The following is a 72,089-nucleotide window of genomic DNA, read 5'->3' on the forward strand; positions in this document are numbered from 1 at the left end:
GCATGGATTGGAAAGCCTCTATATGGATTGAGAACTAGAGGTACTCGGCGAGTCACATGGGTGAACTCGGCGAGTTGGATGAAGATGGGCGGGAACTCGACGAGTTGGAAGAACAACTCGGCGAGTATGTTGAATGTTGCCTTAGACTCGACGAGTCTGTTCTTGGACTCGGTGAGTCTGGTCGTGGAGTCCTAACCGTTTTGGGTTGAGGTGTGAATCAGTGAGTCGAGGGACGACTCGGTGAGTTGAGTGAGAAAGGACTCAGAGTTCGTTGGACTCGGCGAGTCTTGGGGCGACTCGGCGAGTTGAGTCGTGGATTGGGAAGTTCTGAGTATAAGGACTCGACGAGTCAGCAGATTGACTCGGCGAGTAGAGTCAGTCAGGAAGGTTAACTTTGACTGAGGACTTTGACTTTGACCAAGAGTTGACCAGTTGACTTCCAGGGGTATTTTGGTAATTGTTGGCATTTATTTTGAGTTCAGTGGTTTGGTGTTGGCTAGTGGTGGAGATCGTGTCAGTGGTCGGAGCAGCTCGGTCTTATCTTTTCAGTCAGCAGTTGCAAGGTGATTTATCCTCACTATATCGACAGGGTCTACGGCACCAAGGCCGGCCCTTTATCGGATTGTAATCCGGGTATCGTTGTTATGTTATTGCTTGCTATGGTTGCATCATGGTAGTTAGGATGGTATATGTTAGAGACCTGGTTAAGGTCGGTATCCTGGTATATAGGATGATGATATGTTAGTGATCGGTTAGGTTGGTATCTTGGTTAGGATGATGTTATGTTATGTGATTCGCTAGATCGGTCCGATTGGATGTGAATTGTTATGTGATTGACTGTTTATGTGCATATGGTTGTTGGACTGGGGTTGGGTTGAGGCGGGTCCTGATTTGTGCTCTAGGCTAACATACCCAGGGTGGATCGGTTATCCCAAGGCCCAGCGAGTGGTCCAGATAGGATGTAGGCCCCACGAGGGCTGACCAGACGTGTTGAGGCTTGGAGAGTGGACGAGGCCGACTGAAGGCCCGGTGCGGGCGGACCAGTCATACTGTAGACTCAGAGAGTGGACCTGGTGGATTGAAGTCCCGGTGCGGGCGGACCAATCACGCTGTAGACTCAATGTATATGGCTAGACTCGGAGGGTGGACCAGGTGGACTGTAGGCCGGTGCGGCGGACCAGTCACACAGTAGACCCGAAGTGCATGGTTGTTCTGTATCGGTTATATGATATGGTTATGTTTGTATGTTGTTGGTATTTTGGGGGTATCTCACTAAGCTTTCGGGTTTACAGTTATGGTTTAATGTTTTTCAGGTACTTCAGGAGACCGTGGCAAGGCGAAGGCGTGATCGTACCGCTCCGCATGTCTATGTTTTATGATATGGTTCTGGAATACTCTGATAATAAATGTATTGAAAACCTTTTTGTAATAACTTAATGAAATTGGGTTGTTTTTGAAAAGTTTAAATTGGCTTGAATTTTTAGAGTGTTACAATTCAATAGATCAGGGCATTCCAACTGAAAGGTTATGGGCCTGGCAATTCCAACCGGAAGGTTGTGGGCCAAGGGTAATCCAACAAGGAGGTTGTGGACCCGGTATGTATTAGGAAATCCAACTGAAATGTTGTGGTTTGGGGCATTCCAACTGGAAGTTTGTAGTCCAGGGGTGTTCCAACCAGGAGGTTGTGGACCTAATATATGTTTGGTTATTTGTTTGTGTGGTGGTACCTTGGAGGAACTCACTAAGCTTTGGCTTACAGTTTTAGTTTATTGTTTCAGGTACATCAGATGATCGTGGCAAGGTGAATGTGTGATCGTGCACATCCTTCGGATTTTATGTTATTAGATTTTGGGATACTCTGTTGTATCAGTTATACTTTTGAAACAATGTTTTTGTAAACAATTATAGTCTTGGGGTTGTTTTGGGAAAATGAAAATTTTACTCTGATTTTTGGGATGTTACAAAACCGCTCCGTAACACGTATCCAAAATTAATGTAATGTCCTAAAAATTCATAGTAAAATTTTCATTTTTAATAAGTGGTGGTTGTTAACCAACAAAATAAATACCCTAAATATTACACACTAAAATAGTGTATAGTGGTAAAGAGATCGTATCCACGGAGATTGGTTCAATTTAAATCTCTATGTAAATCACTTGTTCAAGTACTTGCAAAACAAGAGTAAAAGTAAAATGGGAGGGGGGAGGGGGGTTAATCTTTTTGATTGTTTGAGAAAATTAAAACTAAGCTAGAATGTAGATATGACAAGTAAACAAGTAGATGATTTGATTAAATTTAATGAAGTAAAGTTGATTGATTTTGGAATACACCACATGGATGGTATAGTTGACTTATCATTAGACTAAATGGGACAACACTTGTGAATCAATTTAGTTTGGCTATTGCAATTCATAAGCACATATTACCTCAACTCTTCTTTGTTATTAAAATGGTTAGAGGAGCTCCTAACACATTTCCTTAATTAAAGTCACAGAACCAATGAAGCATATAATCTTGTGAAAATCAATTAGCTTTAAGATTTAAGAGTTACCAAGCACAAAATATAATAAAATACTTACATTATCATTGTGGAGGAAACATTTTCATGGTTTAAATTAAATGAAAACAAATATAGAAACCAGTTGTTGCTTACTAATTTGAAGGTCCATTACTTAACCAAGAAACTAGTCAACAAAATAAGTATTCATTCATCCAAGCTCATGATCAAACATAAACAAACACAGTAAGATATTTGACTAGAAAACATTTCTATAAACTTCAAACACAAGATAGCATCAAGTCTTCAAAACAACCAATCATCCATAAGCTAAACCCTAATCAACCAAATATAAATCTAGCCAAGCATGGGTAAAATAAAAGAAATACAAGATAGTTTAGAGGTACCAAACATGATTCAAGTTGCAAGATGAAAGAAAAATTACTCTAATTTTCAAAATCTTCAAATTCTTCCAAAAACCCTCTTGAGAGAAAAAAAAAGTTGTTGTTCAATGTGTTCTCCTTGAGTTCTATTCAAAATCTCCAGTAAAAAGAGTCCCATTTGCGGATCCAAAAGCTAGCCAAAAGTACTCCACCAACCTTCCCAAAGTAGAGGTTCATGCCAAAAACCCGGATCCTTCACAACACAATCCACGCAGACCGTTTGTGGATCCACGCAGATCGCGTGGGTCTCACTGAATGGGTCCCTTGGCCCATTCAATTAGTATACCAGCCCACTCTTCTCATAAATGACCCAACACATATGCACAAACTATTAAGAGCCCAATTATTCCATCCAAAGTCTTCAAAGGTGCTCCAATTTTCCTTTAATCTTCCACAGCTTGAGTCCTCTTTGCCTCGTCATCATTCTTGCCCAAAAATTAAGTCCAACTCGCTTTCTTGTTTATGTTGAAACCAAGCCCAATCGCACCACTTCAAGTCGACAAGCAAACTGCAAGACTCCAAAAGTCCAACACTCTTCCCCAACCTCCAATGACGAAAAGTCTTCGGTAAATCCTGCAATTAAGCTCAAAAGACTAGAAAGTACCCAAAAAAAGTGAAAAATAACGAAATGGGAAAATATGCATAAATATTGACTAAAATGAGATGTTATGAACTAAAAATAAACTAAGAGAAGAAGTAATAAAATGAAACTATCAAATCAACACAAGCTTAAACCTTACTTGTCCTCAAAAAAGACAAGACTAAAATGAACTTTGGATGAACTATCCTAAAAAGGAAAAAGAATGAACATCTTAAGCAGAAATTCACGACAACGCCTTTAAAATAAAAACATATAATCCATTTGTAGATATAAGAACCGATTTAAGGGACGAGCCTTTATTACCTTTCTAGCAAGGGATAGATGTTGAACAAGATACATGATAAGCATGCTTCACTATTATGGTTTATGTGACACTGTTTCGTGGTCCGATCTAGCCATAAGAAAGCGTTCCTCGATTAGAATGTTCCTTACTCCTCACAATTTTAACCCCATGCCAAGGAATAAGACCTAGAAAAAGATAACTCGGGTCAAAATGGCAAGGAAAGAGCTATGTACAAAGGTTGGCAAACTATGATCATCTAGAAGAATAAGTGCTTCCACCAAAATAAGATCCATGTAGAGCGAAGAATCGAGCACGTGATGAGTAAAGGGCACCATTGTAGTTGCCAACAAAAGATGAAATCTAAAATAGAAAAACATCAAAAAATAAACAAATTACATGAACTAAAATCCAAAAGGTCTAAACATCTAATAAATGAAAAATGGATGCAACTCTGTGGCCCGACCCTTTTTTTGGGGCTCACTTTTTTGGTTTACCACAAAAGTTTTTAAAATATGGCATGAAATAAAAAAAAAATATAAAGCATAACTATATACAAACTATAAGTGATATCTAAATCTAACCCAAACCAGAGGCCAAACGAGCGAATTTAAAGAAACTAAGTGCAACAGTTGAGCACAACTACACTAAGGCTAATTTGAGATCAAGTGGGAAAATGTGTCTAAATCATAAAGTGATGATATATGATGTGTAATGTAGCGGATAGACACTAAGGATCTCAAAATAGCAAAATCTAGCTTTTATTCCTTTCTTTGGGGTTTGATTGTGGCTTGTAAGGAACATGTAGGTGAGGAACTTGTCGGCACGAGGCCAAGTTGTCCCCCTACTTATGCCACACTTGTCATGAGTCGATTCATATGAATAACTAGTTGCACTCTATCCCCACGTATATATAAAAGAAGATGCAACAACTGAAAGTCCCTAAGAGTGATTCTTATTTTTATGTGAGTTTCCAAAAGAACTGTATTTAAGGTGTATCGAGTCTTTCAAGTAAAGATGTTCGGGGATGAGAATAAAGAGATAAAAAAATGCATGAATGCTAATGCCCTAAGCTAAATGACATGTAAAATAAAAAGTGGAAAAGAAGAAAATAAAATATTTTTTGGGGGTTTTAAATTTTATATATATATATATATATATATATATATATATATATATATATATATATATACATGAATTAAAATTAGCTTAAACTAATATGATATGAAACCTAAAATAATGCATGAAAAAGTAAAAGAAAAGGGAATACCCCACCTTAAGCTTAGAAATAAGCATTGTCCTCAATGCTTGGGGTGAGGCGAAAGTACCTAAACCGGGGGGTCGAGAGGAGGATAGGGGTATTAAAGGTAAGGGTAAGGGTAAGGTGGAGGGTGATAAGGGTGAATGGGGGAGGGTATGGATATGGAGGAGGAAGTGGTATGTTGTCAAAGTGGTTTTGTGATTAGTGCCAGCCCCATATATGGTGCATCTGCTGTGACATGATTTGGTTGGAGACACAGAGAGCCTAGAATCGTTCGGCAAAATTGGGGGGGGGGGGGGAGCGGGTAATATCCGGGAGGCGCTTGTGGTTGGGCGAATGGACGTCTAGAGTCATAAAGTTCCTGACTTAATAACCTATCATGACTTAATAGAGCCCAACAACAAACCTAAGCTTCCTAACATAACAAAATGACCAAGGAATTTCTTAAAAGTGCTTAATCCTTTAAAACTTTACACCCAAGGCTCAGATCTAATTCTAATGGGTGTCTAAATCAATAAAATCATCAACTTGATGCCTTTACATGCCTCCAAGAAACCCAAAACCCAAATCTAGTCTACTAGCTTGACCAAGAGATCAATAACCCATGCATGGTTGGTCCACAATCATCAAGATACAAACTTTATGAACAAGAGACCTTTAAAACATCAAAATAAACAACCCAAAACTTCTGGAGTAGCATGTACTCTCAAGAATTAACTCATGGAACCAGAAAGCACAAAAACCCACTTACAAGCAAGATCTAGCAAATGAACCATCAAGTTTGAGACTTTAGACCTTTAGAAGATAGATCAAGGAAAACCAAGCTAGGATCTACAAGCTCTAAGCAATCCAACTCTTCTCCAATGAGTTCTTCTTCTTCCAAATGCACCAAAAACCCACCAAAGTCACTCAAAAGCTCAATAATCTTCCATATCAGGCTAGGATTTTGAGGAAACAACTTAAGAGGGTGGAGGCTGAAGTTAAGGAGGTTGGGAAATGAGTTAAGGCCTTTAAATAGGGTCCAAGACCCCAAAATAGGGTTTAAGTCTGAGTTGCGAACACCCAACATTCATATGGTACACCCAACGTTCCCAAAGGAACCTTCGCGATCACCCAGCCACGAACGCCCAACATACATTCCTTGTACGCCCAACATTCCCGGCTAGCCCTTTTACCATTCTAACTTCTGAATGCCATAACTTTTGGTCCCAAATCCATTTTCGGCGATCCTTATATCCACGGAAAGGTGTTGAGGAGCTCTACAACTCTATCTATTTACTTTTGACTTAACACACATCGAACTAAAATCCTTAAATTCAATAAAAGGTCTGAACCATTACTTTACCAATATACCCTTGTGCTCCAAATCACAAACCAAACGCTTGGATCACAAAATCTACATTACCCACATCTAAATGGGTCTAAACCTCTCTTTCCCCAAGGCACGAAGTCTTATAACAACTGATCTTCGGGTCACAGTCCCGAATTAATAAATGACTCAAAACAGGGTGTTACAATTAATCACGCGATGACTCTTCCTGGTGGCGTTATCTTCGGATATGTCGACCTATGCCTTGCCAATTCCATATCTTCTTTTTGACTCCATCTTCTACTTTCGGCCTTCCCTTTTCTTTTTGGTAGAACATGTTGTTCGGTTCGAAAACGAAAAGATTTTCGTTGAGGGTGTGAAAGGCGGTTGGGAATCGGAACACCACCTACAAACCTTTGGTTTTGAGAGAAAATTGATGGATCGATTTGTGGCAGGTAAAGTGATGGTGATATGGGATCATAACCGAAAACTACAATTGGGTTGGAAAAGTTGAGATTATTTTGGTTGTTAGAAGATATTTTGAATGAATAAGGTATTTTTTAATGAATTGAAGGTTAAATATGTGTATATAGTGGTAATTTGAAAATAGAAAAAAGAAAAAAAGAAAAAAGAAATGATAAAGACGTTCTAACACCTTAGTGCACATGGTCAAATGTTCAAACGGTCAAATTTTTCATCGGTGAAGGTTTGCCTCTGGTAATATACCGCCGACAATAATACAATTGGGAGTGGTGTACACCGTTGGTAGTAACTTCCACATAGAGTTTTTTGCAAAAATGGGTTGAAAATAGGAACCCTTTGTAAAAATAGGTTGATTCATATTTGATTTGCAAAATATGGGTTTTTTTGTGGCCCACATAAAAAAGCAAACGTATTAATACATAATTTTACATTTTGGCCCCTTCAACTTTTATAATAATCTCACAACTTATATATTATTTAATTTTTATATCTTTAATTTTTTAATTTTATACTTTAATCTTTATTACATATAATTATATAAGTTTATTATTCAAATTACATAATCGAAATTTACTTATGTAAATATCAAATATTTCTTTTTAATCTTATATATATATATATATATATATATATATATATATATATATATATATATATATATATATATATATATATATTGTCAAATTATTATGTAGAAAATAACAAAATTCGTTGAATTGTCATTCTTTATCTGCAAAGTAGATGTCTCAGTTATCACTATCCACATGCAAAGTAGATGTTTTAATTTCACTATCCACGTGCAAAAGTAAAAATATGAATTGTCGCTTTCATATGAAAATAAGTAAGTAAAAGTTAAAAAACTAATTATAACTTTGTTTATGTTCAATTCATTTTCTGATGTATATATTGAATTCACCATTTTAGTTTCCATCATTTTCATAAACTATAGTTCTCAAAAATTTGAAATCCCAGCTTTTCTTCTTTAATTCTTCAGTATTTAGACCAATTAAATTGATAAAAGTCAATGGTGTCTTTTTTTTATGAAAATCGTCGATGGGGGTCATTAACGACAAATATATCCGAGAGTATGAATAATGCATTACGAGGAGCAAGACAACTACCTATTAGGGTGTGTATTGATCTTGCATTCAATAGACCTGTGCAACTTTTTAGAAAACATAGTGATGTTGCAATGAATTGCAATACACCTCTACCATCACGCATGTGGTGTCTCTTTCGTAAACGTGACACTTCTGCACAAAGTCATACTTTAATTGAGTTCAACTATAATGAAGGTGTCTATAGAATTGTCACCAAGTTACGAATAAATGAAAACGGAGGAAATACCCACACTATCAGTTATTATCAACGTACATGCACATGTGGTAAGTGGCAGATGAAAAGATTCTCTTGTTCACATGCTCTTGCAGTTTGTCGTTTTAGAGGGGATAACCCTTTTTCCATTATCAATCATGTTTACACAGCTGTGGCGTACAAGCAACAATATAATGACGAGTTTTCACCACTTCCTCATGTTGATTATTAGTTAGAGGTTAATTGGAGTATTCAAGTAGATAACTCAAAATGTGCTGTCGGTCGAGGTCAGAGGCGTGCAAATCGATTTTGTAACAAGATGGATGTTTGTCATCCTGTTGAACCTCGTAAATGTGGACTATGTCATCAACCTAGTCATAACATGAGAAATTGTTCAAATTATCAACCAAGATTCAATGCGATGTGAACCATGTAATTTTTATTATTCTTGTAATTTTATGTTTAATTTAATTTTTAGTTCATGTTTAATTTATTTTGTAGTCGTGTCTTTAATTATCTTGTAATTTTGTAATTTTGTAATTTCGTAACATGTAATATATTCGATATTGATATCAATTAGAATGTGTTTATTAAAACTTTCTAATGGTGTAAATCGCAATAAAATAATAGACATATTTCAGTTATATGTTTTTAATATATAAAAAATTGCATTTGTTGTAAAAAAACTTAAAAAATAATTTTTTTATAAAAACGATATAAAATAAATATAGAGTAAATTACACGAATGGTCCTTATGGTTTGAGGTAATTTGCACGTTTGGTCCCTAACTTATTATTTTTTTTTTTAACTCAGAAGGTCCCTACTATTTTTTTTTTGTTACGCGCTTGGTCCCTAATGTTTGCTTTTGTTACTTGATTGGTCCCTGTCTTATCTAAAAAGACTATTATTTAAATAGGAAAAAATGATGAGGTAGGTAAGATAAAGTGAGGGGTGGGGTTGGAGGTGTGTTTATTTAACTAAATTAAAAAATTAAGAGAAAAATAGTCTTTTTAGATAAGACAGGGACCAAATGCGTAACAAAAACAAATAGTAGGGACCTTCCGAGTTAAAAATAATAAGTTAGGGACCAAACATGCAATTACCTTAAACCATAGGGACCATTTGTGTAATTTACTTATAAATATAACATATAAGTTATAGGGTTATTACGAAAGTTGAAGGGGCCAAAATGTAAAATTATATATTAATAGGTTGATTTTTATGTGGAGAAACAAAAAAGAACTCATAACCCATTTTTCCATTTTTGCAAAGAATTCCTATTTGCAACCCATTTTTTTTGCAAAAAAACTCCTTCCACATAAGCATACAAGCGGCAAAAGTTGCAAGACACCATTATATTCGTTTAGCTTGAGTTATATTCATGGGCTTAGCCGTAACTTCATAGATGTGCGTGGAAACTTATTTCGTAATCATAAGGATGAATTTGATCAAAACTCTTGATAAACAATTTCTTGAACGTGATTTGCATATTATGTTGATTTTATATACAAATACACACAAATTCTTCAAACTGAAAGATGTAGCTTTATTAATCACATGGTAGCTAGAGGAGGAGACCATGCATTTAATAAAGACCAAGACAAGTATTAATTAGGAGAGATTATCTGCATATGCTTAGATTGATTTTATTCATGAAAACTTACAAATCATACAATCATTTCTTTTTAAAGAATAACTGAACCTTCAAATTCATAAAATGGGATGGAAAAAATTAAATATATCAAAATTTATGAATTTATTATTTTTTATAATAAATAAGGATTTATATATTTTCAATAAAATCTACACGTAGTTTGTATATGTAACTGACATTATATATTAATATTTATTTTTTTCTTTCAAATAATTAAAAACTTACCTATTTTGATTTCTTTTGTAAAAAATAGTTTGTTTTTTTTTTTTTTTGATAATTCGATGCAAATTTTATATTTAACGGCTCCGACGCATCGTACCATCTTTACAAACTGCCATCTTTCTCAACTCTATATATGACGTTTCAATCGCTGTCGATTAATTCCCCAAATTTGCCTGATGATCTCAACATACGTGCATACACTCTCGTGATCCTCGTTAATTTCTGTTTTAATTCCAATCTACAAGTTACTGTAAGTTCTTATGCAATGCTAAACCCTAATTTTCTTTGATCCGTAGTTCTTGATATGAAAACAGAGCATTCCTTCATCATTGCATGTTTGAGGTTTTGATTTCATAATGTGCCACTTCTATTGACAGTATATGTTTCCTTTCTCTCTATATATATATCGTTAATTTTACATACGTTATCAAGAATTACTATCAGAAGTTGTTTTAAAGTTGCAATTCAAATCATTCACATCAAAGATCTAGCGAACTTATTGGAGAATTTTGGAATTCATCTGTGTAATTCTTTTGCAGAACATTTGCAGGTTTAATGGATCTGAAAACCATTATAGATGAATTTGATCGAGTTGCCAAGAAACAAGAACTATCTACGAGTAAGTACCACCAACTGATCGTTATGATTGAAGATGAGATTAAACAAGCACTCGCTGACCTTCAATCAACCGACGATATCGATCATAAATCAGTGATCAAACACCTGGCAGAAAAGCTGGATGCATATAGGGTTCAAGAACAGATAAAGATGTTGAAGAAGGACCTAAAAGTTGATCTTGAAAACTACCCAGAAATCCTGGGTGAATTCGTAGAGACAGATATATCAAAAGCATCCAGAAACGTGGAGTTTGAGTCGCCTATAGTAAACAAAATCATTCTGAACCTACTTTACCATGAAGGTCTCTTCGATGTCGCCAATACATTCACAGACGAAGCTCAACAACGCCATATTAATTGGTTAAGACGTGATTTTTCAAAAATGCATGAGATTCTTGACGCATTGAAAGCTAAAAATCTTGAACCTGCTTTGAATTGGGTATCGGTCAACCGTCTCATACTTGACCCGAAGGAGTCAAATAATCTTGAGTTTAACCTCCGGCGACTTCAATTCTTGAAGCTTTCAAAAGAAACCCCATCGGAGGGAATCAACTTTGTCAAAACTTACCTTTCACCACTTGCTTCAAATCACAGAAACGAACTTTTAAATCTCACGCTCTTCTTTTTTTGGCCGGAGAAGGTCGAAACTTCACCTTACTCCGACTTAATTTCGCCGGAAAAATGGGCGGCGGTAAGCCAAGAGTTTATTGTTCAGTTCTGTGGGTCTATTGGGGTGTCGTTTAGGAACCCATTAACGGTGACTGTGGATGCCGGAGCTCTTGGGCTGCCGACCCTTTTGAATACGGCTAATCTGATGGGTAGGGATGAATGGGCGGCGAGGAGGAAGTTTCCGGTGGCGATGGAGTTGGGAAAAGAGTTTCAGTTTCATTCGGCTTTTGTTTGTCCTGTATGCAAGGAACAAAGCGATGAAGATAATCCGGCGATGATGTTGGGTATGGATGAGTGTCATCATGTTCTTTGTAGTCAAACGATATCGGCGCTCACGAAAAGGAAAACCCGTTTTCATACGATTCAATGTCCGTACTGCAGTTGTGTGATGTCGGTTAACATGTGCCAGCGATTGTATCTCTGATTGTTGGATCTGATCGAGTGAGTCTTTACCTTTTTTGTGTGTTGTTGTTTGGAAAGTCGGTGAATTGAAGGAGTTTTATAATTTTGGACAAGTCTTAGCCCATAGTTTTTTGATTTTGGTAACGTGGAATTGTAAAGAAAAGGTTGCGAAATACGAAAAGAGCTAGCAGTTTCTTTGTATATTTTTCCTCGATAAAAATGTTAATGGCTGTTATTGTTGATGAAAAGTCTAAAGTCTAAACATGCAAGTTGGAACTCACATAACCATGTTATATAGCATGATGATTGTCTTACAAAGGCATGTAAATATTGTTCTTTTATTGTGAAAATTAGTTGAAAATTTGGAGGCTTAAAAAAAAGATAAAAGCGCTCTCCATCCTTCTCCACGTGTTAATGTTTCAGTTTTCAGAAAGTTGTTTTTGAACGATATTCGAAGGGATAGTTATCTAACGAATTTTCAATTTTATTTACGACTAGTGAATTTTTTTTCGTGGTTTATTTATCTTTATATTATTTGAAATTATTCATATTTTACTCTTATAAGATAAAATATGAACAATTTCAAATAATTAAGGGGTAAATCGAGCACGAAAAAGTTCAATGATTAAATATGAACAAAACTAAAAGTTTGTTACTTTTAAGTCATTATTTTGTAAATGGTTCTAAATGTTATTAAGCATGCACACAAGCAGAATATGGAGGCCACAAAGTAAGGATGTTGTAGTAATCATGTGATATACCTTTATTGTATAAGGTACCAAAACCAACACTTAAAAATACAGTAAAAGTGGTTTCAGTCACATAGAAACTATAGGAAAAACGATTGTGATGATTTCAGACATATACTTAGGACATAGGTGACAGTTTTTACTCAAGATTGTGGAGATGGTCATTATAAATCGTGTAAGGAAGAGATAACATATGATAAAGAAGTGTGAAGATAATATAGTGTTAGATTTGAATGAGGTTTTTCTCTTTACAAGAATATGAGCTTTGATTAGAGAGTTTTGATACATACGATCAGGGTCGTGGAGTAGTATATGAGTAGTCTAGGTGCTAGCTTCCATTATATTATTTGTGCATTTCGCTCAGTTTTCACTCACTACTAGAAAAATAACATTTTACGATGCGCAATGCGTGTCGTAAAACGCTCAGACGACGCGCAAATGTGTGTCAAGGAAGGTCATGTCATAACGAGAGACGACACGCATTTATGACATGCTATGCGTATCATTAAAACCCCTGTCAAGAAAGGTCATGTCATAAATGAAGATGACACACATTTTTGCATATCGTAAATTTAAATGTTTAAAAAATATATTTATATATTTATTAATTTTTAAATTAAATTTGCATTTAATGTCTTAATAGAAATAAAATACTATATACAAAATATACAATCCATTGCATAAAATTTAATATCATACAATTCTATTTCTTACAATATATAAATTTTCATTTATCTAATCTACTATGTACATCAAATTCCAACTAAATTCCAACTAAGTAGAGTTGCATCTTTCCTTTCATAATTTTTTAAGACTAATAAACCCCTGCTCCGATAATTCTTGTGACCTGATCAAATAAAAGTCAAAAATGTAATATGCTAGTATAATTATTTGAAGAATCAAACATGGAATGTTAGTTGTGAAAGACGAAATTACCCTTTTCTCCATCCAAAGAATGTGTGATTTGGAATAAATACACTACAATATGAATTACCTAATATCAACAATGACAAGTATACCCCCATACAAATGGTAAATATTACCTGTAAAGCACTTGATGAGGTACTCCATTAGGCACTTGATGAGGCTTAGATGGAACAGTATCTCCATATTCTTCATTTATTTTTGCTCCAAGTGTTTGTGTGCATTTAATAACCCAATAGTAAATAAAAAGATAAACAAATAAATAAATAGATATAAATATAAATATATAGTTATATAGTTATATACCTCGTATCCTGGTATAGAACCAGAAATGCAAACACTACATTTACTAGGAAAATGCCAAACTGAAAAAAGGATAAGATAAATCTTCTTTTAACTTGAGGTTTATAAGGACTTTTTATAACTTTGTAATGCATATACAAGCTACATACAAGAACTTGTGGTTTATGTGGAAAGTATTCTAGAAATGATGTTCAATAATAAATGTCTATTCATTTAAAAAATCTTAATGAATTGAAATTGTAAATGAAAAAATATAAAAATAAATTAAATTTACTAAACATAAAACCTAACATATGTCCCAATTTGGGGCATCTGATACTTAAGAGATTGACTCTTCTTTCAGCAACTGGACTACCGAATGGTAGTGAATCATCAACAACAACAATGAGATAGTTTAAAGACAAACCTTTCCAGTGAAGTTATCTGATATGGCCTTGGAATTGGTAGATGGGGGAACATAGTTTGTCCAAAGCCTTAACTTAGTCTTCTTTGCTAGAAGTTCTACAGCTTTTAACTTCTTCCTGGCTTCATCTTCCATCATAATCGCACTCCACTCAACATATTTTTCATATCCCTAATTAAAAAAACAATATGTTATAAAAAAAGTTGTAAGAAAGTAGGTTGTCATTTTAAAACATAACATACGTTTTCAATAAGCTCCATTGCCAGATCCTTTGCTGATTCTCCATCAAAGTAATATACATAACCAATCAGATTGCTAAACTTGTCAACGCCCTCAAGAACAACCCGAACCTGTTCAAGAATAAACATAGAAATAATCAAATTCAATGTCTTTTATGTCAACTTAATTAATAAGGGGAAATTGCAGGAAATAGAGAAAATAAGATATTACTCACATCTCTGTTTAGAACACAGATCTCAGTAAAATGTTTAACTTCCCTCCCATAAGAATCAGGGGACACTTCATTGAAGCCTGATGAGGCTGAGATTCTTTGGGCTGATGTTAAAGGCCCACGTGACTCTGAATTATTATTTTCTCCGTTTGTATCTTCGGATGGGACCTCAATTGGTATTATAGGTTCTTGTGTTGTACTTCTCCCCATGGATGGTGCCTAGTAAACAATAAGATAAATTAGAATTAAATATATAATTAAATTGATTAATAATGAAAATATGTAATTTTATAAAATAAACTTTAATTAAATACAGATATATCGTTAAATAGATATTTATCATTTAAAAAAATGTCTGCAGAAAAGGATGCATGTGGTACCTGGATTCTAGCAACAAATACTTGGACAAACTGAAACTCTGGAAGCAGATAAACACGAAGTGAACTTCCATCACGAACTTGTTCTACAATGGTTTCCATGGCTAAGAGGCCTATGGCATCAAGATTGTCGGGATCGCTAACAGCAGATGGAGGAAGGTTCCTGATAGCTGCCTCCACAGCACCCGGAGACTAAAACCCATCAACAAAATGACACGTCATCAACATGCAACAATACAACGAAAACCAGAAAGACAAAATATAATATTAGTACAAATTTATAGAAAAAAGGTAGGAGATAAATATTTCAGAAACTATTTTTTTGCAAATTAAAATACCTGAAGAAGGATCAGTGTCATGCTCCAACGAAAACCAGAGATAACAGCAGCAAGCATGACAAATATAAAACCCCAAAATTCAAATGCAGTCTCTTTAGCAACTGCAAAAGTATTAATATATATATATATATATATATATATATATATATATATATATATATATATATATATATATATATATATATATATATATATATATATATATATATAAGCAATCGACAAAACTTAATAAGAACTTGTGCAATGGATTATTATTTATTATACCTGTTAATAAAATCCCAACAGATATTATTAAAATAATGCCTAAAAGTTTGACACTTAAATCTCCAACCTACACAGTAAATCCCAACAGATACTATTAAAATAATGCCTAAAATAAGAACTTGTTCAAATAAGAAGACAACCCTAAATTGAAGTAAATAATAATACCTGAATGCAAAGGCGAATATCAAAAGAAATATAGGAGATGTGGATTTGCACTGCAAACAAAGAAAAAGATTTAAATTTAATAAAAAAGGTAACTTTCACTAATATGAAAGGTGAGAGTTGACCAACCATGGTGACAAATGTAACAGAGATGAAAACAAGGGATGCATTGCTCAAGTTGATATCTAGAGTTGTTGCATGAGACGTGGGTACAACTGTGAATGGCAAAGTCCATCTGTAGCATTAGTTATTATTTATTAGAAAAGTTAATAAAAAGTAACAACATGTATGAAGAATAGTAATTACTAACTAACCTTATCTCCTTGTTGTCTGACTTGTTCTTCAAGGCGTAGGATAAATTTTTTTGAAGTAATCATCAAAATCAACCTTCATTATTACTAAAGAATGAATGTTTAAGATTGTCACACCCCAAACCAGACGGCGGAAACGTCCAGAGGTGGAGGACTTCATTTGTAGTATCACAACACATGCATCATAGTAATCAAAGTACAAACAACCATTGTATTTAAAAGTATAAGTATTTACATGTGTTCAATCATTGTATATTGAAACCAAAATAGTTATACAAAAGAAGAAGATATGACTCATAATGGCTCCATCTTCTCAAAAAGCTTGGGGAGTACCTGTTATTATTTCCTTGAGAATACAAGTAATTTGAAAAGAGAGTATCAACAATAAGTTGAGTGAGTACATAAGTTTTTATGTTTGAAACGGTGTCTTTGTATTTTGAATATGAAAACTGCTCTAGAAAATCCCATATTTTCTGTGGTATGTAAAAAGTAGTTTTATTCCCATAAAACCGTTCTATTTGTAAACCAATGTATTTGTAAAACTTGTAACTGAGAGTGTGCCTGGCTTCACCAGTTGTTATTGAAAACTGTAGTATACCATTGTACTTTGTATTTTGTAAACTGGTACTTTAAAGATGTACTTACGTATAGTTGTTTATACACTAACGTGTTGTTAATATCTTTTTAATGAGTTGTTATAACCATACTAAGACATGAACGCCTGAAACAAACGCCTTGTGAGCATTTAAACTGTTGATAACAATTGCCACTCATTGGCGTGTATGCATGACTGTAGCTAGCAGCCTGAGTGCGGGGTTGTCAATCCCGATATAGATCTACACACAACTTGTTTCGATCCCTGGACTGGAGATTCTGGTTATAATGTCAGGGCTTTTACCTTGGTTGTCTAAAATGAATTAAACAACCCGAATTAAATGTTTCATAAAAAGAATATAAACGTTACATGTATATTAGTTATGAAAACCCAATCATTCTGAAATAAATGATTCACAGTATGCTCTTGAATTAGTATTCGAAACATGTATTTGACAAGTGTAAACCCTTGATTTGTTTTGAATTAAAACCCTTGTTTTATGTAAAATAGTGTATTCTTGTATACTTAAATCATGAATTATTGTTCTATGTATCATAAATTATACCTATTATAATTTATATGTACTTTATGAATTGGTAATTAACTATTTTTGCATGTAATCCTTTGCTCAACATGTTACAAAGGGTAATTAAACTAATGAAATAACTTTTATATTTATATACATATACAATTTTATATATATACAAATATGAATATTTGGGAAAAATATAAGTTTATAAAAGAGTTCAATATTTGGAGTATTTTTTATGCTTTAAAATTGTTTTATCATGATTTGAAATCATTTATTTATAACACAAAGTTATTGTGTTATACTTTGCAACATCAAGCTTCATCGTCGGCCACATACTTTGCAACATCAAGCTTCATCGTCGGCCACCAGTAGTAGGGTTTCAGGTCCCTATACATTTTAGTGCTACCGGGATGAATCGAGTACATGGTCTTGTGAGCTTCTTCCATTAGAAGATCTCTGATTCCTCCTGTCTTAGGTATCCAAATCCGATCTTGGAACACCTTTAGTCCATGACTGTTTATACCGAACACCAACGTTTTTCCCAAACGTTTCTCCTTTCGGTCATTCTTCTTAGAAGCTTCCTCTTGAGCTTTCTTTATACTTTCCACAATTGTCGAGACAACGATAATTCTCAACGCTCTTGGCCTTTTCCTTTCAAGATTGACTTTCCGACTAAGAGCATCAGCAACAACATTAGCTTTACCAGGGTGGTAAAGTATCTCACAGTCGTAGTCCTTAAGTAACTCTAGCCAGCGTCGTTGCCTCATATTCAATTCTTTCTGATTAAAGAGATATTGGAGACTCTTATGATCAGTGAAAAGTTTTCACTTCATGCCATAGAGGTAATGCGTCCATATTTTCAGAGCGAAAACTACCGCTGCCAACTCCAAATCATGAGTCGGGTAGTTCTTTTCATGCTCTTTCAATTGTCGAGACGCATATGCGATCACCTTATCTCTTTGGGTCAAAACACAACCCAATCCAACCCCAGACGCATCGCTATAAATAGCGAAGTCTTCAACTCCATCGGGTAGAGAAAGTATCGGTGCCTCACATAGTTTCTTCTTTAGCTTCTCGAATGCTTCTTTATGCTTATCACTCCAAGCATAGGTAGCTCCTTTATGGGTCAAAGCTGTCAATGGACTAGCGATCGAAGAAAAGCCTTGGACAAACCTTCGGTAATATCCGGCTAATCCCAAAAAGCTTCGAATCTATGTGGGACTTTTTGGTTGCTCCCACTTCATCACAGCTTCAATCTTTGTTGGATCAACCATTATCCCTTCTTGGTTGACCACGTGACCCAAGAATTGGCCTTCTCGAATCCAAAAATCGCATTTGGAGAATTTTGCATACAGCTTCTCCTTCTTCAAAACTTCTAACACTTCTCGCAAGTGTCTGCCATGCTCCTCTTGGCTTTTCGAATAAATCAGAATGTCATCTATGAACACTATCACAGATTTATCCAGGAACGGATTACAAACCCTGTTCATTAAAGCAATGAATGTTGCTGGAGCATTGGTTAGTCCAAACGGCATAACCAAAAATTCGTAGTGTCCATATCGTGTTCTGAATGCAGTCTTCTCTATATCTTGCTCTCTTACTTTCAGCTGATGATATCCTGACCTCAGTTCGATCTTTGAAAAATAACTTGAGCCTTGTAGTTGATCGAACAGGTCATCAATCCTCGGCAATGGATATCTATTCTTTATCGTTGCCTTGTTCAGCTCTCTGTATTCGATGCACATTCTCATACTTCCATCCTTCTTCTTCACGAATAACACCGGAGCTCCCAGGGTGATGACCTAGGTCTAATGAAACCTTTGTCCAATAACTCCTGAAGTTGCATCATCAGCTCCTTCATCTCCGTCGGTGCTAGTCGGTAAGGTGCTTTTGCTATTGGCGTCGTCCCTGGCAACATGTCTATTCTAAACTCCGCTTGTCTATCAGGCTGTAATCCGGGAAGATCTTCGGGAAATACTTCCGGATAATCACACACCACAGGAATGCTCTGCATCACCTTTTTCTCCTTTTTAGCATCGATCACGAATGCTAGATACGACGTACATCCTTTAGCCAAACACTTTTTGGCTTTCATCAATGAAATGATTCCAGAATTTACTCTGCGTTTATCTCCATACACCATAAATGACTCTTTCCCAGGTGGGTTTACTTTGACTATCTTTTTCTTGCACAATATCTCGGCGTCATTGGCGCTAAGCCAATCCATTCCCAACACGATGTCGAAACCATTAAGTTCTATAGGCAATAATTCCTCGTGGAACTTATTCCCATTCAAGTCAATTAAGATGTTTTTCATACGATGACTAACAGGTACAAACTTGCCACTAGCAACTTAGACTAATAAAGCATTATCTAGTCTATCAACAGACAAATCTAGTTTTCTACCAAATTCATGCGATATAAAGGAGTAGTTGGCTCCAGAATCAAATAAAATTTGGGCAGGCAATTTGTTAACGAGAAAGGTACCTGAAGCGACATCAGCTTCATCTTTAGCAGCTTCCAGTGTCATCTGGAATGCTCTCGCCTTCGGCTTTGGCGGAATGTTGGGTCTTGCTGCCTCCTTTTTCTTCGGGCAGTCCCTCGACATGTGTCCCTCCTCACCACAACCATAACAAACTTTCTTAGCGAGGGCACATTCATTGGCATAGTGTCATGGCTTTCCACATTTGTAGCATGTGGCCACTACCTCACATTTTCCATGATGCTTCTTCTTACATTTGTGGCACCATTTCGCTTCCCCTCCTCCTCCTCTCGAACTAGACTTCGAGAACTTGTTTTTCTTGTTGGACCCTGAAGTTCCATCAAACTTCCTCTTTTCACCAACATCTATCCTTTCCAGACCCTTTTCCTTCTGCTGGGCCTCCACATTCTTAGCTGCACGAACAACTGTTTTCAGAGTAGTTGCCATCTTGACTGTTGGACCAAAGTCGGCAGGCAGTCCATTAGCAAACCTCTCAATATTGGAGAGTTCCGTTGGCACTAGGTACGGAAATAACTTCATTTTCTCAGCGAATGCAGTATCATAGTCATCTATGCTCATCCTCCCCTTCTTCAAGTTTTGGAACTCATTGTTCAGATCAATCAGATCTATCTCTGAACAATACTGTACCCTTAACTGTTCCAAGAACTCCTCCCATGACATTTTCAGGGCTTCTCCTCGTGGCATAGTATCTGCCAAAAACTTCCACCAACTCAAGACTCCAGTCTTCAGTTGTCTAACTACAAAGACAGTCTTCTGTTTGTTGCTACAGTCGCAACTTTCAAATACCATCTCCATTTCGGAGATCCAATCCATAATCTCAACAGTCTTCGGGCTTCCAGAAAGACTTGGTGGCTTGGCGCCCAAGAAATTCTTGTACATTTGCCCATCCTTGTTGTTTCTCCTTTCCGGATCGTTCCTTCGTTCTCCTTGAGTCCCAACTTGACTCACCATGCGACTATTGTTCCCTTCCTCCGATTGCTCGGGAATCAATTCGGGTTCCTCAATAGGTATGATAGGTTCGTCCCTATTACCATGCAACATCTGTCGCATTTCATCCCTTTGTTCGGCTAACATAGCCCGAATCATGGCTTGCACCCCAGCCATCGTTATTGGTTCTGCTGCTCCTGCTACAACAGGTATTTGCTCAATCACTGGCGGTTGATTCCTGTTTTCATCTGCGTTTCCAACGCCACTCCTTGTTCTCACCATTTTTTATCTACACACCGTATAAGGTGCAATTAGATCCTTATTACTCCGAAAAATTCACGATAGATATTCAAATCATCCTTATTACTCCAAAACATTTACATGTTAGTTCTAATACCGTAGACATACGCTTAGAATCCTACACACATAAGGTTTCCAGATCCGGTCAACAACAGACCGTAGATCCGAACAATTAATATCATATATGGAAACATATAACATTTAGCACATAAAAGCATTTTAGGCAACTTTCCTAAAATAAACTAGTGCTCGTGTCTATAATATATCAGACACACTTCTCACAATCTCCACTTAGCATTCTAAGTTTAAGTCTAGAAATCCTACAAATTCCTAGTTCGCTTAAACTAATGCTCTGATACCAACTGTGACATCCCCAAAATCTCGGCCAGAAAAGACCGATTTCATTTATGCTTTTTAAAATAATTTCAGAGTAAATCCTTTTGATTTAAAAGAGTTGCGGAATTTGTTCCCAAAACAAAATATGACAAAATAATATTTATCAAAGCATTTCATCAAGAGATGCATTTTCATTATATAATCAAAACTCGAGATGTCATGTTCCGATACAGACCATAAAGCATAAACGATAACATTACAAGTCATTCAACAAATATATACATATACAGACTTGTAAACAAAACAACTCGATGATTCATCCATCTTATGCCCTTGCGCCACTTCCTGTAATACAAATAAAATTGAGTGGGTCAGGCTTGGGAGTTTGGTGAGCATATAGGGTTTTCAACCCACAATAAATAAATTATATTTAATTTCACCAACCAACAATAACCTGATTACCCATTCCCGTTATCCTCACTTTACGTCCCTAAAACAACATCTATCTCAAGGGACCTAATCTAGGATTTTCATCGGGACAGACATTACTGCTAAGGGGTTTCCTCAACAATAGATGTCCTAAAGGAAACCATGAGGGGGATAGAGTACACCGGTGAACACATCGTTCACAACACCTACAGATTATGAACCTGCTAGCGTTCCACAGGACTGTCTAGAAAGAGTCTGTGGTTGTTATCCATACTCCGCTGAATAACTAGATCAACAACAACAACATCGAGGCCTCTCATCTGTTTATTACACACCAACTATCTACCCATGTTCTACCCAACATATTAGTAGATAAAAATATATATTTTTATACATAGTTTAAAACCTGTATAGCATTTTCATTCAATACATATTCCACATAACAGATGAGGCACACCCACATAACACGTATTTCATAGAAAATAAATCAGATCTATGAGATAGAAGAGAGTGAATATACATTCACACACATAACAACAAAATTATACACATAACACGTATTTCGTATAAAATACTTCATAATTATGCGTTAGAAGAAAGTAACTACACACTCACTTGATCAGAAGATGATCGGACAACACTACGACTTGCAGAACTGGTATTATTCGGTAGATCTGGAAGATCTTCACAAAAATCAGGCTCCTCGCGGGCAGAGCTTCGGCTCGGGAATCGCACTTCTCGGGATCTTCAGGGCTTCGAAACTTGCTTCGGGGCTCGGGAATATTACCGGGGCTTCGGGGTATTAATGGCACGCAAAACGATGCAAAACGGGAGAGAGAGAAGAGAAAAAGAGCAAACCTCTCGGCTGCCCTCGCAAGCCTTTTATAGAGGCTGAGCCTCGCACGTACGCTGGGCGTAATGCCCTTACGCGGGGCATACTCCTCGGATCGTCACTGCATGCGTCATCGGAGCACTCGAGTCCGAGGCGGTGCATGCATCGGGGTACGCTGGGCGTACTTCGGATCAGATCGGTGACTCCTTCGGATATAAATCCGAATTAAAGATTAAATTTATATATTTTAATTATTTAATAAACTTCAAAAATTCATATCTTCTTCATACGAACTCCATTTTCGACGTTCTTTATATCCACACGTAGGTGAGACTACGCTCTACAACTTTCGTTTAGACTCCGTCGGCTAATTTTGAATTTATTTTTAGTAGGCCGGGACAGGAAAACTTCGTTATAAATTCATAACTTCTTCGTCCGGCGTCCGTTCTCGCATAACTTTTCATCGTTTCGCTACTAACAACGAGATCTTCGATTCTCGTTTAGATTGTTTCGGCTAAAAACCGCTCGATCTCAAATCGAGTATTCGGACTGCATACCGCTAAGTCGAAACTTCAGAAAATCATAACTTCCTCATACGAAGTCAGATTTTGGCGTTCTATATATATTCGGAAACCTCGTTTCGGCCATTAAAACTTTATGTAAAGATATCGAGTTTATTTTACACTTAAATTTTGACGCTTATTTTTATTCTTAATTAATCAAATCACATAATTAAGCAATTAAGCACAAAACACATAATACTCAAATAATACACTTCTATTATTTCGAAACGGGTTACAAAGGTTAACCTAGGCTATTATATCAACATTAATGACAAGCCCAGAAACACAGGCGTTACATTTAGGTTGTGTCGGCTAAAAACCACTCGATCTTTATTTCGAGTTTTTAGCTGCTATACTGAAACTTAGAAAAATCGTAACTTCCTCATACAAAGTTAGATTTTGGCGTTCTTTTTATGAAAGTTCTCAGTTTAACATAAACTACAATTTTCATTTAGATTGTTGAGGCTAAAAAGCCTTTTATTAAAAATTCAGTTTTTACACTGAACAATGTTTTGTCTGTTTTGTCTGTTTTGTCGCGGATTTCGATTGGTCATAATTTCTTCGTTATAACTCGGATTTTAGTGTTCTTTATATTTTTTGGAAACCTTGTTACAATCTCTATCACTTGGTTCCTCCCAAATGAGTTTATTTAATAATTTATTTTTGAGGGTCAATTATGTAAATATACACAATATGCCAAAATTTCTCTTTATTAAAAAGAAGTACAAATTGACCTACACTATTACATAGGTTTGAAATAACGGTTTGTTACAAAGATTATTAGGTTAAAAAGACTTATTACTAAAGAATGAATTTGATTGCTTACAATATAATATTTCTGCACTTTGTTGAGCCTTACATCAATATGTTCAGTAAATTACCTACATGGTAATTTGGTATTGAGTGTTTAAGATTATTAGGATAAAAAGACTTATTACTAAAGAATGAACTTGATTGGTTACCATATAATATCATCATCATCATCATATGGGAGCAATACCTACCCTGACTGGCCTTATGCGTCTAGGAACTTTTCTTATGTACTCAAATAATAAAGCAAAGATGCTAAATATGTATAATAATCATTGTATGTATTCATGTATGTATGTATGTACCTCTTTGGTCCTCTCATGACCCACAAGATGACCATCCTTGCAAGTAGATATAGTTTTTGTGCAAGTTTTCTTGCATGAGATACCTGTAGCATAAACATGAGCATCATGATTCATGATGATACTCAACTTTGTATTATAAAAAAAAGTAAGACATGATTTCCATTTAACACACCTCTTCTTGATATTCATACTTCTCCACAGGTGCATCGGGTGTTTGAAAGTCAGATACTGTTGACTCATAACGTTTCTCAGTTGAAAGCATGTTTCCTAATTTCCAAGGCTTTGTGGAAGCGGGCCCACTACTTGTTGCAGTTGATAAAACTGAGTACCATCTGCCATTAGTATTCCTCTCTCCACTCTGTTCATGTCAAGTATATCAAGATAGATGTAATTTAGCATAATACAAAAAGTTCAAACCCTGGATAAGATAAACACACAAAAAGTTCAACGGACCATCACATATTCTCGAATTTATGCTCAAAATATTAAATGTAAGTATGTGTGTGAGGTGCTATGTGCGACTGCTCACAATGTATCATAATGGGATCGAGAATCAGAGAAGTAGGGGGAAGGATATCGCACAGGGAGAAGGAACAGAGCATACCTGATATGCTTAGAGAGTATAAGTGAGGATCGTGGAATGAGGAGGAAATCGCCATTGAAACCTGCAGAGTTTTTCAGTTAGGGTTTTACACAGGAGAGGATGAGAAGATCCAAAATCGAAATCAAAGCTATGAATAGAGGAGAAATTAAAGAAATAGAAGAATGAAAACATTAGGAAGAGAGAATAACCAAAGCATATCTTAGTCGGGCTAAGGTGTGGAAATTTGAGCAGTCTCCGTCGAGGTCACATGAGCCCGAGTTCGCCGGAGGAAAATACTCCTAAGGTCGTTGGAGGATAAGTGATCAAAGATGTTGCCGGCGAGGTGAGGTAAGATCATCGATCAATTGTTGCAGAGGCTAGAGAACACCAAGTGTTTCCGTTCTTGAAAAAAATCCCTAGTCCCTGCGATTTTGTGGAATTTAGTAGTACTATCCTTGCTTGTATTCTTCTTTGCTTCTTAAATCGTAATAACAATCTCTATGAAATCGCAAGTTGGGTTTTAAGTTAGAGGGAGAGAGAGAGAGAGAGAGAGAGAGAGAGAGAGAGAGAAAGAGAGAGAGGAAGACGAAGACCCTAGGCTTCTTTCTTGCTAATTGGAAAAAGAGCGGGTTTTAATTTTTCACATGGAATAAGAGGGGTTCTAATTTTTGGGATTTCATTTCCCCCTTTCAAGAACGCGCGTTTTGAGTAAAACATAAAGCGACATTCACAGAGGACGCACATTTTAGATAAAGTTCCCTTCGTGTTTTTGTTTTTTTACATGAGACACTAATCTAAGGGCACTGTGACAACCGTCAAATTCAAGTCAAGGTCAACAAGTCAAAACCGGTCAACTTAATTTGTACTTGAATGTTAAAACTTATTCTATGTATAAAAATGTGCATTTGTATGTCAAGGATTCAATTGTCTCGAAGGATCTATGTGTTATCAATGTAAAAAAAAAAAAAAAAAAAAAAAAAAAAAAAAACCCAAAAATGGGAGTTAAACGCATCAAAACATGACTAAGGGCCCTTTCGGGGACTTAAAACAATCATAAACGAAGCATAATGGGGGTCACGAACCTTGCATTACGAGATTATACGATAATAACGGCTAAGGTTAAATCTCTCCAAGTATGTGAAATCTCTCCCAAATCTCTCCAAGTATGTGAAATCTCTCCCAAATCTCTCCAAATAAGTGAAATCTCTCCCCAAATCTCTCCAAGTATGTGAAATCTCTCCCAAATCTCTCTCAACTTTTTATAGTCATCTCGACCCTTAACTTGGCCAAAAACTGCTCGAAACAGTGAGTGATATCGAAAAACAACTAAATAGAACCGAAACCCCTCTTAGGAACCGAACCTCTTAGGAGTCGAACTTGTCAGAAGCGAACCTCCCATTCTCGGACCAAACATGCATCAGAACTAAAACCCTCTCAGCCAAAATGGATCGAGGGTTCGGTCTATTTCGGTTCCCCGGCTACTTCGGACCGAGACCTGACCTTCAGCCCTCCCCCTCGCACCTTCGGTCCTTCTCCTTCCCTCTTGGTTCCTTCTTCCCTTCTCTCGGTTCTCATCCTCTTAGAGCCGAACCTCGCAGGTTCGGTCCCTATTGTCCGGTTTTCGACCGCATTCGCTTCCTAAGCCCGTTTTTTACGGGATTTTTTCACCAAATTCATATTTTTACCATTTTTAACCCCCAGAACTCATATTTTATTTATTTTTCAAATATTATTAATTAAAAATCATTATTTTATAATAAGAGGAGTATTCTACCCCACAAGTGGGTCAAGTGTGCCCACTTGTCTTCCATGTGTCACCCTCTCATTTGCCACCTTATCCACATCACACAAACCAATGCACACATCACTTCAAACTCACAAGTTGCTCCAGCAACCTTCTATATAAAGAAATCCCAGGAGAATTTCTTGATTTACTTGCTCATTTCAAACATACACACTTCTCATATCACCTCAAGAAAGCTTCTTTCTCTCTACTTTCCACCACCTTGTGCAAGTGTTCTTGAGTTGCTATTGCACTTTTTGGTAAGTATTCCATCTAAACTCAAGTGTTATCCCATAATTTCATAACACTCTTGGATCATTGACTCATATCTTAATGCCAAAAATCGTTCTTAGGATCATCCAAGTCTTCATGTGTTCACCAAGTGCTCTTGACTTGATATTCCTTAACTTCAACCTTCCACTCTTCAAGTCATCACTCAAGGTGAGTTCATACCCCTACATTTTCTAGTTTTATTCAGTTTTCAGGGGGGAAATACAAGTTAAAACACCAAAACATATTCAAAACTCAACTTGACAGCTTACAACAGAAAGGTTGTGACCTGATCACGAACTGTTTTACCCAACTTAAACTTAATGTTTTTCAAAACCGTATAATATGCAAGTAGTTCATGTTTATACCTTTAAAATGACTACTTGCACATCTCCATACAACTTTTCTACAATTTATGGTGATTTTTACAAAAGTGCATGTCACTGCAACAACAAAATCAGACCAGGTTGTGAAATGAACATTTTCACACTAGTTTGAGACCACCAAAAATTATGGGAAAATAAATGAACACAGTAGACACTTTTTCCAAATACACAGATCTTGCGGATTCAGTTTTCGACTTACGATGATTTTTCTATAAATACTCAAAAACAGTGACAGTTAAGGGTAAAACTGTCAAATACATATTTAAGAGTTATTCACACCTTGTAACATGTTGAGCAAGGTGTGTAAGATTTACACTTAGTATTTCCAATGTCCTTTATTTGAAATACATATACATGTGTAACAAAGTTTCATACCATCATATAACACTTTTGATAAACTATAATAGGTATAGTTTTGAACACTCCGTTTAACAAAGAAAACAATAACATTATCGATTTACAAAACGAATTTTTCACTACACACTATGTGAATTCATTAATGAATATTTGTGAGACATTCTCCTTCGGGGTACTCTAAGTACCACATAAAATTCCTTTAGTTATAATCAGAATCTCCTGGAGGGAGAACGTGATAGTTGTGTATAGATCTATACTAGGTCCGACAAACCCGCACCTGAGATGCTTGCAACAGCTAGACCGGCAGGTCTGTGGTAACAAGTGTCATAACTTTCTGACGCTTGAAAAACGTCGCATCCAAGGCCATCTAGTCTTTAGTATGATTATAACATCTCGCATGGAATATTAACACATCATACAGTTCACGGAAATTTAAGGCTTTATACAAAGGAGTTCTATTTAAATATAAAACACACACATAAGTATGACGATTTACTTATAAATACTAAGCCTTGTTTCATTTCAGTTTACAACAAATCTTTTAGAAAATATTGGATTTTATGGAAACAAACTTGTAACAAACGTTAAGGAAACAACATTCATTTTTATAAAATACTTATGAACTCACCAGCTTTATGCTGATACTCTCTTTTCAAAACAACTTGTATTCTCTCAGTAATACATGTAACCGCAAGATTTCTGAAGTCAAGACGCTAAGGCATAGATTCTTTTGCTACATTTTATCATCATATGTAATTTAATTGGAAAACATGTATTTTGGAAAAAATGTAATCTTTTTAAATTATATCTATGATGGTTGTGTTTTACTTTCTTCACTATGGTTATGATACTGAGCATGACGTCATCCGCCCCCGAATGTTTCCGCCGTTCTGGTTTGGGGGTGTGACAGGCACACAATAATGCGTGACATAAATCCTTAATTTTTTGAAGAGACAACACTTTTTTAATGTCACTCTCTTTTATGTAACATAAATCAATGAGTGTCGTGGTTTGCACGTCATAAAATGGTCTTTTTCTTGTAGTGACTATTTTTTACTTTCCACTTGTTTTGTCGATACTTTTCTTCGTAGTTATTACTTGCATCTACCTTTTCTATTTCTATGTTGGTTCTATATATACCTTCTCTTCGTGTTCTTTTTTATTTTTAATCGTACTTTTCGTTTTATTGCTCGTATATGGATCTTTTTATTGTTGGGAAACTCTATTGATTTTTTTTGTGGGTTGTCATTTCACTTATAGGTGATTAAAGAAACTCTAGTTAAACGTTTATCTCATGGACTAGGAGTAAATCCACGAACTAAAATATGGTTATATGGTACATATTTTATTGTGTAATACTCCTTACAAACACAAAACAAAACAAATCGTAGCGACTGACATCAAAATTACTAATCTAATTGCCACCAATAGGCAAACTAAACCATTGGATGATTACAAAAAGGGATAATGACTTGAAAGGGTAATGAACTTTCAACTTTGTTCATATTTAGTCACTGAACTTTTTTTCGTGCTTGATTTACCCTGGATTATTTGAAAGTGTCCACATTTTACCCTTATGACCGGTTACAAATTGGGCCCCCAAAACCCTTTATGGGCGTAACATCCAAAAGAGACCAAAAGATACCAACCAGAAGCCCAAAAAGAATCTAATGGCCCAACAAGGCCCAAACTATGAAAACCCAACATTGACCAAAACCTCAAAAGCCCAAAACGCCCTTCTGGGGAGTACACCCAGTGTACTGAAGACGTACGCCCCGTGTACTCAATCATAAAGTGCAATGTACAACACCCTGATGCACAATCTTCGCGTTACGTTGAGCATACCTCCTCGTACGCCCAACGTACTGATTAGGAGTCTAAAAATCCTTTCTTAATTTGCTCTTAATGGGTTAATTCAAGATGTCCAACACCTAGATCTGGTCCCTAACCAAGGTCTTAACCAGTAAAGTTTCCAACTTTACTCCTAAGCACAACTTAATGGGACTCAACACTTAAAGAACAGACTAATTAAGAGCTTAATACATGCATGGACCAAAACCTTTCATAAAGTTTCCATTTTTATGAACAAGGGACCTTGGTGGGGCTTAAATCTAACATCCACTTCTTCTGGAGTAGATCAAAAACCCACTTTTTCATCAAATGACTTAACAATGCCCAAGAACACCATGAAATAGATCAAAACACAAAGATCATCAAGGTCAAAGCTTTTTACCTTTGGAAGCTTGAAAATGGAGAGGTACTCCTGGATCTAGAAGCTCCAACCACAACTCCACATGATTCTCTTCTTCTTCTTCTCAAGACACCCATCAAACACATACCAAGCTCAAGAATCACTCACATGGGGATAAGGGCTGATTTTTAGGGTTTAGAGGGATGGAGGCTGAAGATATTAGGTTTAGGTTGTGAGAAAATGAGCTTAAATATGGTCCAAAGCCCTAAAATACGGTTTGCATGATTCTGGAGTACGCCCCCGTACTCCTAGTACGCTTAGCGTACTCCTTTTAATGCTCGCGATCCATCACCTACGTACGCCCAGTGTACACCGAGGTACGCTCAGCGTACTTACCTTTGCCTCAGTATGCCTTGCATATACCCTATATACGCCCCGCGTACTAGGGTTTTGCCTTAAACCTTGCAACCTTACGAAGGCCATAACTCATTCGGTATAAAACCGATTCCGACAATCCTTATATCCACAAAAAGGTTACGAGATGCTTTACACTTCTATCAACTCATGCTTGCTTTAAGATTTCCCGAACAAAAATCCTATATCCATAGAAACCCGAGCTGACAAATTACCAAAATACCCTTTGACTCCAAAACACAAACCGAATACCCGATCATCCAAATTACAACATCCACCTCCAAATGAACCCAAAAACTCAATTCTTCAAGGATCCTAAGCCTGCTAATACCCAATCCTTGATCACCACCCCGAAAAGGAAACGATCTGAATCAGGGCGTTACAAATCCATTACAAAAATACACATCCACACTTCTTATGATAGCATATGACACCCCTATCCCTAGGGATAGACTGACTGATAAGCTTCGGAAGTCTGCACGTACTATATGAGAAAGCTTTAATATATTTTGCAAATATGTCATGAAGTTGTGTGGTACATTATATTTGGGTAAACTTAGTTACAATGACTTCCAACAATTGTATGGTCATTATGCAAACGTATAAGGCTTGCCTAGAATGTAAGAAAGCTTGGATTGCCTCCATTAGGAATGAGGAAACTATTTAAATGCATGTCATGGTCAATACACGAGAGGTAATCAAGGATATCCAACTATCATACTTGAAGTTATTGCGTCACATGATTTGTGGATATGACTTGCCTTCTTCAGTGCTCCCGGATCCCTTAATGACATCAATGTTCTAAATATGTCACCGATATTCAACGACATATATAACAGGATTGCACTAGATTCTTCATTTGTAGTGCATGGATTGTCTTACAGGTATTGGTATTATCTTGTACGTGGAATCTACCCTAAGCATTATGTTTTTGTCAAAACGTTGACATGCCTAATGATCAAAAGAGGTTAAACTTTAAGAGAGCTCAGGAAAAATGCGAAGAAAGATGTCAATTAGGTTCATATATAACAAATAAACGAGGAGGGACACAAGTTTAAGATATAGGGTTTTGATTTTATTTAGTAAATATACAAAATCTTATCTAAGCAAGTCAAGTGGCTAACATCCAGCCCGTTAACTTTGAACGGATTTGCAGGTTGGTAGAAGGATAACGAACATTACTCTTGTGCATTTTTTTTTCGAGCTATCTCAAGTCTCGATTTAATTTGTAGCTCAATTATTTCAAAAATCATTCCTTATATTTAATTATCCTAATATCAAGTAAATTGGTTTGCTTGATCTAAATTAATGGTTTATACTAGTTATTGCGTAAATATCTTCAAAGCTCAGGTTCAAATCATCCTACCATTTCGCTCTAGAAGAATATTACTAAAAACGACACTACAAGATAACTTTATCAACCCGAAATAGCATAAGCGCACATTGGCTTCTTTCTAATAACATCTACAAGACTACAACTGTTACTGAAAACACATAAATGACAATTTTAACTTATTTATCATGTCATATCAACAAAATAATGTGACAAGTCATATAAACCATCTTTTTAGCCACACAACAAAGTTTACAACACCTTTTTACCCATACAACTCTTAATTTCCCTTTAGAGTGTCAAAATAAGATGCAGGGCGTTTTGTCTCAACACGTAAGCCCTGAAATTATAAATCATGTTGTTAAAAACTTTAGTATGAAAATCTTAAATTATGTAGTATAAATGTAAATAATTATAATACCTCAAATGCAGCAGCCAACCGCAATACTGTAGCTTCAGCCCAAGGTCGGCCTATAATCTGCAATCCTATTGGAAGCCCTTCTTTATCATACCCAACCTACAAATAAATAAATGTAAGATTTTTAATTTTTTATAACATAAATAAATAATTGATGAATGTGAATCTTTGAAAAAATTATTAGATCAAATGCTTACAGGTACAGAAATAGCTGGGAGCCCAAGAAGATTTCCTGCTATGATAAACCGCATCAAATTGCCTGAAAAATAATAATATTAACAATGATAAAAAGCATTAACTAAATTTCATGAAAATAATATGACCAAATTAAATTGGTGAAATGAAAATAGATAGTCAACTCACCTGTGACCTTTATATTTGACTCGCCATATGTAAGTGCGGTTTTGGGAATTACAGGAGCTGTCATACTAAAAATTAAAAAGAAATGAGAATAATAAGCAAGTGAGATTTGTTTTATAAATATATTTCATGGTGAGATTAAAATACCCAGTTGTTGGCGTAACTATGACATCCACTTTCTTGAAGATCTCCATGTGGTAATACATAATCCTGCGCCTGCCATTTTATAAATATAAATATTTCAGATTGAAATTGATGGTAAAAATAGATGAGGGCAAATTCGTAAAAAAAAAAAAAGAAACACCATTCAGTCAAAAAGGATAAATTAGGGTTACCTGAGACGTTGTGCAGCAACATAGTCTGCAGCTGTGAATGAGTTGAAAAGTGCAAAATTAATACGTGAATCCAATGTAAGTTTCTTATCCATCCTATAACATAACAAAACATAACAAACATCAAACACATATCAGTAACAAATAAAAAATTATATATTAATTTAGAAAAGTTCCAAATACGCATAAATAATATTATATTTATTTTATACCCAATCTGAATGTCGGGACTTAATGAGGCTGCTGCTTCAGAACCAATTGACACAACATGAGCTGTTCGCATCTGGTCAAGCTCTGGTATCACAATCTCTACCACCTTCAATACCAAATGTAGAAAGAGTTAGTATAATATTTAATAGTAGATACAAAATAGTAATTTAGATGTGAAAATTTTCAATATTTATACTTACTTTACAACCATACGTTTCTGAGAACGTATTAAGAATGTCATCACATTTATTTGAAATATCAGGTGAGAATACATCATTAAACCAATCACTGTATTTTCCTAACTTCAATGATCCTGTAACACTAACGTTCTCATGTGATGATGATAGATCAGGCAAACAAGGGACAGACTGCATAAAAAATAAACATAAAATCAATATATATTATTAAAATGTATGTAGTATATGATATAGCACTCTGATTAATTAATTACCGGATGCAAACTGATTTTGTCGGCAGGAGAGGATCCTAAGATTGCTGCATAACTGTACAAAATAATAATAATTAAAATTCAATTATTAATGTCCTCCTAAATATTTTAGATAAGAGTGTTACATTAGCATGATATCTTCAACACTGGATGCAATTGGACCTATTACTTCTACTGTCCCTCCATCACATAATGCACTGCAGAAAAATAAACAAACAAATAATTCGTGAAAAATTAAGTCAAAAGGGTATTGAGTTAAAATTTATAAAAAAAATAAATAATAATAATAATAAGATTACTTACCCTTTAATGTTGGTACGCCCATATGTTGTTTTCAATCCCACGACACCACAAAGAGAAGAAGGAATACGAACTGAACCTGGAATTTATTAACATTGAACATTATTATTTTATCATAAAAACAATTTTTTATTTCTTAATTTTTAAACACCAAAGTGATATTTTATTATTTACACAACCTCCACCATCTGTTCCAAGTGCAGCTGAACATATTCCAGAAGCTACTATAGCTGCTGGGCCTGATGAAGATCCACCTGTGTATCTGTCCAGATCATGTGGATTTCTAGCAGTTCTGTCATATAAATGTAAACACCATTCATTATTCATTCATACTTGTTATAAAAAAATAAAGTTGTTTATTTGTAAAAAAAAAAAAATTATATAAACCATACCCATAGTTAGGATTAACTCCAGTAGTACCCATGCCTAGTTCATGCATATTGGCTTTTCCTACCAATATGGCCCCACAGCTTCTTAATTTTGATACAGAAACTGCATCTTTCTCAACACTGCGTAGCTCATGAAGCCATGTTGTCGCACCTGTTTGTTGGAAATGTAAGCTAAGTTAAGTATGAACATAGTTGAAGGATATTTTGGTCATTTACAAAAGTGGATACTTTGGATGGATACCGTTAGATGGATGAGGATAAAGATCTATATCATCCTTGATTGCGATAAAGATGCCATCTAATATTGACAATGGTTTTCCTGTATAAACCAAGAATCGTCAATTCCATTCAATTCCTTTTTTCCAATTTCAATATGGAAGCTTATGTACCTTCCTGAAACCGTTGTGTTGAAGATGAGGCTTGCTTTCTTACATCATCAGCATCAAAGGAAATCAAAAGAGGTGTTGGGGAAGTTTTATTGCTGAACCCTTCAATCGCAGAGATGACATGTTCAGCGACCTAGTGTAAAGTGATTGGATATCAATTTCAACATTATAGAAAAAGATCAAGGAGATGGGGAAACTTGTAGATGACTTACGATTGATGGAGTTGTAAGGCTCGATCTGTAAGAATATGCATAATCACGAATCTTCCAGTAGCGGAATGGAGTTGAGTCAGAGCTGTGATTGCTATTGCTAGCAGGATCGTATTGGGGAAGGCATTCCACGGCTGATTCAACGCGGTCTTCAGATTTTCCATCTTCTTTGAGAAAAACGACTCCAGATTCTGGTTCTAATATCAGTTCAAAATCGATGGATTACTTGTATGCATTTGGGAGCGGCTAACTGATTGAGGGAAATTGGAATGCGAAGGAGGTCAAACCTTGAGGAGGGAATTCAGGTCTGAACATCGGTGGTTCTGGTATCAGAGTATCTCGTAACATCTGTTTAATATCCAGTGTACGAGAGTGTAAATAATAAACAATTAGGATATGGTTTCTAATTAGAACACACCTGGTTCATTTTGTTCTGTTTCTTCAAGTGACCGATGAGCAAAGAACCGATCAAAGGCATTTCAACTAATTTGACAAAAAACTTGAGGAGTAATCCAGTTATATGAGGGGCTACAACAAAACACAACAATTTAGAACATCAAAATGAACTTCATTTCACAATCAGTCACAAAACCAATCAAGAAGTACAAATTAAGAAAAATACCTTCAATTTCTCCAGGATCGTATTTGACCTTGGTCAAATCAACCTCACTTGCCGGCAACATAACGATCCTCGTCTTTCCCATCTTCACACAGACAATTTATCAAACATCAGACGCGCATTCTAAAGTTCAATTTGAATTACTAAATTTGGAACTTGAAATGCTTACAATTGACGAGAGCGAGAAATTAGAGGGAAGAAAACTTGGGTTGCTATGTAAGTGCAGTGAAGATGATTGGTGGCATCAATATTGGCATTGACGAGGGCAATGATCGCTTTATTGTTAGCATTCAACGTTGGGGGGGGGGGGGGGGGGGGGGGGGGGGGGGGGGGGGGGGGGGGGGGGGGGGGGGGGGGGGGGGTATAAAGCTATTCAATTTAGAGCACGAGTACGGCGTCGTTTAGCTACAGGGAGATGCTGGAGAGGTTGGTCATCTGTTTTTATTAAATTGAATAACGTTAAAGCTTTAACCACCATTGACTGAAAAAATTAAATTACATATTTATATTTGTAACAAATTTTTAATCTGTAGAAATTACGGTTACAAAATTAATTTAAAATTATTAATCAATTATTTTAAATAAATTATTAATGAAGAGATATTTTTATAGTTATATAAAATTATAATCATTAATTTAAATAAATACGTAAAATTATATCCCCTTATAATTTGTATTAATTTTATTCTAATATTATCCTTCTTAATAAATGAATGTTTTTTTGCCACATGTCAACTTCTTATGAGTTTTGATACTTGTCATTTTGTAGTATTTTTGAAATAAATATTATTCATTTGTCAATTTTTGGTTTGTTTCAATTTTTAAAATTAAAGGCATATATTTATATATGTAAAGTATTAAATATCATATATATGATATTAAATTGTAATAAATACGTTTCTTGTTTTAAATTTGTACGTTAAAAAAATATTTTATGTTTACACTTTAATTTAATATTTAATCTTTTTTAAATCAACCCGTATAATATACGGGTCTCACACCTAGTTAGTTTAATATAACTAGAGTGAAAATTTAAATTTGAAATTTAAAATGGAGAATTAATAGGTTGACAAGTGACATGTATTAATTAAGAGACCTAATAAGGTGACACATGACAAAAGAAGAATAAAATATGCATTAATTAGGAGGCATAATATGATGACACATGTCAAAAGGAGATTAAAACTATTTTTTTATTAGAATAGAGAGAAGAAATATATAAAATGATTGTATACAATTTTCTTGTTATACATAATAATTTATAACAATTTATGTATTATAGAGTTGTACAATTCAACATTTTAAAACATGAATTGTTATGAATAGAAAAATATTATCCGATCAACCTACTTTATAGATATTATTTATTATATATAAGAAAGTGACTAATCTAACCAATATAAATATCTTTTTATAAAAATAACAAATTATATTTTTGTTTTGGTAAAATCAAGGTTTTAAAATAATCATCATGACACACCATGGTTCCAAGGCTTGTACTTGCCGCTAAGTTTTAACAAAATGTCGCCTTAAATCATATATGTATATAAAAATGAATAATAGTAGAATATATATATATATATATATATATATATATATATATATATATATATATATATATATATGAATTATAAACAAAATTGTCGCCTTAAGTCACGCCTTACAAACGATGTGGTTCGCCACGACTTAAAAAACTTCGAGGCTTGACATTGCCGCCAAATCATGTCTTACGTTATTTAGAACCTTGGGTAAAATAGCTACAAAGTCCGGAACATCGCATTCTGAAGCAGATCCCGATTCCGGATTAGTCATTCTTGAGTACCATTTTTATGTTTTTGTTTTATGCTAATTTCAATTGATGGTTGACAATTTATATAAGAGAAAATTATAAAAATAATCAAATGTGCTAATTACTTTGTAAAAAATAGCTAAAAATCAACAAATTACGCAAATAATCATCGAAATTGCAGATGATTAGTGCCCATCTGCGATTTCATCATTCATCTGTGAAAGTACAATTCTTCAATGCACGCCTTCTGCATCACCCACTTGTACATTCGTAGAAAATAATACTCCTCTATGATTTCTTTTAACCATCTATTTATTTTGCTATTTCTTTTTAAGGACTATAAAAACTCTTCTTTACGGCCTTCATTTTTCTAGTTTCAAAATTAAGAAAACTCTTTGAATCTCTCTGAATCAAGAATGATGGACGAAGTAATGTACTTACCTAAAAATTTTCAAAGTTGTAATGATGATCTATAGGTTGTCTTTTAAGTTGTAATGATTATCAATATACTAGGCGAATGCCCGCGCATTGCGCAGAAACACTTATATAGTTGAAATCTTTACAAATATATGTTTTTTTAAATATAACAATAACATTGTTAAATTTGATATAATAATTCGTATAATAAATTGATATAATATATTGATTATTTTGAATTATATGACAATATATACATCTATTATAACTATATAATCTCAACCGTTTGACTGAATTGTATCCGCGAGTTGCTAATGAATAAAATTAAATATAATATATGACTTAATGTTATTTACAATTTTTGTTATTGTTAATTAATTTTTTAAAATTTATTTTCTTAACGTTTTAATTTCTATCATTATAATTATTTAAATCATTAGACATTGTTTTTTATTTTAAAGGTAACAATATAATCATTTATATAAAGCTATTTTTAACTATTGTTATTGTAAGTTATTTTAAGCTACTTATTTAAAAACTTTTAACGGTTATCCATTAGACCAGGCCTAATGTATAACCGTTAAAAACTTTTAACGGTTATACACATATCTTTAGGAAATATTTTAGTTAAATTGATATTATAATTTAGTTTTTTAATTTCGCACTACAATTTATCACTTTTAACTATTCATAAATATTCATTGGGTTTTTTAGGTGGAACTGAAATTTATATTTAACTTGACCCTGTAATGTTATATTTAAATTAACATTTTAAGTATTTTGTCCAAACTGTTCCAAAGTTGTAGCTTTAAATTGATAATTGTTTACATAGAGCAACATATTAAATCTAATAAATTAAATATAATATGTTAAAAGTTAAGGACATAACTTTATAAGTAGAAGTATATATATTATTTTAATATTGAAATTTAGTTTATTTATGATTACCCTTTACGTTTGATATTTATTTAACCTTATTAACCAAATTATAATCATTATTAAAACGACACTACAATTTATCACTTTTAACTATTTACAAAATATTATTTGGGTTGTTTAAGTTAAGCTAAAATTTATATCTAAGTTGTTCCTGTAATGTTATATTTAAGTTTATAATTTAAATATTTTATACAAATTGTTCAAAAGTTGTAGCTTTAAAATGATAACGGCTTACATCAAACAACACATTAAAACTAATCAATTAAGTATAATATGTAAAAAGTTAAAAAAACATATCTTTATAAGTAGAAGTAAATATATTTTTTTAATATTGAAATTTTGTTTATATATGATTACACTTTAGATTTGATATTTATTTAATTTTATTAACCAACTTATAATCATTATTAGAAAGAAATTGAACAGTCATGGTAGTTTCAAATGAATGTGATGAAAGGAAAAATATATGGGAGTTTCAAATGAATGTGGTGAAAGAAAAAATGCTTCTTTTATAATATAGTATGAAGTTGAAACACTAAATTAAATTATTTAACACACGTTCTAAATTATTTAACACTAAATTAAATGATCATCATGAGGCCTGGAAAAGAGATTCAGAGAGTTTTCATTGTTCTAAATTATTTTAAGTTGTAATGAGGATCCATCGTTATTGATTCAGAGAGATTCAGAGAGTTTTCCCAACTTTGAATCTAGAAAAATGAGGTATTTCAAACAAAATGGGTATTTATAGTCCTGAAAAAGAAATAGCATATGGTAAAAAAAAATCATAGATGGGTATTATCATCTGCGAAGGTACAAGTGGGTGATGCAGAATGCATGCATTGAAGGTTTGTACTTTCACAAATGAATGAGGAAATCATAGATGGGCACTAATCACATGCGATTTCGATGGTTATTTTGTATAATTTGTTGATTTTTGACTATTTTTTACAAAATAATTAGCGTATTTGGCTATTTTTATAATTTCCTCTTTATATAATGAGCATTGATGTATGTATTTTATGTCTTTGTGTGTTTAATTTTGGTTTAGTGGTCTTTTCTAACTTTATATGATTAATAATGAAAAGAATTCATATTTTTCAAATGAAACAAATACTTCTAGAACTGCATGAAACAAAAAAAATCTAGAGGAAAAAACAAAAATTTAATAATTACAAAAAAACTCATATATGTTCAAATAATAATATAATGTGAAAATGGACCCCTAGTTTTGCCATTTATCTCATGCAATTTGTGCAAATCGCTTCCAATATGAGTAGGCTTAGGTCTTAGTGCAACCATTTATGCTCACTAATTGACCAACGATCAACCTATATAGAAACCAACATGTAACGCCTCAAATTTTAGCCCAAAATTTTCATTTATAATTTACCAAATTTAAGGTTTCACAAGCCAAGTTATCAAATACATAATTATCCAAAACAACCAGTATCACAAATATCAGAGTTCATAAATTGTCCCAGTAACAAATCTCCCAACGAGTGTGTACAATCACATCTTCGCCTTCTAGTGGTCCTCGGAAGTACCTGACACATATAAATCAACAATTGTAAGCACGAAGCTTAGTGAGTTCCTTAAGATACCACATACAACACAACATAAATAAACAACTATGTGTTATCAGCAACCCTGGGGACTATCAGCAATCCCAGTGGGCTAACAATACACCATGTGGATTATCAGCAACCGTGGAGACTATCAGTAGTCTTCAGACACATATAAACAACATAACATAATAATAACAACTAGACCCGGTTTATCATTAAAGATACAGCTATTATACCACACAAATAAGAATAATTGAGGAGACTCGCCTGATACTAACGACAAGTAAATCTCACACTCGAACTGTCGGATCTAGAGTCCGCATAATCAACAAAATAGATAGCCCTAATTAATAATTAAGGTCCAAAACTTGTCTCATGTGTCCAAATACCACAACTAAATCTTTTAAGAGCAAAAAGACTATTTTCCCTTCTCATGGTCCAAAACCCTAAATATTGACCAAAGGTCAAAAGGCAACGAAGTCAACAGTCCATCGCGTACGTTGGGCGTACTCTTCTTTACGTGGGGCATACAACGCAATAAGAATCCATCGGGGGCGGAACCGGCTACGTGGGACGTAGCCAGGAGTACGACCGATGTACTTCGTCTGCTTCTACTTTCACCAACTTAGTGTCTTAATCCCTTAAGACAACTAAACCAACCTCAGATCTGACTATTCTAAGATGTCTTAACCCATAAATTCATTGGCTTTAAGCCTTTGCATGGCTAGGAAGGACCTAATGCAACAATCTTTAACTTCTAACACACTCTAAGCTACTTAACTCATGCATAAGCCAAAGGGAATGATCAAGCAACCATTTTTATGAATCTATAGGTATAGCTTGCCATGAAGATCTAATGAAAAGCTTGCTAAGGTATAGACTTTATACCTGAAAATGATGCACAAAGAGAGAAGGTTTCTAGATCTACAAGCTTGCTAGCACCCACTCCTTCTTCTCTAGTCTCCTTCTTCCACTAAAAGTACAAAGAACACTCAAAAAGCTTGCAAAAACTCATACAAACAACTCAAATCAGAATTTGGTTTTAGGGAGGGTTTGGTGGCTAATAAGGATGATTAAATGGGGACATCATGTTCTTTAAATAGGGGCAACCCTTAAAATCATGGTTTCAAGTATGGGCTAGTACGCCTGGCGTACCATGCGTACGCCCAACATACTAGCTGATCATCCACGATTTTCATGTTGCGTGAGTACGTTGCACGTACTCTTACATACGCCCTATGTACGACCAAAATCACAAGCCTTTTTCTTCAAGGGACCAAATGTGCCACTTTTAATAAAGATACAAGAAATAATAAAAGTACATGATATCGGGATGTTACACAACATAAGAAAACTCCATGGTCTCCTTTATCGCCAAATTGTTGTGGAATGTTTGTGCCAATAAAGGGTGAATGTGAATGTAACGTCCGTGTTTCTAGGTTTAGCACTAATGATGATGTAATAGTCTAGGTCAACGATTGTAACCCATTTTAAAGTAATAAAGATGAATTACTTGAATATTATGTGAATTATGTGCTTTTGCGTGCTTATTACTTGTTTATAATAATATAGTAAATAAAGGAGAAAAATAAGCTTCAAAAATAAAATTTTAGATAAACCCGATATCGACGAAGAAATTTGTAGTGGTCGTGACAAGGATTTCGGACATATAAAAAGTGCCGAAATCCGAGTTATAGCGAAGAAGTTATGGTATGTCGAAGTTTCGCGACAGAACCGGCACGATACTGCGCGAAGTAAATAGTGGATTTATGATAGAGGAATTTTTAGGCCTAGAAGTCTTAACGAAATTCGTTGTGTTCGTTAAACGGAGAGCGTGCATAAAAAGAACGTCCAAACCTGACTTCGTATGAGGAAGTTATGATTTTTCTAAGTTTCGAATCGGCAGTGCACAACCCGAAGTTCGAATTTTAGATCAAATGATTTTTATCCGACACAACCTAAATGAGAATTGAAGATCTCATTAATAGGATTTCAACGATAAAAAGGCAGTCGAAAACGGAGTCTGTATGTAGAAGTTATGAATTCTCCACGGTCATTTTGCAGTGTAATCTTCTCATATTGTTAAATTTAAAATAGGTCGAGAATTAGCCTTTAAAGTCTAAATAAAAGTGATAGATCATGTTCCCATGTACGTGTGGATATAAAGAACGTCGAAAACGGAGCTCTTATGCAAAAGTTATGACCTTCTGAAAATACAGCTGTCTGAGAGCATGACACATGTTAGAAACCCTAATCTGACTGGACTCACGACGTGAGCATAGATTCTCACGATGTGAGGAGTCAAATCGTCACTTTTCAGGCCTAGAATGCAGCTGGCAAGTCTAGGGAGTGATAGGTCAAAAGCTTACGACATGAGCATGGATTCTCACGACGTAAGAGAGCCCAAAACTGCCTATAAATAGCAACTTCGACCATTTCATTCCTTACACCTTTCTTTCACTCTCTACTCTCCCTCTAGCCTTCCAAAACACCCCCGAAGCCTATGAAACCTCCCTAGCACTAGAAGAAATCCCCGGAGCACCCGAAGGTTCCAAGAAAAAGAGTTTTACGGTTCTGAAGCTCTGCCCCCGCAGAGCCCGGTTTTCAAGCAAACCTCCCGGTTTCGTCGAAGTGAAGCGTCGTCCAAGTGGGAATGACCACCTTATCAAGTGAGTGCATGTTCACTTTCATATTACACATAGATATGAAGTATTTTATGTAAATTAAGTGCTTTGTATGTGTGTGTGTGTGTGTATATATATATATATATACACATACATATTACCTATTTACCTGAGATGTATGCTGGATGAAGATCTATACTTCTTTCTTTTCAGATCTAAACTTTATCTTTCAGATCTAAACTTTTTCTCTTGGATCTGAAACTTTTCCCTTCAGATCTAAACTATCTCACTTCAGATCTAAATTGTATATATGTATTTTATACTTGAGATCTATGTTGGATGAAAGATCTAAGCTTCTTTCTTTTCAGATCTGAACTTTTTCTTCAGATCTAGACTGTATATGTATTATATGCTTTGAAAGTTATGTTGGATGAAAGATTTAAACTTTGTTTTTCAGATCTAGACCTTTTCTTAAGATCTGCATCGTATATGTATTTTCTTTTCAGATCTAAACTTTTCTTCAAATCTGAATTGTATATGTATTTTATATCTACAAATATGTTGGGTAGAACATGGGTAAATGAAATAGTTGGTGTGTGATGAAACATGAATTGGAGGACGAGATGAAAGGTGATATAGAACATGAGATGAGGGTGAGAGGTGAAAAATGAGAGAAGCCTTTACCCAAGCATTGGCCCCGTCATCTAGCAGAGTATGGATGACAACCATGGACTATTCTAGACGATTCATGGAACACTAGCAGGCTCGTAACTTGTAGGTGTTGTAAACGATATGTTCACCCGATGTACTCTAAAAACCCTGGCAGTTATGGACTTAGTGCCTTATATATGTACGTTGGTAGCTATGGATTTAGTACCGTATAGATGAACATTGGTAGCTATGGACTTAGTACCTCGGCAACTGTGGACTTAGTGCATGTTGTATAAACCCCGGGCAGCGGTGGACTTCGTGCCTATTCCTTAGGAATGAGTGATAGATGATTCTTAGGGTAGATCCTTAAGAAATAAAGAAGATAATGGGGATGGGTAATTGGGTTAATTGTTTGATGATAAAACATAATAACTTTATTATTGTGGGTTGAAAACTCTATGTACTTACCAGGTTTCCCAACCTGGCCCACTCAGTTTATTTGTATCACATGTGTCGATATAAAGCTACACTACACCGAGAGATTAAAGAGATGTAGATCATTAGTGTAATGAATGTAAGTTTTGTTTATGCTTATGTTTCTTTATTGACGTTGACATCCCAAAGTTTTAAAATGAATAAAATACATTTCCACGGAAATGCTTTGATTACATATTTATCATGTTTTTCTGGGGACAAATTCCGCAACACTTTTCTTTAAAAAGTTACTCTGATTTTATTATAAAGCATAAATAAAATCGGTCTTTTATGGTCGTGAAAATGGGGATGTCACAGTGAAACTCTCAAGAGAGATTACATCATTGGGTTTGGTACCCCAGTAAAAGATATTTACTAACAATTTATGGATACGGGGTCGCATAGCTATAAACCAAGATGCAAATTCTGAAAAATAGATCAACTTAGTAACTATCGTATATAGTGAAAGTGAATGAATGAAAATCTAAAACCCCTAAAAAACCACTAGGCATTCAATAATTAATGGGGATGTATGGTTGCTGAAAAGGTTGGAAATAACAAATCATGAAATAACGTTTTCATTCAAGTGACTATTACTCAGGTGATTTAATTGAAACACAATTATAATGTATCACACTTATACCAATATGGTACAGGGATCCATCAGTCATGTCATGCCAATCCTGTAAATCAGTGTTGAAATTTATCGATAAAAATGTCCATCAAGACATTCCGACTTTCGATCTAGAAGCGAGTAAATCCAGAGCAAGAGCATGATATGATGTTGATCAACACATGTATACAATAGAGTAAATAACTTAACTAAATGTTTAGCATACAATAATAACATACATATAAAACATACATCACATTCTAACCATCCTGTGTCAAAGTCCTCATATGTAAATATCCAAAACTCCTATTGGTTTATAAATGAGAAAGTGATGAACAAAATTTATTGAAACATGTTGGTTTTGGTGTAAATAGTCAATGTTATCATCTATACATACGTTTAACTATGGTGGGTGTATACGTACGATGTCTCTCCTTTTCATCTGTATCCACGAAGACTGCAATCTTAATGATCTACGGTGGCCCTATAGATGCATGTGTAGCATCTGTTTTCCAAATGGGTTCAGAGTAGGGCATATAGGAATCAAAGGCTTGATTTCTGGGAAACAATTGTGTGTCATGACATGACCAGCCAAATGAAGGATCGTGTGTCTGGAGGGTTGTCATGACGTGACATGTATGTGGTCATGTCATGAGGTAAGTTGCATCTTAATCCCATGATCTTTTAGGGTTTCCTTCGTATTTAAGCACCCTAATCTCGAATTTTGGGTTCATTATCAGCCTCTATCACCCTCAAACCCCATAAACCCTAACCTTAGCCTCTCTTGGTGGTTCTTGGCTTATTTTGGTGGTTTTGGTGCTCTTAGAAGGAAGTAAAAGGAGAATTGGTGCAAGGATCAAGCAAACAACATCTTCTCATCTTTGATATCACCTTCTAGACCATTTGTAAGGATTCAAGCTTCTACCTTTATCGTTTATTCTCTTATATCTAAGTTATTCTAATACTTTTTGATTCATTGTTTTTATTAGAGTGAATCGATGGAGTAAATTTGGCAACTTTATGGTCCTCTTGAGTCCTTAGAGCATCATATCTTATGGATCTAATAATTGGATGTGGTTTGTGAACCTAACATGAGTTTTTGGTCACTTTCTTTCCTTTTGACCTAGATTGGATAGAGGACATGCATGGAGCATGCATGTGCCTAAAGTTGTCATTTTTATAAACCAATCGAATCTCTTAAAGCTTTTTGGAAAGTTAGAGTTGATGTGTTAATGGATTAAGGACTCGATCTTCTAAGAAGTTGCCTCAATCGGTGATCACAACGTGGCATAGGGTATGTCACGACGTGACAATGGTGGATCCTTCGTCTGTATTTCCCTGTTGTGCTCACGTCGTGATGCTTACTGAGTGGGTTTTCCGTGAACGAGTTGGCTGATTTGGTGCGATAGGAGTTGGAATCAGGCTCAATACGTTCTCACAACGTGACCAAGGGTTGGAGACAACATGAGGGTCAACTGTTAGTAATGTTGACTTTGACTTTGACCGTTAACTTTTGGTCAAATTGTTGGACTCAGGGTATAGGCTAAGGTTGGACCTTATATGTTTTTATAGGTGTGTTGTAGCACGGGCTGTGTAGCATTGAGCTACGGTTTAGTGGATTTCGTGAGTCAGATGAGTCTCTCACTGTACTGTGTAGGATGTTAGTTGTCTTTGTAACTCTTACATTGTGTGTTGGGCTGAGCCCGTTGATATGCATGTGGTTCGGGCCTATTTACATGGTGGGCTAAGCATATTGTTATGTTGGGTTGGGAACATTTGTATGTTGGCGATGCCCATGGATATGTGGGGTTGGGCCCATTGGTATGATGGGATGGACTTAATACTATGATGGGTTGAGCCCAATGTGCGGGTTAGGTCCATTGATATGTATGGTATCATGTTGTATTTTGGGAAAATCACTAAGCTTTGTACTTACGGTATGTGGTTTAAACATTCTCAGGTACTTCCAGTTCCAAAGGGAAGGTCCCAACTTGACTACACTGCTTCCTCTAATGGCTTTTTCCACATTGATTACTCTTGATATACTCTGATGTTTGAAAATACATTTTACTTTGTTTTGTTTTGGATCAATTGGTTGTATAACTCGATGTTTTAAAATGAATTTTTTATTGGCCATTTTGGGACGTTACAACATGTGTACATACATTGTTTATGTATATGGCAGACATCCGATCAGGTCCATCATCTTGTAATGGGCTCTCAATCTCTCATCATATGTTGTTGGCTACTTTACAACATTATTAGTTACACCCTACATATAGATAAGATTAAATATAATTAAGTATTCAACAATACAACAACAGGTAATAACACATATGTAATTAATTATGTACCTCAAACCTATTTGTCAAAATGTCATCATTTGACGTACCATAGTCCTCTATGATAATCTGGACTATGGGGATAACCTTGTCACCCTACAATGATGCTATGGTTCCATACTATTAAATCAATGATGCAATAATAGGTGTACCATAAAGTAAAATAAAAATGTACCTTCAACCCAAGTGACGTGTCGTCGTATATATGGTACCATTATTGTTTGATGTATCATGCTCCTCTACAATATAATCTATATGTAGACCTAACGTAGTCTCAACACAACACATATGTATATCATATGCCAACAACTGCCTCTGACATTACTGAAGTTGCTTTTGCAATTCCATTATGATTTTGCCCTTATTTATTATTGATCAAGTTTCTGATGGTGGTTATGGGTCTGATGTATATGAACCTTTTCCAGCATCTCACTATGTCTCTTTTTGTGAAGACTCATAATTAGGTGACCTACCAAGTGATGGTGTTGGAAACAGTGCTCTGGGATCTTATGCCTAAAGTAAAGCATCACGTTCAATCCATTGGAAGCTTTAAGACTACCAAGAAACACAACCCTCTTCCATTGTCAACTCTAACTTCTCTATAAGCTTATTATTCTCCTAATATAATTTTACATAAATTGTTAACAACATTATACATAAGGATGATAATGGCAAGTTTATATAAATAATCACATACCAGATCAACATCAACAAAATTAGCGCAATACATCATCTGTAATCTAGTATGCCTGGACCATCTAATGGCCGGAGGGATCACATCCAGTTTTCGGGTAGCAAACAAATTGCTTACCGGAAAAGTCTCTAGAATCCATATCTAACAAAATCATATTGATATAATGCATTTTACATTAAAAAGTGAATAAAAAACTGCCTAAGGTGTACGTTAATTTTTGAGGTTGTGGTTTGTTAACTTTGATAGGATAAAGAAGTTCATGAAGTTTCCAAAATACCTTTCTAGCTAACTATTCATTTGTTCCCAAATTATCTCCCCAACGACATCTGCGACACAAAAAAAAATACACAATTACTTACGTAAAAATAAATTACTAATGATAGTTGTATATTAACGACCTGATACTTGTTGAATTCATCAAAGGTTGATATCAAACCAATATACTCCTCTTTCACGGGATGGCGAGGCAACCATCCAATGAACCCTTCTCCAACAGATAAAATAGAGACATATGGATCGCAATCCCCGTCTGATAAGTCATCAAGAGACGTTTCAAATATATTTTAACATGTTCCAATTTTAAGGCTCATTCATCTTGATCGTAGGAAACAAACGTAATCAGAAAGCATGATCATAATTTGAGGTTGTGAAAGACCCCTTTTCATAATTAACATCATATTACTCCAAAACATGCTACATGCATATTCATAAACAATATTTTACATTGATAGTTTAATTACAAAAGACTGGATACAAACCGACTAACTAGGTTCTTACAAAGGTTTATACATTACATAATTTCTCGGGAATTTATACACAAAATACAAAAGCTATAATATTATCTATTCAACATCTTCTAACAGTATTTAACTATATTGGATGCTTATCACCTGCAATAATTAAACACTGAAAGTGGTAAGCGGTGACGTTTAGTGAGTTCAATAATAGATACAATATAACGTTATGCCATATATATACATCAATATGGCACAAGAATAGGAACAAGGAACAACAAAGGCATATGTGAATCATGTGACAAGCTTTCCATATCAATCGATGATTTGATTCAAAGATATACAATCAATGAGACATAACAATTTCAATACTTGATATACATCAATAAAGCTTCGACCCAAATGGCACAGAAGACATACAATTTCTGATTAAATATTTTGGTAGATTTCAGACTTTCATCCCTATCTAACCTTCTGCCAATGTCATAGGGGTAGAAGTCATTCTCTTACAAGACATGCTCTACACAACCAGATGCTACATACCAATACCACAGTGAATCTAAGTCCTTTCACTGATCACATGGTTAAAGGTACAACTTTGCTATCAAAATAACACGAAATAATATCATGGGAAAATAACATGGAAAAGCACATAGCATATATAACACATAACATACAATTGCTCTTATATATTGAACTCACCGTGAATTAACCAAATGAATAAATGATAATTTGGGCAGCACTTCGACTCTAAAAATGAATTTCTATGATGAAACCGGGGATTTTAGTTGAAAACCAAGCTTTACGTGGGCAGAGTTTCAACTTGAAAATATCATTTTCTCGGGTCTTTGGTGCGTTGGGACTTGCTTCGAGTGTCGGAGATGATACTAGGACTTCAGGGATTAAAAGTAGGCTAGAGAGGGGTTTTAGAGTAAAAGAGATTGAAAAATGGCAACCAAAATACGGGTAACCTTGCATCCCTTATATAGGGTCCGAAGCACCTTACTACGTGGGGCGTAGTCTCGCAGTACGTAGGGTGTACAAGACACGCATCTGGTTCTCCGAAGAAAGGGCACGTGGCCCGGACGTGTCTGTTACATGGCTATCATGCGAAGACAGGAGACGTGGTCAATCTGAGGCCCTGCCATGCAAACGTTGGGCGTAAGCCTCTACGCGGGGCGTACCTCCTTGGACTAGTCTCGATATTGGGGCCATAAACTTCAAAAATTTGTCTCTTTCGCATACGAGTTCCGTTTTTGACGTTCTTTATATCCACGCGTAGGTGAGATTATACTCTACAACTTTTGTTTAGACTTCATTGGCTAATTTTGACTTTATTTTTAAAGTTATATTTTTAACAGGCCGGGACAAGATAAGTCCGTTAAAATTTCATAACTTCTTCATCTGCCGTCCGTTTTAGTCTGTATTTTTACCGTTATAATACTATTAACGAGACCTTCAATTCTCATTTAGGTTGTTTCGGCTAAAAATCACTCGATCTTTATTTTGAGTTTTTAGCTCTCTACTGCCATACTGAATCTTAAAAAAATCATAACTTCCTTATATGAAGTCAAATTTTAACGTTCTTTTTATGAAAGTTCTCGGTTTAACGAATACTACGACTTTCATTTAGATCACTAAAACTAAAAAATTAGTGTATCGAAAACTCACTTTTTACGTCTTATGGCGTTGTGCCGGTTTTGTCGCGAAACTTTAACAAATCATAACTTCTTCGTTATAACTCGGATTTCGATGAGGTTTTCGCCTAAATGTTTCTAACGAGATAATTTACCACTTTCAATAACATTATTTCTACTTATTTTCAACTTAAATTCAACATTTTCGTTAATTTTAGTAGTTGACTTTTGATTAGAATCTCATAAGACTTTCAATACTTTTCTGAATGATTCTAAACATAGTTTTACTTCAATTCTCATAAAATTATCTTGTTATAACTCATTGCTCAAAACCATATATTATTTAATAATATTCATTTTAAAAATTAACAAAACACGATAACTGGATGTGTATGTTACAAGTTGCAAAAGAATCACCAAATTAGAAGTCGATGACAATGTAGAATTCCCTCTTCCCAAATGTCAGCTTGTACTCCCCGATCTCAAAAACCATTTCTCTACATCGTTTTGAGGTTTTGTGACAACTACTTTGCAGAATATGTAATGTAAAAGCAAAGGATCTCTTCTACTACCACAAAACATGTAATGTAAAAGCAGGAATATATAACCGCATACCAAAACATGCATGTCAGAAGATAGCCTCATATATTGATCGGCTCTTGATTTTAGCAATAATATGTACTCCACTGACATGTTTGCAAGAAATTGTAAGAGAAGCATCAAAAATATGGTCGTGCTGAAAAGCACACACAAAAAAAAAAATGGTTTCACTCCTAATATAATTTCAAATTGTTCTTACATTCCGGATATGTTTTTTTGTTCCAGAGTAGGAAATTCATTCTAGAGTACTTTCTAAAATGCCTTATGTGATGATCATTAAGGCTGGAACCCGGGATGGAATTGGTTGGACGGGATAACTCCACTCCTAAATGCCCCATTTAGAAATATGTGGCTATTTAAAAAAATTATTCAAAATGCCTTAAACGTTTCTTTTAGATTACTAAATTTCCCATTATTTATTTGATGTGACGATTCTTTGATTTGTAGAAGAGTAAACCAAAAACTTGCAAATAAAAGCTTGTAGGAATTAACATGGTTTTCATTGGAAAAGCATGAAATAGACATATCTTATTTACGTCAAAATCACTGTATAGAAATACAGACGTCTGAAAAATAAACTTGTTATGTTTGTTGGATTTTGACTTTACTCGTCTCTTTCAAAGTAATCATTTTAGGTGTACATATCAAATAAGCGTTTACAAAATATTTATCTTAGTAGTTATGAAAAACCAGCCAATTAACTAAAATGTAAACTTAACTTCAACACAATTTGTTTACAGTTAAAATCTCTTAATTTCAGTTTTTAGTTTCACTTACAAGGGGAAAAAACAACCAAAAGATAACATATCATATCATATAATTCATTCCCAAAACAATCAGTAAAATCTCATTAAAAATTCTCATCCAAAAATGTATCTGGTTCCCAATCGGCAATAACAGCCATATAAGTTAACAAAAACAAATTGGTAATTATTTCTACCCCAACTAGAAAAACCCCATAATATATTAAATATCCCCATTCCAATTCACGTCTTAGTAAAATTACAAAAACCAAAATCTCATTTTCACTTCTTTACCTCCTCATACTCCGCCTCGGGTGCCTGTTCACCACCCTGTGCACCACCAGCTCCCGAATCCGACCCTCCCGCACCACCCTGCATGTGCTGCCCAATCTTCGACTGCGCCTTATTCGCAGCATCAATCTTCGCCTGAATCTCCGCCACATCCTCACCACCAGCCGCCTTCCTTAACTCAGCCACAGCCCCTTCAATTTCAGCCACAACTTCACTCGGAAGCTTCTCTTTATACTCATTCAAATTCTTCTCCACACTGTAAATGGTCGTGTCAGCAGTGTTCTTAGCATCAATCAACGCCTTTCTCTCCGCATCCTTTTGCGCATGAAGCTCAGCATCTTTAACCATTTTGTCAATCTCATCATCCGAAAGCCCTCCCGAGGACCTAATTGTAATTTGTTGTTCTTTGTTTGTGGCCTTGTCTTTAGCTGAAACTGTCACTATACCATTTGCATCTATGTCAAATGTCACTTCAATTTGTGGCATTCCTCTTGGAGCTGGAGGAATACCCATGAGATCAAATTCTCCTAACATTTTGTTGTCTGATGCCATTTCACGTTCACCTTGTAGCACCTTGATTCCTACTTGTGTTTGATTATCAGCTGCTGTTGAAAACACCTACAAATATAATAAATTAATTAATAATAGGTTACTTCTTTTTCCCAAATATGTGAAAAGAAAAAAGCTTACCTGGCTTTTCTTGGTTGGAATTGTGGTGTTTCTACCAATGAGTTTGGTGAAAATTCCACCGAGTGTTTCAATACCAAGGGAAAGAGGAGTGACATCAAGTAAAAGAAGCTCTTTCACATCACCACGAAGGATTCCACCTTGAATAGCAGCTCCCATGGCAACTGCTTCATCTGGATTCACACCTTTGCTTGGTGTTTTCCCAAAGATTTCTGTAACAACTTCCTGAACTTTAGGAACACGACTCATACCTCCAACAAGAAGGATTTCATCGATTTCTTTGGTTGTGATTCCTGCATCCTTGACACAGTTTTTGCATGGGTTCTTTGTTCTTTCGATCAAATGGTTTACTAGAGCTTCGAATTTTGACCTTGTTAGGGTTATATTCAAATGCTTAGCACCGGATGCATCGGCTGTAATAAAGGGGAGATTGATATCTGTTTGGGTGGTTGATGAAAGCTCGATTTTCGCCTTCTCAGCTGCTTCACGAAGCCTCTGAAGGGCAAGTCTGTCTTTTGTCAAGTCTATTCCTTCTGTTCTTTTGAACTCACTAACCAAGAAATCCAACATTGCATTATCGAAATCTTCTCCTCCAAGAAACGTGTCACCATTTGTTGCTTTCACCTTTATAAACAAAACAATCACTTTATCACTTTTATCACTTTACTTTATTAAACCCACAATAGAAAAAGAAATAATAACATACCTCAAAAACACCATTGGATATCTCTAAAATGGAAACATCAAAAGTTCCACCACCAAGATCAAAAACAGCAATGAGACCTTCTTTGTTGTTTAATCCATAAGAAAGTGCAGCAGCTGTTGGCTCATTGATGATTCTTTGAACATCTAAACCAGCAATTCTTCCAGCATCCTTGGTTGCTTGTCTTTGTGCATCATTGAAGTAAGCAGGAACTGTGATAACAGCTTTATTGATTGTCTTCCCAAGGTAAGCTTCAGCAGTTTCCTTCATTTTGGTAAGAACAAATGCACCAATTTGGCTTGGAGAATACTTCTGTCCATTGGCTTCAACCCAAGCATCTCCATTTGGAGCTTTTACAATCTTATATGGAACCATTGCCATTTCTTTTTGTGTTTGGGAATCATCAAATCGTCTCCCAATAAGACGTTTTGTTCCAAATACAGTGTTTGTTGGGTTAGTGACTGCTTGTCTTTTAGCTGGAGTTCCCACTATTAACTCTGCTTTTTGGTTGAAAGCTACAACTGAAGGTGTTGTTCGTGCTCCTTCAGCATTCTCAATAACTTTAGCAGTCTATATACAAGAGAAACAACAATTGTTAGTTTAAGAAATATTCAAAATCAAACATATTTGTGTTTTGAACAACTGAATAAATAGATCTTACCTTGCCCTCCATGACTGAAACGCATGAGTTTGTGGTACCCAAATCAATCCCAATAACTTCATTTCCAAGAGGTCTCGAACTGTAATACAAGTATTGATTAGCTTCGAATGAAAAGAGAAGAATGTATACAAATACAAAACATTGTACCTGAAGGGTCTGGCAATTACACCCAATTTATGACTCAAGTATGACCCTGTGGATGATGTTTTAGCTCCACTTAACTGAATGGGCAATAGCAAGTAAAAATGTGTTACTTTCCCCAACTCATGATTCGCACAATTATACCCCAAATAATTCAAAAGTTCTATAAAAAAATACCATTCAATTCCAAATCAGAGTCTATTAAATAGATAGCAACAAATCGGGTATTATTTGAACATTAAATTTAACAAGTAGTATTATGATTATAACATAAAAGATTTTCCTAGTGAACGGAAAGGTGATTCATTTGTTGCTCAAAAAGTATATCGTTTGGATTTAAAGGAAAATAAAAGTATAGACTGAAGAAGCAAATATGATATGGATTTGAATCTTTCCTAGCTTCATGGATCAATCGATCGATTAAACAGAGGTTGAGAAAAACAAACGTAAAAATAACATATGAATTAATAAAAGTAGACATGAGAAAGCATACGGATTTGAAGGCGGAGATAGGAGCAGATGCGATGTCTCGTCGACGAAGAGATCTGAGCAACGCGGCGGTCGCCATGGATCTATGAAGTCTCCGGGTGATCCTTGTTAGGGTTTAGGGTTTTTGGAGAGAGAGAGAGAGAAAGAGAGAAAGAGAGTATAAATTGTCGACCGAAGGTGTGTGGGCTGCGTGGAGGTGGGGTTACCAGTTATGTTTCTTTTGTGTTAGGTTTCGTTGAAGCTTCTAGATGCTCCTCGACTTCTATCTTTCTATCCAAGATATTGAATTGAATCAAATAATCAAAAGATTGAATCAAATAAATACAAAATATAAACTAAAGATACAAAGTTACAAACAAAAGTTTTTTAATTTTTATTTTTATCAAGGAACATGATACCATTTGTTAAAAACTCAATCGATAAATTCTTATATACTATTTTTTCTTTTTTTTTTTATTTCAATAGTTGTGATCAATTTATATTTTTTGTTTTTGATATTAAGGATATTGTCATGAAAATTTTAGTATGAGACTTTTTTTTTCTCAAGTGAAATATTTATATCGTTATGCATACAATAGTTGTACATTTTAATGATAAAGGATAAAAGTTAGCCATTAATAAGCTCTTTAAATATATATGTTTGAGAGAAACTTGATTTTGTCTTAAAGAATCATTCGACACAATTTTAGGACGTTCAATTAATTTATTTAAATGACATTAAACTAACAAAACAAATTCCCTATAATAATTCATGAAAGCAGACACAGCATGTATTCAAATTTTTTAGTTTGAGACCAACCTCTTAAATTTGGTTGATTTGTTTTTCATGTTCAAGTTTAACTAAAATCAGTATTGAATAAGATATATTATTGTTTTCATAATAAAATACAAAACAAACATATATAGTTAGGTTCTTTTAATTACAGTTAAATTTGGTGCTTCATTATTCAAAGTTCAAACCTAACCTTGGAAAGTCTTTTATGTTGAATTTGTTGTTTCAATATTCAAACATAACCTTAGAAAGTCCTTTACGTGAAGTTCTGAATAATTAACTTAATATGGTTGCATGAAGGGGGAACCTGTCGTTTATGAAAGATGAGGGACTATTGTTGCTTCAGAGGAGTTATGGACTACGGTTCACATTGGTCATTCTATTGGAAGGAAATTTTGTGGGTCTTTGGACTATTTGTTAATATTATGACCAGAATTATATAAAGTTGTTGACTGAGCGTTTCTCTTCATAATTTCGTTAATTTTTTCCCATAGTTTTCTCTGATATATAGCTTAGAGAGACAGAATACGTGTTCATTGATCTTCTCTCATTCAGTTCTTAGTAAAAATCAATCATTAGATTACGATTATGAATTTTGCATGGATTTGGTTGTTTTAGAAGATTTGTCATAAGGTAATCTTGGTAGATCTATATTTTGTTATTTTATGTTTGTTGAGATCTCTAAAGTTTGATAGAGATGAAATTGTGTTTTACTAAAAACTTTAATAGTACTATGAATGTTGATTAGTTCTTGAGAAGCTCAAATTTAACATGGTAGTCATACAAACTGTATATTGTTTTATTAGATTGAACAACATTGTTCTTCAAAATTTATTTTCTTTCTTCTTGGAATCTTGGTTAACCTCATATATATATATATATATATATATATATATATATATATATATATATATATATATATATATATATATATATATATATATATATGTGTGTGTGTGTGTGTGTGTGTCTCCATGTTTTTGACTCTTGTTGTGATCTTTTTGGATGAATTGTTATGAGACTTTTGTTGTTAATCTTGAAACATGATCTCGACAAAGCCTTTTTCTAAGAGAGCGGTGTCTTACATTTTTAGGATCATCCAGTTAAATTTGTTTCCTAAATATTTAGGGTTTGTTAATACCTAAATATATTCAAATTGTTGAGGGTTTCTCAAAATTGTGTATCTATGGTTGTCCTTTGGTCTGATATAGTTTTTTTATGATTATGCGGAGACTATCTTGATTGTTGAGAATATCTCTTCTTAATTAATCAAAATGCATGGACATGTCCACATAACGGGAGAGAATACTCTATCGGGATGGTACCTTCTATCGTGAATCAATGTCTTATGGAAAAGCCAGCCAAGATAGGTTAATTTGTTGTTCTCGTTTAGTATTAGGGTATCACTAAATGTGAAGAGGCTCGAGTATAAAAATATAGAATCAATAATTAACCAAGTACTATAAAGAAAGGCAATAGTGTTGAATCATTCATTGCATACATATTAATTACATGATTTTGAAAAGTAATAAAGAGTTATAGTAAAAGCTTTAAAAAGTAAAGTATAATGTTTTAATAAAAGATTTAAAAAGTAGAGTAAAACATTTTAGTAAAAGTTTTGAAAGGTAAAATAAAGAGTTTAGTAAAAGCTTTGAAAAGTAAAGTATAATGCTTTAGTAAAAGCTTTGAAAACTAAAATAAAATGTTTTAGTAAGAGTTTTGAAAGGAAAAATAAAAAGTTTTAGTAAAAGCTTTTGAAAGAAAAAAAAAAGAATTCTGTTTAACCTTTTTTGAAAATATATTTGTGTCTAAACTCATGTAGCCATGACACGTTTTGTCTTATGTATTTTCTTTTGTGCCACATATATTTCGTTTAACCTTTTTTGAAAATATATTTTGTTTAAATCAATCTTTTTAGAACAGACAGGTACCAAGCATGCAATAAAAATATAAATTAGGAACTGTCCAAGTTAAAAAAAAAAAGTTTTTAGGGACCAAGCATGCAGATTACCCTAAACCACAAGGACCATCCATGTAATTTACCCCAAGGCTAACATGCTAAGCACTTTGAAAGATAGTTAGGAGTGGATTTTTATCATTGACTCCTTGTTATCATATATGTTTAATTATTTACTTGTTATGGTTTAAGATTGATATGAATTTGGTAGCACTCGAGATGTATATATTTTTGAAAAAAAAAATGATTTTATTGGACCAGATATTTTTGCAAAACATGACTATCTATTTGGTGTGATTATTTGTCATAATAATCAAGAGGTATGTAAACTTTAACTATATATAAATTTTGATTATTATAGAGTTTCTTTAGTGTTCTTGATGTTCGTAGTTTATTGCTATCAAGAGAGAAAACATAGATCCAAATAGATTGTATGTGAACTTAAGAGTTAAGTAATCTTTTGCCTCATACATAGGTTTATAACCTATGAAACCTATAAGCGGTATCAGAACTTGGTTTTTAGTTGATTGTGCATAATAGTAAATAAATCAAAATTATGGTTTATAGAAATTAAACCCCAAAGGCTTGAATTTTCGCATAAGGCTAGGGTTCTTGAAACCCTAGCCTCCACCCTTTAAATTTCGAAAATGGATAGGGTTTTCTAGCTTTCTTAATAATTGTTTTAATAGCCTTAAAATAGAATAATTAAAATTGGATAAACCCACACCCTAATTTTGAAAATTAAAAGGGTTTTGGATTAAGATTAAATTTGAATTATTTTATTAATTGTTTAATAAAATATAATTATCTAATCCCTAAATGATTTATATTAATTTAATTAAAAGTTAATTAAAAAATAAAGATTAAATCATAAGCTAAATTTAATTAAATCAAAAAGTTTAATTTAGATAATAAAATGTTTAAACCTTTGTATTTTGAAATGTTTTAAAATACACCTTATATATATATATATATATATATATATATATATATATATATATATATTAAAAGTTAATTACTATATGTATAACATAAAGTTGGGCAAATCGCTAGTACGCCTTATTTACGAAGCCATATGATAAAGAGAATATAAAAAAACGACCTATAAAATGATAGTTGAATGAGTGTCCTTTTCACCCACCGTTTTCATGTGTGGTGGGGGTTATTAGCAGAACGGGTTCGATAGGACATAACCTCATTAAAAGTATAATGATATAAAAATAATAGAACCTTCTTATAAAATCCTACTCTGGTTACTTTAGAAAAATGTGAAAAGTATACTAATCCATAAAAATGCACCTCATTCGTTATAAGTTGTTAGTGGAACGTGCGTAGTTAACCGACACACTGATATAGGACTATAAAGTTGATATGATGGCCTTGTCAAAAATTATCATTCTTAATGGAGCGTTTTGGGATTGTACTCTGATGACGTGTTTATTATAAAATACTTTTGAATGTTTGATTAAAAGATAATTGACATTTTGGTGGAATTAAAAATGAAATTTTTATCTTATGATTTTCTGAACGTTACATCATAATAGTAAGAGTCACAAAGATAGCAAGCACATACAAGTATAACATGAAATTGTCACAAAGACAACTATCGAACTCTAACATAATTTGGTGGGTCGGGATTGGTTTTTTCAACCCACGAGTATAGTGAAGGAAACTTACCTCTCCATCGATAATCAACTACTACTGCTCTCACGGTCAGCTACATTGGTGCTACTCCACACCTAGATAATTATACAAGGCAAACCTTTAGTCTACCCTTCGAAATCAAGAGTTGACAAAAAGTCAACTCTAATCACAAGTCAACGCCTAAGGTCAATAGTCACCATTCCTATTAGCTCACCCTCACGTCGTGACCCGTTCTCTAGTCACGTCATGAACATGGACTCAACCCAGTCCCACTCAACGAGTCGAATCAGTCACAACTCATCCAACTAGAATGCTTAGATCGGGATAATCTCATTTCTCACGTCGTGAGATTCCCGTTTCTCACGTCGTGAGAACTGTTCTGACCAACTTTGAGCATTAAGCTCTTAATCCTTTAAGATATTCTTTGGGACCTTGTAGAGGACCTTCCTCAACCCTAAGGACTATAAAAATCATAGCTTTTCAGTCATGCATGTCCAATGCATGACTTAGATACTAACTAGGTAAAAAAAAGGTAATAAGATCAAGACTCGTGCTTGGAGTCTAAAACCAACACCAAAACTCAGATCCAAAGCCTCATATACAGAAGATGTATCAATGATCCATAAAGTTTCCAACTTTATGGATCCCATGCATGCTACACAACCCAACTATGCAAGGAAAAGCTCCAAAACCTAGATCTAGCATGCACAAGGCAAAAAAGTAAGAGCTTTATGACTTACAGAGGTCCAAAGGCTCAGCAAGACCAAGAGGTAGAAGCTAGATAGCCAAAATGAAGCACCACAAGAGTCTTCCACTTCAATGGACCAAAAACCACCAAATAAGCTCTTCAAGGTCACCAACAATGGTTAAAGGTCTCAAGGAGGTCGAATCTAGGCTTTTCAGGAGGCTAGAGAGTGAGGGAAGCTGAGGATGGGAAACCCTAGCTCTCTTATTCCATTAATACTCGAAAATTAGGGTTTTTGGTCATCAGGCTTTGCTCACGTTGTGAGGACTCATGATCACGTCATGAGATTTAAGAATGTAGGTGAAATGGTCAATGGTCACTCACGTCCTGACCCACTCAATTTATATGCATCACAAGTAGCGGAACTAAGGCTGCTAGAAACTAGTTAGTCAACCAAGTGAAATAAGAGATGTTCCTGTAATAGTAATTCAGGACCTTTTTATTTTTACACTGCAACCTATGTTTGGATATTAATGGTGACATCCATAGTATTTTAATAAAATGAAATAACTTATGTTATCTTAATTGTTTTAAACTGGGACTTTCCACAATACAAAAACTTAAAGTGTAAAGAAAAAGTTTTAATCGATTCTAAAAACAAGGGAATGTCACAAAAGGGCACATGCAATCTATAAGAATCTTATGTCATAACACTTTGAAGGTAACATACAATAAACAACAAAACCTAACATGAACCCTAATGTAATCAAAATTGCCAAGTTAGGGTTACATACCTTTGATTTGTTGTAGTAAACAAATCACTTCAATCCCTTGTAGTTGTTGGTCTTAGAAAGCTTAACACCAAAAGGATGATGCCTATAATGGATCACACCCAAACCATAGAACTATAAGACAGAGAGGGGAGAGGAGGAAGTCATTTGTGTCTAGAGTATCTTCTTGGGAATGTGGTGAACGGAAATTATAAGCCTTATGGTCCTATTTATAATATGGATGACATAAGGAAAACCCTATATTTGAATATTCAAATATTCAGATTTAATCTATTCAAATTTGGTATCCTTTTCAGCTTTAGGAATATTCCAGAAACCTTACAATCCCTCCTAAATACGTCCACCACTATTAGGGTTCTAGAATTTTCATTCCTTGCTCAATTAAGAACAAATACAATTCAACCGTTGGACCTTTAATTAATTCCAATTAATCCTAAATTAATTCGAGATTAATTATGATTAATAATTAATTAATTCTTATTGGTTTCTTATTAATTTATTAATCATATAAATTAACAAATCAATTATATAACTATTGATCTCATATTAAATTATTAATCACATAATAAATTAACAAATCAACTATCTATTTCCAATTAATATATTAATCATATAATATATTAAAAAAATCGTTTATTACAATTTATTAATCATATAATATATTAAAAAAAATCATTTATTACAATTTATTAATCATATAATAATCTAATAAAGTTATACTCTCTCTAAAAATATCATTCTAACAATGTTCTAGTTATGAGGGTAACCTAGAAAAGACTTTGTTTCTAGTTACAAGAATATGTCAATTTAGTTATGAGCTTAGACACCTTAATCCAACATAAACATCATCATGTACATAAAATGCATAAAAAATTATAAGAAAATAATTTTGAAACAAAATCATTAAAGATAAAATGAAATCAGACTTTAGTGTCACGGACCAAGTTTTTGGAAAATTCCACAATTGTCTAGAGAACTCTGGAACAATCAAGTATACTCGAGAAATCTCCGGAGAGATCAAGAATGCTCTACGAGACCCTGGAAGATGCTAGAATATTATAGATGTCCGTGGAATAAAAGAGAACGATCCAGAATAAATCAAGAAGGCACTAGACGAAGCTAGAACGGCCCGGAAGACTTTGGAAGGATCTAGAACACGCTAGATCATACAAGAACGATTTGGATGATGTCGGGACGACTTAGAGATTTCTAAAGCATCGTATACAAGTCTACCATATTCTAGAGTCTTGTAAAATCCATGTATATAATAGGAAGATTCTAGATTAGTCATGAATGGTCGGGACCTAGAAACTTCCATTTGAGGAGGTGTAAGGTTCCTATAAATAGGGGGAGGACTCATTTGTCCAAACCATCAAGAAGTTGCCTTGTAAAGAAGTTGAGTTATATAATAGAAGCTTTCTTGAAGTGTCCCTTATCGTAACTCTTGCTTCCTAAGTTCGTTAGTACATCTAGATCGTCGAAGTTAGCCTGACTTAGTCGGAGAAGCACTAAGTGGCACACGGTATTGACTAGTCTAAAAGAGTCATCCTGTGACACGTGGTATCAGAGACTGGTTCGAGCAAGCAAGAGACCATTACGATGGAAGGAGAAAGTGAAGTATTCAACATTCCCCCTGTCGTCGAGGAGAAAGGAAGGAAGTCCAAGAAGAGGGATCAATCGGTAGATGCCTTGGCAAGCTTAGAAAACAAGCTTACAAGGACAGAGATTAACGTCGGTGAGATCCTTGAATGGAAGGATACCGTCGACCAATTCGTTGTTGAGATAAGTGACACAAGCGATGGATTGAAGGAGACCATCGGTGTCATCAAGGAAGAAGTCCTTGGACTTATCAACACCCTACGGAATGAGTTCCATGAGAAGGTAGACGCATTACAAGTCGAAGTAAACCTGTGCAAGGCAACAATCACTGGAGGGACCATTGCAAGAACGTTTCCGCACACAGAAGTACCCAAACCATTGAAGTATGGAGGTAAACGCGACCCCAAGGAACTTGACGAATTCTTTTGGTCGATGGAATGCTACTTCAATGCTAGTCAACTGAAGGACGACAAGACGAAGGTAGTTACAGCCGTACTTTATCTATGCGAGAGTGCAACTTTATGGTAGCGAAGGAAGCACAGTGATATTAAAAAAAGGATTATATACCATAGACACATGGGAAGAATTCAAGAGGCAACTCAAGAGACAATTCTGCCCACATAATGCTGAAGACATAGCGATGAAGAAACTTCATGGGCTTAAGCACTCGGGATCCATCCGAGACTATATAGTCGAGTTCACGAGCTTGATGCTACAGTTACCCGACATGCAGGAAAAGGACAAACTTTTTTATTTCATGGATGGACTACAATATTGGGCCTACAACGAGCTCAAGAGGAGAAATGTCAAAGACATTGACGAAGATATTGTCGTGGCAAAAGATCTAATGAAATTTCGAAAAGAAAGCACGGTTAAGAAGAATAGTGGGAGAGAACAAACTATGACGGAACCGGAACCAAAACAAAACACACCCCAACCTTTAAATACGAAAAGAAAAGAAATTGAAGGAAGAAACCGAAGAGAAGAGTGAAAGAGATCAAGTGCTACTTGTGTGATGGTCCTCACTTGATTCGAGACCTTCCGAAGAAAAAGACTTTCTATGCGATGGTTTCCAAGAAGAAGAAGACGAAGCACAAATAAGCTCAATGCGTTTTCTGAACTCAATATCGAAAGATGAGATAAAATCTTCTAAGAAGGAAGAAAATAAAGGAGAGAGTCTCATGTTCGTCGAAGTTAAAGTGAATGCAAGGAACACTAAGGCGCTAGTAGATTCCGGAGCAACATATAGTTTCATCATAGAGGAAGAAGCTAAGAAGTTGGGTATTCACTATACAAAGGAGTTAGATCGGTTGAAAGTTGTCAACTCTCCATCCAATCCGATCCTCGGAGTTTCTCATGGAATACCCATGAAGATTGCAGAATGGGAAGGAACCATCGACTTGATAGTGGTTCCGATGGACGACTATCACATGGTACTAGGAATGGACTTCCTAGATATGGTATGTCCTTGGTCGTTCGAAAATACAACACCATGCGTATAACCAAGGGATCAACTATCCATATAATTCCCTTGGAAAGAAGCAAGACAAAAGCTCGAACCCTTTCAACTATGAAGTTTCAAAAAGGCCCCGGGAGAAAAGGAAGTATGCACATGTGTTATTGGCAGAGTAATATGATCAAGAAGAATATGAAGCCAAAAAGGAAAATTCAAGTAAACAAGGCATAAATGAAGGAATAGGGATCCATATCCTCCTTGAAGATTTACTCAAGAAGTTATGAGGCTGAGAGAAGAAGTAGGATTCAAGGTACGTTGAGAAATAAAAGCACACCTTACCCGAAGAAATACTTTGGAGAAAAAGAAAAGACACGAAGTAGCTCTGTGACAAGACCAAGACATATGTATAAAAGACTTGACGAGGACGTCAAGGGTTTAAGTGGGGGAGGGTGTCACGGACCAAGTTTCTGGAAAATTCCACGATTGTCTAGAGAACTCTGGAACAATCAAGTATACTCGAGAAATCTCCGGAGAGATCAAGCATGCTCTACGAGACCCTGGAAGATGCTAGAATATTATAGATGTCCGTGGAATAAAGGAGAACGATCCGGAATAAATCAAGAAGGCATTAGACGAAGCTAGAACGACCCGGAAGACTTTGGAAGGATCTAGAACACGCTAAATCATACAAGAACGATTTGGATAATGTCGGGACGACTTAGAGATTTCTAGAGCATCGTATACAAGTCTACCATATTCTAGAGTCTTGTAAAATCCATGTATATAATAGGAAGAGTCTAGATTAGTCATGAATGGTCGGGACCTAGAAACTTCCATTTGAGGAGGTGTAAGGTTCCTATAAATAAGGGGAGGACTCATTTGTCCAAACCATCAAGAATTTGCCTTGTAAAGAAGTTGAGTTATATAATAAAAGCTTTCTTGAAGTTTCCCTTTGTCGTAACTCTTGCTTCCTATGTTCGTTAGTACATCTAGATCGTCGAAGTTAGCCTGACTTAGTCGGAGAAGCACTAAGTGGCACACGGTATTGACTAGTCTAAAAGAGTCATCCCGTGACATTAGGGTTATGACCGACATGTAGACCCATGTCCCGACCCACTACCAATTTCTCTATTTTCATTCAATCTCACATGATAAATCGTTTTGGTCATGAAAAACCTTATGACATCTCCAACAAACCATATTTTATGTTTTCTTCGTGCTGTCCAAATTTAGCCTTCTTGTTCTTTCCTTTATCATTCTTAGAATTACTTTTGTCCTCGGCCATGTTCACATGTTCAAATGCATTATCGTTGGGCGTTGCATTTTCATGAACATAAAAAAAATTCAATACACAAATGACTGCCCAATTAAACCTAAGACACTTCTTATTCTTATTCTTCAACATGCATTTAAAATATTTCCATGAAAAAGGTGACTTGTTGATAACAACTCGATATAAAGATGGATACATCCATATTCATGTCATATTGGGAAAATTGTCCAAAAAATCTAACTAGTTGTACTCCTCTCTCATTGGTCAAGAATCAACCATTTTATAGTTTGCAAAATTACATCTACGTATTTGTTGAAGCATCTTATGCCATATATTTTGTTTCCAATTGATCTCGTAATTCTTCTAAAGACTATTTTTTTATAAACATAAAAAGGACATCATGCATCTCATTCAAAGTATGTCCCCGACATATGTAATTGTCATTCTCTTACTTGCTCCTTTTGCAAATTTGTTCCAAGGTTTCATCCTCTACTTTTTTTTTTTTTTTTTTTTTTGGAATTAGGGTGCTAAAAACATACAAAAATTTTAGAGTAGTCAAAGGAAAAAAATATTCTTTTGGTATCTATGAAAAATCACTATCATCGAATTTTTCCAGTTTGCCAAACTTAGAGGTCATATCTTTGATAGATTCCGTATTTAGAATGATCACGAAATGACAAAATATTTTTCAAGATTGTTTGAGATATTTCAAGATCAGATTTGTCGTAGATAAAATGTAATTGTTTGGATAGTTAACAAACATATAATTTAGACTTTGCTTCAAACTTTTTGCACCCTATATTTACGGTCAACAAATATTTTCACAGGATAACTTGTTGAAAACAAAACTTGAACTATACACTAGAACAACAACGAACCCCGAAAATCCCATTAATATGGGGTGGAGGGTAGGTAGATGTAGACATTTGTGCATCCGTAAGGGTAAAACAATTGTGTCATATAGATGCCCTCCGACATGAGTGACTAACAACCTATAAAAGAAGCAAACATAACAAGTACATCAAAGTGGGCATAACAACATAAATATAAAAGAAAATCAAATTAGGGCCTCCAATTCCGAGAACATGCAAAAGAGGCAAACAATAGGAAGTAAGTAAAATGCAAGCAGTAAAACAATAAATGGATAAACCAAGATACAAAGATATGAACACAATATATAATTCAAACTATTAATCATGAAACAAAACATACACGGGAGTGAGGCTCCTATCTACCTTGATGTTTAGCCTCCACACCCTCCTATATGAGGTCATGTCCTTTAAAGAGAAAATTCATCCATGTCAAGCCTGACCAGGGTCGGCCCAAGCCCAGGGCAGCATACTAATAGGGGGCATCAAATTGTAAGAAGCTATTTATGGGTATTATGTCATTTAGGGCAAACCTTTTATCCATAAAAGGTTCAGTCCATGAGCCCAACTAAAAGGGAGGACATCGAGTTCGACACCTGAAGGCGCAAATCACAATTTGGCAAGTTTCTCCCAAAGTTAGCATGCCACTGAAGAAGTCGAGGCGCTGAAGAAGATGAGGTATAAGGGAAGACAAGGAGACGGGGTCTAACAATAACATTGATTTAAATGAGTTGTTGGTGATCTCAATTCTTAAAAAAAAAAAAAAAAAAAAAAAAAAAAAAAAAAAAAAAAAAAAAACTATGTTTCGTATATTCTCAAAGTCGATATATCTTCAAATCTCGCTCTCTCTACCTCGTTTTCTTCTTCGAAATCAGTGCCTAGATGGTTTTCATTTGTTCTTAGTCACCAACGTAACTGCCTTCAAGCTTCCTTCGTTATCGTTCATTGGTTTTATTTACTTCTCACTTCTCAGTAGTGCAAATTCTTCAAGATAGCCAACAAATGAATCGAAAAGTTTTTTGACTTTTCGGTTAAAACTAGAAGAAAACCTATAAATAATAAATCTAGCTTTTCAATTACATAAAACGTCAAATTTTGTGTTAATTATCCTTTGTTGTTTTTCAAACACATATTGTATTTATTGTTTAAAGATTTCAACTTTCATTGTTTATTTGTTGCCGTCTTAACTTTTGTTTGATTTTAGTTTATAAAATTATTGTTTAATGTTTTGTAGTCTTATAAATGTGCTTTTTTGGTAGTATGCTTAGTGTTATTCGACCACAATCGTTTGTTTTTTTAACTGTTTTTATCACATTTTAGGATTAATAATTGAAGGGAGTTTAAAGAAGAAAGGGTATGTAATATTTGTCTTGTTAGTTTATATCTTGTTTTAGCTTTTTCCGAGTAATTATTGTTTATTAATCTATGAAAATTGGATACTAAGTGGGGTTTCTGGTCTAATCTGTTTTATATATGTGGTTCTAGTTTTGTGAAATCTCTTGGCTTATGTACATAACTTTAGTGTGTACATGACCATATTTATTATTTAATCATTTGTTATTTGTTATTTTTGGATTGTCACAAAAAGTTTATTATAATTTTGGGTTGGTTAGGTTGGATTCTCTTGAGTTTAACTAATATATTTGCCTTTACGAAATGCATGAAGACATGTTTACATAGGGATTTTGAAACATTTGGTTTGTATGATGAGTTTTTTAAGTAAAAAAGTTGTTAGATTGTTGATTTTGAAATTTATGTTCTATATTTGGCTGTTGTATTTCAACGACATAAAAATTGAGGCTTTATTGTATCGTTTTATCCTGAACATGAAAAACCTTTGGACCTGGCCTAAGCCTGACACTATCCTCCTCCCATTTCATTTGAGGATCGTTGACCTTATCTTCCTTGCCGTCTCCTCTTAAGGACATGTCTATATTACCTCAACCATCACTCCCAAAGAGTTTCTTATATCCTCATTTGGATTCCTATCCAATAAAGTTCCTGTCATATGTCCATGTCCACCTCAACATTCTCATCTGTTACTTCTATCTTTCTTTTGTAATCCTTTTTAGTTGGCCAAAATTCGGATTCATACAAATAAGAATGAGTGGATGGCCCAACACTATACAAACATAGATATCCTTCTTTTCTTATAAATTAAAATAAAACATACCAAATTTTTTGTCTAAAATATCATCAAGATAAATAGCTTTTTAAAAAATCAATATTTCTTTTTAATTTACGTCACACGTCATGATTTGTTATTTAATATTTTACATTCTACTTCACAAATGACTCCAAATCGTAATTAGTTGAAGAACTTCGTATCTTTTACCACACCTAGGGTGCAAACATCCATATACAAAAACGATATGCAGTCAACTAGCCAAAAATCACACCCTCATAAGCGCATTTTAAATGATTCATATGCACAAAAAACCCCAACTTGTTATGCACCAACTATTCACAAGATTAAACCATCGAAAAAGTATTACTATTGGATTATACATGTGATTCAGAAAAACGTGATATACAAACAGCTAACATACTCTCAGAGGCGAAGGTAACCTCCTCTTTCTCCACCAGTTCTTCTGAGGAAAGACCTCTTGTTAAGCGACCAGCTTCTTTTCAAAGCTCTTTGTTTTCTCCAAGCAGTTATTCGGCTATAAAGAAAAGGAAACAAGAAGGATAACAACACAAGAGCTAAAGTTGCCACACAAACCAACATCACGTTTCTGAATCCATCTGCTATCTTTGGATCTCTTTGTCCTGTCCATGGCACCCCTCCCACATTCATCCCAAAAACTGCCACGTCATCATTTATTATTATTATTATTAGTATTATTAACATCATTAAGGTCCAAAAGGAGTTAAAAGTTGTCAAAGGGTGGTAGAATCTAACCTCCTGTGATGATGGAGAGAGGAAGGAATATGATGGAGAGGAATGAGAGATAGTAGAGTTTTCTGTTGATTTGCTCTGCCTGCCAGCTGTCAAGTCCAGCCTGTACAGCTGTCACACGATTGGAGATAAAACCAACATTATCTTTTAATCTTTTCAATCGTCTGATTAACTCTTCAAGGGAATTGATGTCTTCATTAGCAAACCAATCTTTTGCTGAACATTTTTCCTTCACTCTTGGAAACACTTGTTCTCCATGTGTAATCACCTACATTATCCAAGGGTATTTACGTCTTTTGAAGAGATTAAAAACAGAAAGAAGGCCACAATGATTAATTACCTGCAAGAGGCGTTGCAAGTCTAGATGCATTTTAGGGAATCTTCTATCATCCAACAGCTGTTTCTTCAAGTAAAAACCACCTGAAAGTCGATCTAAAGTCAAACAATGCAATTATCCAATCTTTAACTTCATTGATCATAAAAATGTGAACTTTACCTTTATCCAAATCAACTTCTACAGAATCAAGCTCGATCTCAAGTTTAGTAACAACATCCTCAAGATGATCCACATGAGTATCAACAATATGAACAACCAAATTAGAAACCGATTTAGGAACAGGATTGTCTGCCTCCTCAGAATGATTCATGGTCAACAAGAACTCAAGAACATGTTCTTTGATCACAAAACCATCATTTTCCGATGACCCACTTTGTTTAGCACTTGGACTCTCCACACTTGGGATTTCAGATAAAAGAGATTGACCAACAGGAGAAAACCCTAATCTAGGCACTCGCCCTAGTGACACTGTAATCACAGAATTCTCAGTAACCCTAGCAGCTAATCTAAACGTAAACTTGCTAGAAGGTGGACCTGGTGAATTGACCCTAAATACAAGTGCCCCATCGACATGCCCACAATATGGTCCATTGCTAATTAAAGAAAGAATGTCTTGTAGTTTTAATGGAGGACAAAGAACATCAATAAGATATTGAGCAGATTGCGAAAGTTTTTGATTCCCTTTGGGGATTTCAACATGATACCAACAAAATTCTTTGTCATTACCCTCCAAAAGATCCCATTCTTTATTGTAGTAATCCCCTAATCCATCGAATATGTAGGCTTTCAATCTAACTAAACCAGGGTAGCGTGTTCGAAAGGGGCGCACTTCATCGATACGAACACGTGAAGACGATTCGCCCTCAATTTCATCTATCTCGGTGTCTATGCCTAGCTCTCCTTTACCCATTTGTATCAGAGATTTATCCAACTATCTTGATTCTTGCATAAAACAGAAATCAATCTAAGCAGAAAGAATCTAGCTCAAAGAAAAAGACCCAGCTGTAATTTCAGTCGAATTCGAAGATCACGATAATCCAATGAACAGATGCATGAATTTGGGGACGAACAAATTAAACCCTACCGATCAATAATCATGACAAACTCCTGAAAACTGCATTAACCCAATCAAACCCAACAAGAAATCGTCCAATTGAAGATTGAAAAACAGAGTTTTTCGTTGATCCCTGTGCGCAAGCAATTGAATTATTAGAACTGGGTTAAGATCCATTGAGCAACCGGAAAACGAAAAAAAGAAATAGAAATTAAAATAAATCCATCAAGAAAAACACACCTTATTGAAGCCGGCGATTTCTTTCTAAACGTTGATGATCAATTCAACGTTTAGATCATGGGTATGATGGGAAAAAAACGTGTAGTGATGATATATATATTATAGTATAATAGAAGAAACGAGATGATTATTTGCAAATTGCAATACTCGATTTCTTGAAAATGGGTTTGTCAAATCGGGAGAGCAGTTTCCTCGAAGGTTCGTCACCCAAATTTACAGTTGTGAACTTGAGATATATCCTTAAATGGTTAGCAGCTGATAGAATTCGCCAATTATTCTGATTTTTGTTGAATTTAATAAATGACAGATTATTAATTTCAAAAAATGACAGATTGGATTTGGAGTTTAAATTGTTTATCATTATTATCTTAAAATTGAGAACCTTTAAAGTTGGGCACAACCTTTTTTATGTTGGTGCGAAGGTTGTTGGAAGTCGGTCCATTTCCGCCGCACTTGCAGCCTTGCAAAAGCGTCATGGTGCAAGGGCATGAATATGTTGTGAGAAAAAGACTTCATTATTTACAGGTATCCTACTTTTAGATAATTGTATAAATGAAGATGATTTCTATATAGTAATATTTTAATTGAAGATAATGACAATAATTTAGATTTAATCTTATAATATGATATGACTTTTCGTAACTTGACTTCTTATATCTTCCAAATTCAATTTTTTTGGAATAAATGCATGATCTCACAATTGTAACATTGTACTTGTTTTGCGATGGGAGCTGGAGATTGATGAATGAAATGTCTAAGGTCTAAGATTCAAAACTCAAGACCTTCCGTGACCGTGAACTTAACTTCTTGTTTTGTGCCAAATTTGAACTTGTTTTTGGTGTGGGTTATCTTGTGGCTGATTTCATATATAAAACCCATATATTTTTAAGGTGTATACACAACTTTTGAAAAGTGTATTTGTACACGATATAATAAGATATATATAATACACGAATTCCCCAGCAACTAATAATATTTTATTGTAACTTTAAATGAAATGATAGAAGATGACATCAATAATGGTAGGTATCGAAGTAATTGTCATAACAATACGACTTTGGAGACTTCTAGTCTCATTTGAAGATTTGAAAATAAACACACCAACAACTCATCACCATCTCCATGTTCTCTGTTTGTTATATTTTTGGAGGTGTGTCACATGTTTTTCTTTCGGTGATAGCATTCTCTTTTGTTGTTTAGAAATATTTTTTCTCGAATCATGTGATACCGTAGAGTTCCCATTTGCTTAAGTTAGTACATTATATATATATATATATATATATATATATATATATATATATATATATATATATATATATATATATATATATATATATATATATATATATATATATATATATATATGAATTTGAAGTGACAATGTTCTCTAAATGAAAACACAACTCTACATTGAACACCTGATTAGTTGCGCAACATTTCAAAAGTCAAATTCATCTTGTTAACTCACAACATCGATCTGAGTAAACTCTTCCATAGAAATCATAGCAAGTTTAAGTATGAAAACATTGAATTATGCTAAAACTTACGGAAAAAAAAAACAAAATTTGTATTGGAGGTGGAGAGTAGCAGCCTAAGGAGTTGTAATTATCTAGGTCACAATAGTAATTTTTTAGTCAAACCTTCTATATCTTAATTAAGATTTGGGAATTGAAGCAAGTATTGATAGATAATGGAGCCATGGAACGAGTGGATATCCGACCATTATTTGTAAATCGATTGAGGTTTTATTTGTCGTGTTTGGTCGTCAACTGTTGGGTCGAAGAACAAATTAGGTGTTGTTTGTTTTTTGTCTGTAGATCTGCTTAACCACTTCTGTCTGTGCCACACAGACCACACGTACAAATATGTCATCGCATACTGTTTTTTTTTTTTTGGAAATGAATAAAACTAAAAACTTTGCGTGAGATCTTCTTGACAAGACATGGACCAATGTCTTCTAAGGTGTTCACAAAAATCTAAACATAAAAATACACATTCTTTTCTCGCAACGCCTCAACATACATCGGTGCTCCCTCATCATCGTACCTCCCTCCATCGGTCTTCTTCAACCTTTTTTCTCCTCCTTATGCCATAGCCGTCCAAACCAAAACCGTTGTCTCCTTCCTGTCCGACCGCACCACCGCACGCACTCTAATGTAGTGCCAGATTTTCCCCTAATTTCTACTCTACTCAACAACGTCGTCAGATTTCTCTGCTCTATAATAGCTCATGCATGTCGTCGCCTTCTCCGTCTGCCATGCCTACCATCGTTGTCTCCGTTGCTCACCATGTAACACCGTAAATTTTCAAACAAAATTTTCATTTTCAAAATCACATAATTCTCAATATCACATTCCAAAAACACCAATTGTCAAATTTTCAAAAACACAAATTCATAAATTGTTTGCTAAAATCCAGGATCCTCAAAACATAAACTCCATCTCGTGTGTACAATCAAGTTGACGCCTTCCCACGATCATGAGAAGTACCTAAAACACATATCACAAAACACGGTAAGCACAAAGCTTAGTGAGTTCCCTAAAATACCACACACATCTCATT

General features: G+C 34.8%; 4 protein-coding genes across 4 annotated transcripts; 1 reads left to right on the forward strand and 3 right to left on the reverse strand.

Annotated features, from left to right (window-relative positions):
• The first annotated feature begins 10,619 nt into the window (after positions 1-10,619).
• Positions 10,620-11,774, forward strand: LOC111913300 (protein RMD5 homolog). The gene has a single exon (XM_023909023.1). It carries the CDS (start codon positions 10,620-10,622, stop codon positions 11,772-11,774), a length of 1,155 nt encoding a protein of 384 aa, XP_023764791.1.
• A 19,804-nt stretch (positions 11,775-31,578) lies between these two features.
• Positions 31,579-35,453, reverse strand: LOC111913286 (fatty acid amide hydrolase). Its single transcript, XM_023909010.2, has 20 exons — positions 35,324-35,453; positions 35,158-35,239; positions 34,954-35,063; positions 34,823-34,883; positions 34,539-34,732; positions 34,330-34,459; positions 34,182-34,259; positions 33,944-34,091; positions 33,731-33,843; positions 33,555-33,630; positions 33,377-33,448; positions 33,255-33,306; positions 33,004-33,171; positions 32,806-32,909; positions 32,597-32,689; positions 32,409-32,477; positions 32,265-32,329; positions 32,099-32,160; positions 31,905-32,000; positions 31,579-31,823 (listed from the first exon to the last, which is right to left on the reverse strand). Exons 2-20 carry the CDS (start codon positions 35,237-35,239, stop codon positions 31,764-31,766), a joined length of 1,833 nt encoding a protein of 610 aa, XP_023764778.1. The 5' UTR covers positions 35,324-35,453; the 3' UTR covers positions 31,579-31,763.
• Positions 35,454-51,056: 15,603 nt separating this feature from the next.
• Positions 51,057-54,146, reverse strand: LOC111913287 (heat shock 70 kDa protein, mitochondrial). Its single transcript, XM_023909011.3, has 6 exons — positions 53,956-54,146; positions 53,469-53,542; positions 53,322-53,400; positions 52,664-53,230; positions 51,961-52,581; positions 51,057-51,888 (listed from the first exon to the last, which is right to left on the reverse strand). The coding sequence occupies exons 1-6, from the start codon at positions 54,028-54,030 to the stop codon at positions 51,262-51,264; spliced, it is 2,043 nt and encodes a 680-aa protein (XP_023764779.1). The 5' UTR covers positions 54,031-54,146; the 3' UTR covers positions 51,057-51,261.
• A 13,279-nt stretch (positions 54,147-67,425) lies between these two features.
• Positions 67,426-69,947, reverse strand: LOC111913288 (uncharacterized). Its single transcript, XM_023909012.3, has 5 exons — positions 69,528-69,947; positions 68,393-69,420; positions 68,237-68,316; positions 67,900-68,164; positions 67,426-67,802 (listed from the first exon to the last, which is right to left on the reverse strand). Exons 2-5 carry the CDS (start codon positions 69,141-69,143, stop codon positions 67,549-67,551), a joined length of 1,350 nt encoding a protein of 449 aa, XP_023764780.1. The 5' UTR covers positions 69,144-69,420; positions 69,528-69,947; the 3' UTR covers positions 67,426-67,548.
• Positions 69,948-72,089: the final 2,142 nt, after the last annotated feature.

The sequence above is a fragment of the Lactuca sativa genome, chromosome 5, assembly GCF_002870075.4.
Source record: "Lactuca sativa cultivar Salinas chromosome 5, Lsat_Salinas_v11, whole genome shotgun sequence".
In the NCBI taxonomy this organism is placed as follows: Eukaryota; Viridiplantae; Streptophyta; class Magnoliopsida; order Asterales; family Asteraceae; genus Lactuca; species Lactuca sativa.

Coding starts and splice junctions, on each gene's coding strand:
- LOC111913286 (XM_023909010.2), bottom strand. CDS start 35,239: ATGGGAAAGACGAGGATCGTTATGTTGCCGGCAAGTGAGGTTGATTTG. Junction 32,478..32,596: donor GTTGCTGCACAACGTCTCAG/GTAACCCTAATT, acceptor ATAAAATGGCAG/GCGCAGGATTATGTATTACC. Junction 32,161..32,264: donor GTCAAATATAAAGGTCACAG/GTGAGTTGACTA, acceptor ATTATTTTTCAG/GCAATTTGATGCGGTTTATC.
- LOC111913288 (XM_023909012.3), bottom strand. CDS start 69,143: ATGGGTAAAGGAGAGCTAGGCATAGACACCGAGATAGATGAAATTGAG. Junction 68,165..68,236: donor ACTTGCAACGCCTCTTGCAG/GTAATTAATCAT, acceptor TGGATAATGTAG/GTGATTACACATGGAGAACA. Junction 67,803..67,899: donor TCTCTCCATCATCACAGGAG/GTTAGATTCTAC, acceptor ATGACGTGGCAG/TTTTTGGGATGAATGTGGGA.
- LOC111913300 (XM_023909023.1), top strand. CDS start 10,620: ATGGATCTGAAAACCATTATAGATGAATTTGATCGAGTTGCCAAGAAA.
- LOC111913287 (XM_023909011.3), bottom strand. CDS start 54,030: ATGGCGACCGCCGCGTTGCTCAGATCTCTTCGTCGACGAGACATCGCA. Junction 53,543..53,955: donor CTATCTCCGCCTTCAAATCC/GTATGCTTTCTC, acceptor TTGCCCATTCAG/TTAAGTGGAGCTAAAACATC. Junction 52,582..52,663: donor TATCCAATGGTGTTTTTGAG/GTATGTTATTAT, acceptor TTGTTTATAAAG/GTGAAAGCAACAAATGGTGA.